At 40.6% G+C, this 72,089-nt stretch overlaps 1 protein-coding gene across 1 annotated transcript; it reads right to left on the minus strand.

Annotated features, from left to right (window-relative positions):
• Nucleotides 1-4,542: 4,542 nt before the first annotated feature.
• On the minus strand, nucleotides 4,543-47,678 carry GATB (glutamyl-tRNA amidotransferase subunit B). The gene is made up of 13 exons (XM_082051957.1): nucleotides 47,507-47,678; nucleotides 45,298-45,448; nucleotides 32,372-32,485; nucleotides 29,045-29,243; nucleotides 27,953-28,075; nucleotides 24,567-24,680; nucleotides 23,411-23,495; nucleotides 22,995-23,039; nucleotides 20,760-20,949; nucleotides 13,777-13,910; nucleotides 13,283-13,361; nucleotides 7,641-7,775; nucleotides 4,543-5,079 (listed from the first exon to the last, which is right to left on the minus strand). The coding sequence occupies exons 1-13, from the start codon at nucleotides 47,650-47,652 to the stop codon at nucleotides 4,951-4,953; spliced, it is 1,644 nt and encodes a 547-aa protein (XP_081908083.1). The 5' UTR covers nucleotides 47,653-47,678; the 3' UTR covers nucleotides 4,543-4,950.
• Nucleotides 47,679-72,089: the final 24,411 nt, after the last annotated feature.

Genomic DNA, 72,089 nt, shown 5'->3' on the forward strand with positions numbered 1-72,089 from the left:
TGCTTTAGATAATTAAAGCTGTGGCTGATGTGACCATGTGTCAGGAGAACTGTAGCTTTGTGCTTACACAAAATGCCTGTGTGTGGCAGGAGAATTCCCTACATTGAACTTGTTGGCCTTCAAGTGCTCTTGTTAGGATTAGCTCATGGTAGGTGGTGCAACTCATGCAGGTCTAAGTACTGAACCCAGCTCTAGGCCTGTCGCCAAAGGCTGCAATGACAAGGCAATGGATGTGGCATGAAATAATTGGCTGGCTGTGCGTGTGCTGGCGTAATGTGGGGTCTGGCACAGCCATCACCAGTCTCTTTTTGGGGAGAAAGCCAGTAGGTGAATGGGGTCATTTGCATGGTCATGCATGGGACTTCCCACACAGACGAAGAGAATAGCAAAGGTCAGAGTCCCTCTGCATCTGTGCGTACAACCGGCCAACAAATGCTGCAGACAATTGTGAAATGCCTGTATATCCTACAGGAGATCTGAAAGGTCTGGGACTAGGACAGTCCTGGGGGGAGGACTCACTCCGTGCTCATTGGGATCATGCACAACTGTGTTGCTTGCTCAACTCTGCCTTCTTTTGCATCTTTGCCTCCTGGCAGCACCTGAGCATTTGTCAAAATTGGGGCTGTGCAGCCTGACCGGCGTGTGGTGGAGCACTCAGGAGAGGAGTGTTCCTGGCGGTTTTGTGCTTCTGCTGCAGTCATCCCTAATTACTGACTGGGCTTGGCCCAGAGGCTTTTCTTGATGGAGTTCAAATTTGCCATCATAATGGACAGGAAAAGGTGTAGCAAATTAAAGATCTTCACAACTCAGGATTTCATGTTTGATTGCCTTCCTCACACTGTTTAGCAATAAAATTCTCTCTATATATTACCTGAAAGTTTGCCATTTCTGAGGCGACAGATGACTTGCACTCAACAGCCAACCCAGTGCAGGTAAGTTTCTAAGAATTTGGGTCAATAAAACTTGACCTCCTGTCTGCTATAACTTTGTTTTAATGGCCATTATGTGAAGCAGAATCCAATGAACTTCAGAGTATTTGTAAACAGCATTGCAAGGAAGATGCAGATAACAAGGCTGAAAAGACCAGCAGCAAGCTCTTCTGCCTTCTCCCTTGCACAGTTTCAGAGAGTTGAGTGGAAGCCCAATTTGTTTTTCTTCGTGTGAAAAAACCACACGCTCTACATGTTGAGCACACACACAAGGCCGTCAATCCCTGCGAAGGTGCGGCAGGGGTCAGTGGTTGTGGAAGCATGTAGGTAGAGGGGTGCTCGGAACAGGAATGAGAACATGACCACACACTGACACCAAGCTGCAAAATGGAGTGGAAAGGGGCGCCAGTGAAATCAGTGTGAATACTCTTGCTGTAAATTTTTTAGTTAAGGTTCCTATCGTATGCTTCTATTTTTAACAGAGTTAAAATTAAACTCTGCAGTCAAGGCTGAGCACTAGAAATTCTTTCTTCACTACTTCAGCATTGCCAGCATCTTTTTACACAACTTTCTTCTCCTCTTCTGCGACCTCGGTTATGGGATACTCCAGCTATACAGGACAGTCGGTATCATCTCTCCACCCTCAGGAGTGACCTCCTAAAGGACTTCCAGCAACGAGCAGATGAGATTGTCATGATATTGTCTGGTGTCAGGTTTTAATCTGTGAGCACTTTCCTTGGCCTTCTGTTTGCGGACAGTTACTGCTGAAAATCTGCACGAAACTGTCCTTAACTCACCCTGCCTAATGCTCCTGCACAGATGGCATCTGCCATCAGTAGATCAGGGAGCACTGCTGGAGCTAAATAAGACCTGCAAGCTGGGGTCAAAGCCTCAATCTTAATTCTGGAGATCCCAGCCTCGATACAACCACACTTAGAACAGTCTCCTTGTCTGAAAAATGTTCTGACATCCAACACTTCATAGTCAGGCTCTGCCTTTTATCTTGTGGACTCGCATGTTCTATGTGTTTTTAAAAATCTGTCTTTACAATAGCAGATATTAAATCCCTTGAGGCTGCTGCTTCTGTCTTGCAATGTGCTCTGTCGACTGCAGCAATGCAAATACAAACCAAAGCTGTTTTGCGCAGTACAGAGTTCACTTGTGTGGTATTTAGAATTTGACTTTAGCTCCACTAAAGCTTCCACCCAGAGGAAGGTGCTGGTTGAATTTAGGCTGCTGTATCAGGCCCTTGGCAGGCAAAAATCCAGCGTTTTGGTTGTATTGGTTCAATCAAAATGGAGGTCAGGCTGCCAGAGCAGGAACACGCTGCCTGGCCCTGCTGAGCCTGCTCACCATGAGTGCCCAGCACTGCCAGCTACCACAGCTTTGAAGCTGGTAGCCGCTATCTCCAGAAATGTTAAAAAGATTCATCATCTTGATCTCACTTGACTCAAGCCACTTTTTTCTGTCAGAAATAAATTTACATTTTGTGTGCATCTGCAAAAGATTTCTTTAAAAATTTCAGAAGTGACTGTTTCATAATATAGTGCAAGATTTATAGACTATAGCTGGTCTTTCCCTTCCCTGGAAGGGAAAGAATATTACAATTATCCCTTTTTAATCTTTCTTGTTATCCATTGTGTCTGGCAGGTGGAGGTGCAAATAGATTGAGATTTACAGTAAATCCATTTAAACAACTTCTAACACTGTGCTTGGCTCATGATTTTTAACAGATTTTTGTACCGTATTAGCAAAGTGTAATTACATAGGAAGAGAGTGGCTAAGAAGTAGCCATTAAAAAGACATGTACCAGCAACTGCCATGCTACAGTGGTAGAGATCCTTCCTTCTTTTAATACAGCTTAACTGTTACTCTTCCAAATACATCGGTGTTTTGCTTTCTCTTTTTGAAGAGGCACCCACTCCAGCAGAGGGGAAACGGCACAGCAGCATCAAGCTGTGCAACAAAAAGCACTGGCCTTGGAGGGCCAGCGTTGGAAAACAATTGAATTTTTCTGAACCGAGGGACTATTTTTAAATTAATATTCAAGATTTCATGCGGAAGCGCTTGTGCCTTTTTGATTCTTGCTGCCATAGCAAGAGTTGAACAGAATTTCAAAATGTAAAGTTTGCTGTATAATATAAACCTTTATTGACTGAACACACACCTGAAAGCTCACACCACTGTAATTAAAAATTGTACTTTTTGCTCATGATGTGAAAAGTCATAGCAAAAGCCTTTGTGTGGAGGTCAGGTCACATGAAAATCCTGCAGATTTTGTTTGGGGTTTTAGTTTTTTTTGGGGCAGGGTGTTGTGTCTTTTTTTTTTTTTTTGAAGAGTGACAGTTTATGATTGCAACCATGTTACTGCTTTTTGTCAGCTGTCTTTTGAATTGTAAAGTTATTTTAATGTAAATAATGGGTATACATTTTATTCATTAAATGTATTTAAAAACCACTGGGTTTTTTTCCTTGTAATTAAGAGTTCACGCTTGAACCATGAGCCGATTTGTACTGAAATGTCCTTCTCCAGACATACGCTGGTGCTACTACTCACGAGAATGAACGTCCAGCAACTGAGCTTGCACTAGTGCTGGAAGCACCACATTTGCAAAAGCTGACTAAGTGTCAGGGACACACCTGCTGCACTCCAGTGACAACACCTGCCCTGCAGGTGAGTCCTGAAGAACAGATCTGAAGAAATATCTCTGAGGTCTGAGATAAATGTAGTCTTCAAAATGTACAGCTTAGCAGCCTCCCTGAGGGATATAAGAGCTTCAAACCCCTGGTACTAAATGGGATTTCTTTCCCTAATAAGTGTAAATTCAATAGACTGCCTCTGTTTGCATTCCCTGTTAATGGTTTGATAGCTAAAGTTGGTTGGGACTGGGAAGTAACGCAAGGACCCTGGATTTCAGTGCGTACTTAAAGCTGGGAGCTGAAAAATGGAAGGTATAAAAACCACCTTAGGATTAAATGTTGGAGCAGACCCTAGAACACAGCTGAATCCTGCTCAGTTTTGGAACTTCCACAGTGGCGCGGCTCCAGGTGATGGCAGAGGGACACGTGCCAGAGCAGCGTGCAGCTCTGGCCTGGCAGCATTTCTTAACAATGGCTCAAGTGCTTGGTCGTGGAGGAGAAAGCCAAGCTGGAGCGAATGGTCCCTTTACTGAACTACTCAGAAGATAAAGGCACTGCTGTTTCCACTGTAGGTTGTGCAGGGCCAGCAGGAGCAGGTGTGCTCTGTGGAACCTCGGAGGCAAAAATGGTCAGTCACCCCTGGAAAGGCTCAGGTGTCCATCCGCTAGGCTCTCCTCTGAGCTGAAACTGCTGCGAGGAGGAAAAGCAGATGTTTGGGTACATGACAAGGAGAAGGTGAGCGAACACTTTGACACTAATTCTTAGACGCAGGCACTTACATCTGTTTGTGGCACTAGCCTCAGACGCTTATTTAAGCAGCTAGCACCTTCATCTTTTCCCCATCCCTCGGAAACCAGGAAGAGTGAGAGCAGTGGACATTTCCCTGTTGCCAGGCATGGAAGCACACATGGTCATCTTAATTACTGGGAGGCATTTTAATCATTACTAGTGTGCTCATACTAACAGTGAGTTATTAGTATGCACCACCAGATTTTGCATTCAACATCTGTGAATTTCCCTTCTTGCAAAAAGCCAAGTAGAAAAGTTGAGTTTCCTCTTTATTACAAAACTAACCAACACAGCTTCAGCTCTCTGCATACGCACTGGCACCTCTGGGAACTTGTTTCCCATGGCTGCATGGAAATCACGTTTCCAAATGCCACAGTGAAGTCAGGGAGATGCAAATGACTGTCCCAGCTCCTGCTTTGCCTTTGCTCCTCTGCCTTTGGCTGATGCGTCCGCGGAAAGCTGGGATGTGACACTGCTGGAAGGAGAACGAACAGTCCTGAGGATGCGCGAGGAACCACCAAAGTCCACTTGCAGTGAACGAGACAGAACGAAGCACGTTTTCTGTAGACACTTGAGCGGTTTTCTTTTGTGGCTACTCTGATAGCTTCTTTTCTAGTATTTGCCTCACCAGGACAGCATTGGATCGTCCTTGTGTTTCTCTTTGCACGAGGCCAATTAACTTATTTAAAACTTTTTGATTTCCTGATTTTATCGCCATAACCTTTAAGGAAAAGAAAAAAACAACAAAACAGACATCATTGTTACAGTAAATTTGGGACATTTTCACTCATTCACTGCTAAGTTATGAATATTTTTGTCCTTTGGATCCTTGTGGTAGAACAGTATATTTTGGGTAAGATGTTGTTATTTATAAAAACTGCCTTCAGCTTTCCAATAAGCTCCTGCTCTGCTCCTATGAGAACAGCAAGTCCCTACAGCAGCAGGGCCTTACAACTAATACAAAGATCTCTTATTGAAAAAGTCAGAAAACACTTTTGGATTGTAACAGTGACTTCCTTGAAAAGAGCCAGAAAAATGAGACTGGCTTCTTTTTGCTAGTAGGCTCTACCTTTTTACTCAATATACTGTTCAGCTGTAACAAAAAATTTGCACTGAATCACAATCTATTTGATAATATTTGTGAGGTCCTTCAACCACAGATGTAGGTGTTTCTGTAACAGCATATTATTTTCTTTAAAAAAGGAACCCTTGGCAACATAACAATTAACTAACTGATCAGAAATACAACCTCCTATCAGACAGCTAATGTTTGATGCACAGTCACCTGCAAAATAGCAAGGGCCATATTTAAAACTAAGTAAAGATACTGAAAAAAATGGGAAATTTCAGTTGCAGGCATTTCTAACAGGGATGCTCCTGCTGATAGACAAGCTTCTGGCCTCCATGTGGTGTGTGTGGCAGGGAAGACGTTCTCTACATTGTCAGAGTTCCTGGGCAAAACACGATAGCTTCAATTAAACAGGATGTCATATTTACAGATATTAAGGGGAGGATTGCGAACATATGAACCACCCACTGTGCCAGTACCGAGCACAAATGCAAATATTTCTACTCATTACAGTATCCAAATTATTGGCAGTCTAAAATCTTCTCTGTAATGTCACAATATGGAAAGGACTCATTACTCCTGGTCTGCTAGAAATTACCTATATGGAGCAGAACACAGTACAATCCAGATACTGCATTTTAATAAAGTGCTCGGTATTGGCTTGAGCAACTGTTTATAATTTAGTTCATTTTAAAGAAAGTTACTATCAAAAAACAAGGTGTACTTCTTTCCCTGTCAAGTACTCGGCTAACTATTTTGTAAGGTAAGCTCTCGCGCCAGTTTAAAGCAATGAATGACAGGCCATTGAGGCAGCTTTTGCTTTGGCAAAGGATCACCTGGAAAAAGTAGGGAAGTGAGACCATTCTACTGAATTTGGCTTGACTAAAACAGTGGAAACCAGAGAGGAATTACATTCTCAGAGAAAGCATTATTACTGAAATGGGAGTGTAGCTACGGACCTTTGGCTTCTGCACTTCCCAATCAGTTCTAATGTTCTTTCTATCCACACTTGTGCTTCCGTACCAGTCTGAAAATGCAGCCTCACTTTTATCAGGCTCTGCAAATGAGTCAGGCTGATGGAGGTCACGCCGACCTACTGCAAGCTCATTTTCTTTACCAAAAGCTCTTGCAGAGCTGTTAGCATCCCCCAATGAGATCAGGGGTGGGTGGTACTGTTCTCCACAGATGTTAATGTTTTTTCCAAATGGCAAATGTATCTAGACAATGTTTATATTAGAAGTAAGCTATTCACTTCTGCTTTTGCATTTTTGCTCCAGAGAACAGATAAGCACTGTTTTCATTTTGCTTTTTATAAAGAACATTTTAGACTCTGTCAAGCTCCCTTCCCACTTCTCCCCTTCATGATCAACAAAGTTTTTTTCCCCTTTTCCGAGCTCAGACCTTGTTAGAGTGACAAGCCACACGGGCTGCTGCGTGTCCTTCCAAGGAGATGGGGAAGAGCCAAACCCCGAGCTCTCCTCCTGCAGCATTTGTGCTGCTGCCACGGCCCAGCAGCAGAGCCACAGAGCAGACAGCAGCTTGGGAGCCACTGACGCCACTGCCACGGGGGTCCAGCTCCTCCCCACCCCACAGGCATCGCTGGGCAGGAGAGCCAGCCAGACTCCTCTCTTTGGCAGTGGAGGGAGACAAGGACAAAGAGACAGAGGCACGTACAATTTTTGCCTTGCCAGCCTCTGACAGTCTCTAATTCCCTAACTACTGTATGTCTCACTGGAGGTAGCTTCCATCTCCAGCTTCAGAATGGGTTAATGGTGTTGCCCTAATCTTACAGCAGATGACATAAAAATCAGAGTTATGTGGCCAGGTTGCCAGGTCAGGTTAATGGCAGTATAGCTGAGGAGAGAAAGAGCCCCAGAGTCTTGCTTTCCTGCATTTAATTTTTATGGTCTCTCAGAATGACTCAGGGCATTAGCCAGACTGGTAATTTCTTCTGCTGATTATTTTGCATATGCCCGAATTTCAAAAAAAACCAAAAAAACACAAAAACCAAAAACAACAACAACCACCACTTAGTAAAATAAGAAAGAAGAAGAAAAGCCTGATAATATCTGAGCAGCAGCTTTAATGCTCCTGTACTGGCTCTAGAGCTCAAATGCTAATCAAAAGGAGAAAAAAAAAGAGGCCAATTTAACCCCCTTTTTAGTGCCACTGACTGCCAGAGCGCACAAGTTTCCCAGCACCATCATAATCACCTCATTTTCTTGTCTATCAATCACCGCCTGGCAGATCTGTTCAAGCTCTTTTTGATCCTGTATCAGTCCAAGTTTCTTTTCTTTAACAATTTCAAGAGGAGTCTTCCCTTCTCCCTTCCACAATTCTGCAAGCACCTGAAAATCACAAGTAGCAAAAGTCAGTGTCTTGATGTATCAATAGTGTTTACATGCAGCACTTCAGTTTCTGATCCAGGAAACCGGATTCTAGTTAAAGCAAGAGCAGTTTGCCTAAATGTGAACAAACCCAAGATTTAATCTTGTGCCTCGCTGAAAGAACTATTGTACCCTCCCTCCCTTTCTGCATCCTGAAATAAGGCAAAGCATTTTCACTCAGTGCACAAGTGCAGGTGAATGGTTCACAAGCGGTGCTCTGCAGCCTGCCGCGGGACCAGGAGCTGCCGCTACCCCCAGCGAAGGTGCCTCTTCCAACAAGTTTGCTGAGCGCAGCCCCCAACTGCCTTGCTGCACTGAGCCGCTGCTCCCTCACGGCAGAGACTGCCACTGACCGCAAGGCTGTTCCTCAGGCAGCACTCACACTTGTGTGGCATTATTCACAAAACTGCCTGAGAGCAGCAAAGAAAATGCGTCTCCATGAGAAATGTCACTGCCCAGGAACTGACCATTAGCTGACTATTGTACCAAGTCCAATCCCAGGTAACTCGTCCCATTACCAGTCTGCACCAGCAAGCTGTAATGAGGATATGTATGACAAAGTAGAAGAAAAATAGTGCCAGGCAGAAAGAACAGAGCAGCTCCAGCCCAGCTATGCATCACCTCCCAGGACTGGAAGGCTGGGTGAACCCAGGGCTCCAGAATAATCACTTGTTAATGCCGGTGTGTTTTCCTATGCTGCAGCAGGGCTATCGCCCTGGAATAAACTTAAGGGGAGAGAACATTTATAAAAAACCAATTTCCTTGGGCAGTCATTTTCTGTATTCCCTTAGCTCTTATTTCTGAGCTGTGGGAGGAGAGAAAGGAATCCTTATTAAAACAGCTGCTTGTGTTCCATCCTGAGCCGAAGACGTAATTGTATATTTGGGCCATTGCTGTGTACCAATATGGAAATGGATGTCACATCAAAAGTTCAGCATTAAATACTCTCTGTAGGATTCAGAGGCTGGGATGGGGAGATGAGAAGGGGCATTCAAACTGCATGTTCAATAACAACAGGGCAGAAGACAAATTAGGAAAAATGAGGTATGTTGGATGGTATCTTAACTACCCCAGCAATTTTCTTCACCATGAAGAACATTCTGGTACCAAAGACCTTCAGCTAAACAATTTTGTAGCCGCAACAGGTATTTAAGAACCATGCATTGACACAATTCCTGCAAGAGGAGATCCATTTGCCAGTGGTATCCCAAAGCTTTTTATGGAATTTTATCACTCTGCTGCAGACCTTTGGAGAGGGTAATGACATGCAGCTGTATTGTGGCAGATATATCTTGGTTTTTCCCCCTAAGAGGGTTAAAGGCAGATTACAATATTAAAGGTACTGATAAGTAGCCTCAGCTACAACCGCTGTAAATGAGGCTTTCAGATGTTTATATCTAACTAAATCAGTACAGTATATGGTTGTCTTCTACATGATCTTCCTTCTAGCACAGTACTTAAAAATCATCATGCCAGTGCTACCTGGAACACCCCTAGGGAGAAATACATCCAACAGAGATTCAACCTGCCCACAGTCGCTTGCCTTTTATTTGTTGCACTCCATTGCTACTCCCAGGTAGCCAGCCCCCTCCTGCTCCTTCCCTGAGGGACCAGGCATGAACCTTTCTGTCCTCCAGGCCTCCCGAGGTACCAGGACCGTCCATCACCCCTCAGAAGGAGCTCTGTCCTCTTCACACAGCACAGCCCCCCAGCAAAACACCCCGGAGAGTCCAAAGTGCTGCACACATCAGGGGCTGGATTATGAATAACCAATATCGCTCTCCCGAAAAAAGGCAGATGTGATTTTTAGGACTGGTATGTATTCAAGCAGGATGCCAGAGGCTGCAGGAGGGGAAAATCTGCAACAAACAAAATCTACGCAGCCAAGCACGGCAGAGTTACCCAGGAGCGACCCATACATCAGGCTGACTTAGATCAGGGGCAGGACAGCTTGACAGTCAGGGATCCAGCTCCGATTCCCTGCTATTCCTGTGCCAAACATCTCCTGACACTGAGAAAAGCCTGCCCATTGGAAACCTTGAAGGCACCAGATTTTCTCTGTGACATCTGCACTGTGTGTACTTTTCAACTTGGTAACAAGCAGCTCCGCTGAGCTAGTAAAGTGACAATGTTATCAAGGCTCTTGCTTGTTTACAGGTACGTAGGAAAGCAGAAAGAGATGTGGCCAAGACCTGTCAAAGATGCACTTTTAAAGATGTGTTTCTCCACTTGGCAAGGAGTACAAATCTAAAGAAAGCAGTTTAAAAAATGATTTTGACTCATTTACACAAACTGCCTGCACCAGAACAGGAGGATCAAATGATGAAGTCTCCAGAGCCAAAAAGAGAATCTCAGGCCTCATTTCCATTACTGAAATCTCAGTAGTTTCTACTATTGATTCCTGCTTGAGCGTGATTAGATTTTAATGATGTTCTGCCGTCTCTACCTACACAGGCATAGCAGCAAACCATTGGTCAAGATGAATTAATCAGGACTTGCATGTCTGGCTGCTGCGGGCATCATATCAAACATTTTGCAACTGGTGAACGTGCCAGCTGACTGCTGTGCCTGAGAACGCTCCAACTGGAAACCCGATCTGCAGTGATTTGCTGCCAAGGGCGGGAGGGAAGCAGCAAGCAGTACCACCCCAGTCAGTCCTGTGGGCATCTCTCCTTTCCAGTGATGGAAGCCTTGATGTCTGGCAGTTGTCCCTCAGCCTCTGACAAAAGTGAGGGGCAGGCTGGGTCCAGCCCACCAGATGGTATAGCCATAATTGTCAAAGCAGATGGTTCTTTTTAGGTTTGTGTACCGGACTCATTTCCCCACTGTCTACTTGAAAATAGGGGTGCCACGTGGGTCTATTGGAAGTTATTCTGATGTGGGTGACCTATGCAACTGCAGAAGCAAACAAGACCTGGGGTCTGCTCTGTTCCAGATCCTCAATGAACACATGACAAGGGTGTCCGCACAAGGCTGCTCCAGCATGGCTCTCGGCAGCACGGGCAAGTTTCTGCTTCCCAGGCCCAGAAACTAGTCTCCCCCTACAATGCTGTAACTCAAGGGCAGGCCCCTTATCCCAGGGGTGTCCTGACTGCCAGCCCTGCAGGCCAGGCCCCAGGCCCCACCTCGGGCTCACTCCCCAGCAGAGCAGTGTCAGCCCTGGGTGAGCAGCACCCGCACCTCCCATCATGGGCTTCAAATTGGTGCCTCTGGGGTGGGTCGCAGCACGTGCCTGTGCAGGTCCCCGATCCAGGACATGCTCAGCCCACATCCCTGCACACTGGCTGCTCCCCTTTGCGCAGGCACACCAGCCTGAAACTGCGTTGGAGACTTCTGGAGTAGGATGCTGTATCTGATGGCAAGTTGGGCGTGAGCTCTGTAATTACCTAAGTGGTAATTATGTGAGCACACAGTGCCCTTTCTTTGGCATATGCATCCTACCATACAATGTTCTGTGTCTATAATCAGAGCTCACAGCTTTCGTCTGCCTGTGTTTTAGTCCCTTATACAGCAGAGACTGAACACAAAACCTCTTAAAAAATTTAAACTGCTAACAGCTTCCTGCAGCGAGCACGTATGTGTGTGCATGTCTGTGTGCTCACCCTGTCGAACCCTTCCATCTTTTCTCGTTGGATCTGTCTCTACCACTGCAGTTCACTCTCCCCCACCCCAAGCGCTGCAATTCATCTGCTGGTGTGTGTATATATAGCCCTTTCTGTCCTCGGGCCATCCAGTATCTCTGCCTACTGCTGAGAATTGTTATAAACATTTGTTATTCTTCTGACATCCAGGCAACGAAAATACTTTTCTAAATGTGGCAAGGTTTCTGCAGTTTGATAGCATCACTCAGTGATGGCAAACAGTACTGTTATTTCTCTGTGTCCAATTTCAGAACACTGGGGATAACGTGCACATTAAAAGGAGTTGGTAATTAAACAAGAAAAGCATCTCTGAAATGCTTGACATTTCATAACCTGTCAGAAGTGCTGGCGCACAAATACATCGCAAGGCAAGAAACTCCAGTAGAAGAGCATTAGTACCCTGTCTCCACCTTCACAAGGAAGCTCAGAGCTCAGACGGGAGATTTGAAGCTTCCCTTTCAAACACAGACACCAAACTGATGGGTGTGCCACAGCCCTGCAGGCACAGAACCGCTCTGCATTCCAATGCTTTTCCTATTAATACTTTATCTCCTTTTTGAAGCTTTTACTTTCCCAGTCCAAAATTTCCAAATGCACATGCCTGAAGTCAGGCACTTAAATCCTTATTTATGATGCCTGTCATACGCAGCTGGCTATTCATGGAAGCAAACCAACAAGACCAACTTAATTAAGAACCACAAGCATCTCCAAAAAAGAAAACAACAAACCAAGAAGCACAAGTGTCTCCAAGTAGGGTAAAGAGCCACATTTGCAACAGCTAATCTTGGTCTATAATCATGCAAAAAAGCCTCAACTGACTTCAATACTATTCCAAAGTCGTACTTGGTTTAAATCAATATGTGCTAGAAAGATGGAAACCCACCCTGTGTATTTCAGAGTGTTATATGCTTGAAAGCAGACAAGGCAAGTTAAATATCTTCAGTAAAAGTTAAATGTCTTCATTAACAGTTTCACTGATGAACACCTGAGAAGAAGCAGTCATCTAATGTACTTATCTAGAGGATAATAATTAATCTGAAAAGACAATGCATTCCACATAAAAGAGCCAGCAACAATTTAAGGTGAATGGCAGACTATTCTCTATCACAAAAACCTCAGAATTTTGTCTATAGACACAGGAGTCACTGTATTCACCATAAGCAGTTCACAGTTTTAGATACAAATCATCAAGAGCTGATTCTTCAGACTGTCCCAAACAAGATTATTTTTAAAAAGAGGGAGAAATTTGCCACCAGTACTTGAGAGGTTGCTCAAAGAAGCAAGGATGAAAGAAAGGCCAGACCTCTCCACTTTTGACTCAGGGGTACACCAAAGCAGAACTCTTTTTGTGGTTACACTCAGGTGAATTATATCCTTTTCCACGTGCTAATACTTGGGAATGGACACCTTACTGTCCCTTAGGACCTAGTAACTGATACTCTCAGCTCAACTGCAAGTCATGGATTAGCTCCCAATGACCTTTCACTCAGGTCTGACTCAAACTGTGAAACTGAGATCTAGTGACCAGTCTGTTCAGAAGCAGGATTTATTTAACTGACTTCAGTTCACACTGCTTAACTCTTACAATTTGGCTTGCGCCCCCTTCTAACACTGAACATGCAGATCTATTTGCAAGATTATATATACGCAAGGCATTTTCATCTGTTATATGTTTATAGTAGATACAAAATTTATCCTTCATTAACACTCTAAATAATTTCCTTTTAAAGCAACCAACATACGGGTACACACCAATTATAAAATTGCTACATAAATGGAGTAAGCAGCCACAGATCCAAAGCACAGTAAAAACAAAAAAGGACTTACCTGTTTTGCTGCTGTAGAAGAAATGTCTTTTTTTACTAGAAGGTTCAGAAGGTCAGCCAGGAGAAAAGAACTGACAGGGCTAGGGAAAAATGGGGCAGAAGTTACCTCAGAGGATAAGGTGCAGTAACATATCCAAGCTACTGTTGCTTGCCCAAAGATCACACAGTGTAGCATGACAAGCTAGTATTTATCCTCGTGATACACTATATTCAACTTTGGTCTTGATAGCCTGAGTATGGCTTACCATTGCCATATTCCAAAGAAGGAAGTCTCTGATTACTGCTCTTAACTATATGGTCCTCTTCTCTGCAAGGTGTTTGATTAACTTCATTCAGCATGACAGCATCAAGGCCTACGTGGTACTCCCTGACGTAACCAACTGCGCAGATAATAACTAAAGCAGAAGCGAGCAAGGGAGTGACACGATACTATTCATGGTATATGAGAAATAGATCACTTTTTGTTTCGCCACTGTAGTAATCAAGAAGCCTGACCTTTCCTTTACTGTAAGGGAATGTTGTTTCAAATGACTGAGCAGGTCATTTATAATCCAGCCGATCACCTTCTTTGGCTTCATTTGGGTCTGTTTTACGACATTTTCAAAGAATTCTGCCAATCCATCTTCATTCTGTTTAAGAAAAGTTAAATGCATCAAAAAGATACCAGAGTGCAAACTTGATTAATTATACAGTTACATTTGGAGTATAAATACTCTAAATCCTAAAGGAAACTTGGTTTTGTGAATTAATTGCAAAGTCACAAGACTTTGGAGTAATTTTATTAACATAACAGCAAACAAACTATTTTATGTCTAGAACAGGTACACACAACTTACCTGCCAGCCTGTCTGTTTCAACGCACCTTCCAGTAAAGGAGCTATCTTTTTTCTCTTAACTCCTCCCTAAAATTAGCATTTGGGGAGAAGCTTTCTCATCTTCTCATGGGTTTTAAGTCCATATAATGCTAGAAAACATAATGCTGCCATATAATAGGCTGCCACACTACCTTTTACCAAGGAGCGATTTTTCCTGAAACTGTCTACAGATGTTTCACTCTTGATCCTGCAATCACTTCTATTTATTTTGGATTGAAGGAATAAGTTTAGCTTGCATTTGCCCTTCAATGATATGGAAAGGTCATACTGCAAGAAGCAAGGTTTTATTTTTCTAGTTTTTCAGAGAAGCTATGTAAGCTTTGCCACAGCACCCTAAATGCTCAGAAGGTATGACAGTAAGGAATTCAATTTATAGCCTAAGTGAAATCCGAGATTGTTTTTAGAAGGACAGATACTGCACAGTCTGTTGAATGCTGTGCTGTTTGTCATCAAGGCATTGATGGATCTTTAACTGTAGTATGGAACTCATTAGGTCTACTGAAGGCTGAAGAGATATTAGGTGGCAGCTCCTACCTTTTCAAGGAGGAATCCAATTCCAGCGTGCACTGGACTTGTGCAGTGTGTGGCATAATCGCACAGGAAGACAAGCCAGCTCTCAGAAGTTGAGAGGTAACAGTTTAGAGACAGCCAAGGAGCTATTCTAAGTATGCTGTCATCACAGCAAAAACATTTCCCAAGCACATTCTGACTGCATCTGATCTCTGAACAGTTCTGAGCAAAAATAATGCAGGTACACACTAAACCAAAGCCTGACTTTTCCACTCAAACACATCCCATCCAAGCAGTCCCATTTGCCCTTTTTTTAAAGGCAATTTATTACCATAGCGATACAAAATTTTAGACTTTCCTCCTCAAAACTTTCACAACACGAACTTCTACCAGCTCTAGATACCACATTTTTCATTGGTAATGATGTATGGCTTTTGAGAAACTGCAGACTACTGCTCTCTGTTCTGTGAAACAGAACAAAATGTACTTAGATTAATGGCTGATGTGCTGTAAAACTGGTGTGAAAAAAATCAGACCCATCCCCTCTACCTCAAGACTGTGAGCAAAGAAACCAAGTTCTCAGCCTAGGAAAGCCACTGAGGTCTTTTGTTCACCAAGGCAAACCTTTCAACTCCTCCTAGTTATCTGTCTACACACAGACACCATTCCCTTCTTTCTCTGTGTTCTTACAAGCTTAACTAGCAGTTACTTTGTAATCAAATTGTGTAAAATCTAAGGCCAAAAAGACTAGAGGAACAAATTTAGCTTAAAGAAAAACCCAGTAAAGCAATGCGTGATTATCAAAGTACAATAAACTTGATTAGAAACTGTGTGTGTTAAGCGGAATTACTAAAATGCTGCATTACTAAATACTGTACTCTTCCTAATTCACCTCAGGATTCAATAGAACAAACAAACAGTAATTATTTAAACAGCGGGTTCTCTTCCACACAAACACCTGTTCAATTTAGGTAGGAAGAAGCGAGCATGTAAAAATGTTGGTTTCTTTGCACGTGCTGCAGAAGGTTTTACAAACACCAGAGGCAGAGCAGGTCTAGCTACGACATGACGCACAGGAAAACAATGTCTGTGGATGGCTGTCTTGGTTTTGTTAAAAACAAGTTTCTCTTCTAGTGAATTTGCCTGTCAGCTAAAGCCTTCATATTAGCTGCATTTTCCTGGAGAACCAGACACATGTTTTGGTAAACCTAGCAATGGAATGCAAACTTATTGATAAGCACAGATGGACATCTCGCCAGAGGGGCAACGAGAAACAAGTGACCAAGAAACTGACCAACTGTGTATAACATTCCATTCACGTGAATACTTCATATAAAAGTGGGAGATCACGAGGATCGCGTCCCTTTCCCTTTTCCCTTCTGCTTATGGCCGACCTAAGGAGAGGACCTTGCTAGTCGTCCCTGCGAACTGAGGCCTAGTGAGAGACTGAATCCAGCTTCGCTTGGCTGCAAAGTCTAATCCAGGACTTTGGTGGCCGGCTCTGCAGTTGCTGAGACTTTTCAAGATTGTTTTGTATATTTTGTATTATTTTTTCTATTCTTATTAGTAGCATTAGTAAAACATTGTTAATTTTTCCAACTCTCTTCTCTCTGTCCTTCTTTCCCTCCCGATCGCCTGTCCTTAGTAGGAAAAGGGGAGAGGAAGGGGAAAAAGGGGGAAGCGGGGGGGGAGAGGAGGTTAACAATACATCTGCCAGGGTTTTATTGTCACCCCGCAATCTAAACCCTCGACAACGGCACACGTCTGAACGCAGGCGACAAAGCTCAAAGGCAGCACGTCCAATGCCTTTGTCACGGGTAGGCTGGCGAGTGTGTCTCTGGCAGTGGGCACATTCACATTTCTGGATACCAACAGCCTGGCTGGAGCTACAGCTCTGACCCTCCTGCCAGCCCTTTGAAAAACCAAGGAAAAATGTGCCCGGCCTCCACATTTTAATCAGTTGATTTCCAGGCAGCAAGAGGAGAAAAGCCCAGGAGTACTCAAAGAGACAGACTTACACACATGCTACCATGCAGGTACCAAAGCCCATACTCACTACGTGTGCACGTAAAAATAGACATATTCCCCAAAATTCCTTTGCATTTAGTTTTAGGCTATTTAAAGTGACTGTCATTTTCTGTAGCCAAAGAGTAGGCAAACCTAGCAATGCTAGACTGAAATGAAAAAGGCAGAATGTCAAAACATCACAATGACTGACAGAAATGAAACATTTTCCTTATTTTCTTGCCATATTAGAAAAATGCAGGCATAACTTGACCGGTTTCAATGTCTAGATACTGTATTACTTGAACCTTAATTTGCTTTGCATTTTGGTCAACATTCTTTGTGCCAAATTCACTCCAGCTACCAACACACACACACACACACACACACCCCTCTCCCTTGCGATAGATCTGATCTGAAAACCACTGCACACTAACCTAAAACAATACATTATTTTACAAAATACCACGGGTACAATCTTTAGGGACATTGGGTCTGTAATGCAAGCTTACACTTTTAAAGACCAATAATGTTTCCCAAATAAATGAAGAAGAAAATGAAATCAATGTTAACAAATAAAAGTCATTTTCTGCTTTCTTATTCTCATTTTCACCATCACAGTTCCCACAATAACCAACTGTGAGGTAACAACTGCCGCAAAAATGTGCAAGATTGTCAGGCAAAAAACCAGAAAATCTAGCCCATTAAAGCAGACAACAGACCAGCCAGAAAAAGTTCAAACTTTTTCCTACAGTTTCTTATAAAATGATTTAAGTTCTAAAAATAAGCGTAAAGTCACCTGCACAACAACATGTGAGAGGATGGCATGTAATAAACAAAATGGTCAAAACCAACTTCTACAGCATCCCATCCAAGGATTCACCAATGTAGTTATTCCACCAAAGCAATAAGGCCAGGTCCAAGTGGAATTGCCACTTTTATCTGAGTAAAGAGAGGAACAGTAAATGTACAGGAAGACCTGGAATTCAGATGAGAAAGGAAGTGATCAGGCCACATTTTTCTAATGCTGTACTGTGACTACTGATCTATTTTTTTGGTTGGATCTTCCTGGACTTCAGCATGGTTTTTGAAAACAAAATGTCACATTCATGTCTATGCCAATACATCTTATATTTTTGATTCAAAGGAACTAAGATAAAAATATTATAATAGTGTAACTGGCAAAGTTGTCAGAGATCCTTCCTGACTGAAGTATTTGCCAGCCCACCAGTTTGCACAGCAAAGTAGAAATTGCATGCAGAAACTGAGTACACAAATACCATGGAGTCTACATGGTTCAAGAACTGTCTCTTTATAAATAAGAAGGGCTCTGCATGAAGAAAATCACAAACTTCATTTATTTTTGCAATTTATACAAAACTGTCAAAATTGTTGCAGTTTACACTTAAGAAATTTCAGATAAAGATATTAAGAAGTACTGCTCTGCTTTCATTCTGCACATGTTGTAATTAGGCAAAGCAGGACTTTCATATTCTCAACTCAAGGATGTACAGGTAGCTATTGCATATGAGAATAAAGCTCATGAAGTAAGCTCAGAAACTGACTTGCACACTGAAGTATGGGATTGTTTTATTATAACTTTGGCACATAATGTCCTCTCTAACAAGCTGGCGCAGAACAGAGATTTTGCATTTTAGAGTCATCCCTCTACCAATGCCATTTATTTAATGAGCACTCCTGGGCGCTCTAACCTGAAAGAATGCTCATTAGATTTGTGCATCTGGCCCTGTCAGCAATCTTCTGCACCTTCTGATGTAAGCTTAACACAGCAACGGACGTACTGTTTTCAGATGAATTAAGGTTAACTAGTCTCCCAGTGAACAAGCATGCAACTTTTACGGAGAGTATACATGCTGACATTCTAATGCACAATAAAAGAAGACCTGCCATGAAGAACACGTTCACTTCATGCATTCAAATGGATGCATTATCTTATTACAAGCTGAATCCCAAGTTTCAGCTTGGAGCTCATTAATTATCTTATACCTTGCAAAAAGAAAGAGAAGTTAAAAGGAAAAAAACAAAAGCAATAGTGGATTTCTGAGAACAGGTGGAATGAAAAGGCAGCTGACGAGGCAAAAATATAGGGCTAGCTGATAGAGACGACAGAAAGCACACAGCTGAAGCCACCAATACCAGCAAAATTGAAACACACAAGAAGTGGGCTGATGCCAAGTGAAAAGTGTGGGTGCACTGGGTCTGGCTGGGATGGAATCTATTTCCTTAAGAGCAGCCGCATGGTGCTGTGTTTTGGACATGTGACTAAAGCCACGCTGACAACAAGGCCAGTGTGTTGGCTGTTGCTGAGCAGTCCTTTCTCATTTTCCCACCCTGCCCCCCACCGTGAGTAGGCTGAGGATGGGCACGAAGCTGGGCAGGGACACAACCTGGACAGTCAACCCAGACTGACCAAGGGTATATCCCATGCCACGTAATGCCCTGGAAAACTGAAGGAAAGGGATGTGGGGAGAGGTAGTCATTGCCATTGGTCAGAGACTGGCTGTGCATCAGTCTACTTGTGGGAGGTGGTGAGTGATTGTATACACATCACCTTGGAGTTTTTTCCCTTTCTCTTTATGTTACTGATTTAAGTGTCTTTATCTCAAACCAGGAGTCTTCCTGTTTTTGCTTTTCCTGTTCTCTTCCCTGTGCCACTGGCAGGGGAAATGAGCAAGAAGCTGTGGTGCCTAGCAGCTGGCTGGGGTCAATCCACCACAGAGGGGAAGAAGAAGAAAACAGAAGTCAGAAAAAAGGGTTTGGGACCTATCTACCCATCTGAGGTCTGTTTATTTTAACATATGAGAAATATGTTGATGTGCAGAAAGCCAGGCACGGACAGGAATACTAGCTGCAAAATCACATTTTGCAGCTTATACAATAAAATAGAAAGGTAACAACTACTGACACCTCTCGATGCTATCACTGCAGCCTCATGACTTTGATGACACTTATGACTCACCTGCTCACCAAACAGTAACTGCAACTCACTAAAATGGCACACCACCACAAAAGCAGTTTTCCTAACAGCTTTCTTCAGAAGGAAGAACCATTATTTTCCTGTAGAATCAGCTTCTGTACAAGTGTAATAAATCACAGGCACACAAAGGAGGGATATTAGGTAGTCAAGTTATGTGCACTGCTCTCCCTCCATTTATACTCAAAGGAAAGGAACTCTTCCAGAGGACAATTCAAAGTACTTACAGTTCTGCTCTAAATCTTACTCTAAAGAAGTCCTTTTCCTTCTCTCTCCACTAATCACAGAGGGAACCAAAGCAAAACACTGTCCTAGCTTAGCTGGCTATGGGAAATGTCTCATCTTGGGTGGGTATGCTAACCCCCACACAGAGTTACCATTAGCAAACAGAGATGACTGGTTGTATTTAAGAAGCTCAAAGTCCTTTAGAATAAATTTGGAAGTTATGAGATTTTGCTGTCACTTCCTTATTTATATCCATATTTACCACATCTTTTTCTTTCTCATCTCACCTTCTGAACCTATCCCTGGTAAACTGCATTGTGAGGTCAAAGTTGATGTTGTACAGCCATTTGGTGTATTTACCTAAGAATGTCTGGATTTTTTTAAAGTAACATGGAAGTTAGGTCAATGAGCACATGAAGCTGAAAGATTTAAACTTTGGGTTTTGCTTCTGTAGTCAGGAAAACGCATCTATTAATTTGTTAATACTGACAATGTGCCCAGCCTTGCACCAGACCCAAAAACAAGACAAGCAGGCACTTACAGGCAAGGGCTTGTCAGCAAGAAGTGGTATATTTGTTGCAGTCAGTCACGGGTGCATCCATGTGTAGACAGACAAGATCAATATTAAATAATAGTTATTTGACTGCACCTTGCATGAGAAACACTTCTAGGCTCACTATGTGTGGTTTCTTTTCCCCACCATTCTATGTATATGGTTCCAAAGTACAAAGTATGCATTGGAAATATTTCCAAATAGAAACCATCTATGGGAGCTGACAGCTGGTTAATACGACATTTGTAAATCTCTTCAAAAACCATGCAACTTTGAAGTTTCTACGCTTATTTTAGCGCTTGATCAATAGACCTACCAATAAGGTGAAGCTGTGTTCAGGAAGAATCCCATACTGTTCAACAAGCTTTGCTCTCTTCACACTGGGGAGGTCAGGAAGTCTCTCATGAATCCAATCAATATTTACCACTTGCTGATGGTTCATATTAGCTGGCAACGATTTCGCATCGTACAGAATCAATGGAGGAAGGTTTGGCTCTGGCATGAATCTAGTAAAGATGAAGAAAAACTCTTATATTCAGTCAGAAGCTAAATGACAAGGAATAAAAATCAAGTTTATACTTACGTGAAAGTCGTGTTACTATTTCAACTAAACAAAATACTAAAAATTTATGACCTGGTATATCACTGCTAAGTAGTAAGAGAGCAGCCCCCGAACTGCTGCAAAGCCTCGATTTTCTTCCTTTGAGTATTTGCCACTGATTGTCAAAGAGTTGATGACAGAAAAGGTGCAACTAAAACATGTCTGCACCCAAAATAATAAAAATAATAATCACAACAGCAACAATAAACACAATACGAATGGATATGGAAACAACCCACTCCTTTTGGCATCAAGCATGAATCGTGGATCTGGACGAAAATGGGAGTGGACTGGCAGGGGAAAAAACCCAGATTGACAGCCAACTGCCAGGAGTGATCTGGGCAGGCTGTAACCTTTTCCAGACTGACTTTGAAAATCTTGATGAAATATCATGCTGTGCTAAAAGCAAAGTTACTGTGTTCAGCAGGGTGCCATCACAGAACAAAAGGCTCCCTTAAAGAGAAGTCCAATTCAAACCACTCAAACAACTACGATTGAAGCAGAAACCTCACTCTTACATGATCAAATGAGGGGTTCAAAAATATCAGAATAAAGGACATTGGGCACCCTCTACATTAACTATAATAAGTTCTATTTCAAATCTGCCTAAACATAGATGCACAGCTGTAAGTTACAAAAAAATTTGAAAAACAATTTAATACTGACAGTAATTTTAGTAGTAATAATCTTTCTGGTCTTTATTTGAAATATCTTAGACTCACCAGGTTTGCCTAGGTTTAAATGAATTTTCTTTTGCACTTGTTTCAATTAGTCTTGTAAAAGAAGCCCCATGCCAGCCCTTACCATAATAATTCATAAAATCATCATTCATAAAATGATCACTGCCTTTTCTCCTGCATTTCTACAAACAATAATTTAAAACACAGATTTAAAGTTTGTGGGTTGTTTTCAAAATCCTTTCGCTGCTCTAGTAAGTTCAGTAGTAGAATATACGTAGATTTAACAGGAACACAGATATGGCCCTGAAAGTTCTCCTGCAGAACTATAATTCTGCAGCTGGGAAGTGAACTCTGGCAATAACAGGAGGACTGTCTGTGGGATGCAAAGCTGGGGAGGATCAGTGCCAAGATGGCCCTAAGCAGGGGAGGAGGCAGGCATGCACATAACAGGAGGAAGGGCGCCCAGAGCAATCAGCAGTCACTGAGCTGCATCACTCTTCTCCATCCCATCTAGATACGGCTGTGACTGTCCCCTGTGCTGCGGCACTAAGCAGCAGTACTGCTGCTTTGCAGCGCTGCCCCAGCACTTGTTCCCAGCAGCATTGCTTCCCAATGGGGCTCATGCCTTGTCTCCTCATCCTCTGGCTAAATCCTTCTTGGATGGTTGTTTATGGTTTGATGGCTGTCATCTTACATGGGTGGAAGGCAAGAAGTACTTGGCAAGGTAACATCTTCATTGGGTCTACAAAGGGCAAGGTAACATATTCATTGGGTCTACAAAGACCTTAGGGTAAAAGCCTGCCTACAAATGCTGACACCTTTCAACAGTAGTTAGGATTCTCAAAGAGTGGTTGTGATCTATGATCACAGAATTTAAGCACGGAGAGGTAGGGCCTGCTATCTGAAAACCATTTCCCTCAGTATTTACTTAAAGCAGGAGCAATGCTTAATTCAGAATATTTTTACGTTTTATATCAGGCATTCTTAAGGATACACTTGTACTGGCCACAAAGTAAACCTTCAGCTCACCCACTTTGAGCTAAGGTACTCGCACTTAGTTTTTGGGAAAGGTCTGTGGGTTTTAGCAGAGATCTGAACTGCTCAAACTAGCACTGATTTCAATAGGCCTCTTCCCCTTCCAGTGGAAGGTAAACATCTAATGCATACTCACTACACTGACTAACTTTACAAGATCATTATACTGACTACGCTGAAATGAAATAAAATACCAGTTCTTGAAATGTTAACTTTATTCAAAAAAAAAAAATACCGATAATCCTGTTTTCCTTCTTTGTCTCTCATTGGTACAGTGCACCTAAAATAAAAACAAAACAAGTAAGATGTGGTAAGAGATACACCACAGAATTAAGTTTTATGGCAAAAACACAAAACAAAACTTTGCGACATGAAGATCAGGAGAGCTTCTTAAAGCCACTACAATGCATGTGTGTATGTAAGAGGGCAGTCATTTTCACACAGACACTGTTTGATGTAGCACACAATCTGTTGTGAAAAAGCCTCAAATTTAAGAATAAATTACTACCTGTGAGGAGACTATGCTTGTGAACATCAGCTTTAGAAGACAGAAGTTAAGCAATACTATGTTACTTCTCCTGATCACGTTATTAGGTGTCCACGGCACTCTAAAGCTGCTATTCCAGACGTTCCTTCTAAGTCAAAACTCACCCAAGTTTGGAATCAAATGCTCTTGTTTCATTCAGAATTGTTCCTCCATTTTCAAGTTCTTCAATTTGCCTCCGTATTTCATAGTCTGACAGAAGCAAAAGAAAGAAGAATAAGCTTGTTAAACTGTACTATTAGCTTTTGTAGACTCCACTATTTCATTTTTCACTGCTATGCAATAATGGAATACTGTGTTGTTTTAACCTTAATAAAATCAACAGCAGTAGTTACAGGCAGAATTATCAGTCACTGTCTCACTCTCCAGCATTGTTTCTTTCTTTGCATGTTTTCCTCTCCTTCTTTCATTCCCTTTAAATAGAAAACATTTTCTCCCAGGCACTGCAGCCCAGCCATACATTCCTAGTGACCTTCCAATCACCCAGTTGAGTTTTCTTTTGGAGACGTAATCATCATCCTTTCTTGCTCATACCCAAGCTGCATCTGAACTTCACACACACTACTTACCGTACTCAGTGGAAAACAGTCATTTACATTGGAGGACACAAAGCCACTGCTGACATATTTCAGTACTAAACATGCTAGGCATTTAATCATCTGCTTTATTCTTCTTGCAGGCAGAGGGTTACCTCTGCAAGAAAACCACAGACTAACGTGGCTGCTAACCCCAGAGTACCCCATACTAAGATTTATTCTGTCAGGGAGTAGGAGGAGTGGGGCTGTTCCACAAGGAGGGATAAGCCAGGAACCAAGGGTGACCAGAGTACAGGCAGTGCCCTCACTGGTGCATTCCCACTAGTCTGAGCAGCATGGGCAGAGCCACGTGCGACTAACAGGGTGCACTGACAGTCTCAGTCAATTGAGCTGGGTCCAGGGTCCATCCAGGGAGTTCAATAAGAAGCAACGGGACGTAAGTCCAGAGACAGGACTGGGAACAAGACTACAGAACAGGTCCAAGGTCCATAAGGAGACAGGACTGAAAATTGGGAGACCTGTGATGTAGCTCAGGCAAAGTCCAAAGGCCCCAGACTGAACTTAATGTGACTCCGGGAACCCACAGGCAAGGTGCATGGAAGGGACACCCAGGTGAAGCTAGTCAGGGCATTTAAGGCCAATTACTGCACTAGGTAACCTGGTATATTTCATGTCAGACCACATAAAATATCTACAATGCTCTTATAATGAAGCAACCACCATTTACCTACTGCTTTTGCCAGGAATCGTATGCTGTTGATATTCTTCACTTCAGTCCTCACTCCATATGGCTCTCCAGGGTGATGCACAGAAACATTGGCATCCACTCTCAGCTGACCCTCTGTAAAAAGAAATTTTATTATGAGAGTAGTCTGCCCTGTAAACTACAGTAAAAAGCTTGGCATGCATTAATAAACTGCACGTTATGTGCAGAGCATTAATAGCAGACTTCCGTATGTCCAGAAAGGAGTAAAAAAACACCTCATTGTAGCATTCTGTTTGTGATTCTACCTCAAGCCACTGCCTTGAATCATTCAAAATTTTCTGAGAACAGTACTCTTTTTTAAAAAATTATTGCTCATAACTCCTCTCAGAGAAAGCCGCATGGTGCAGTGCAGGACAGATCCTCTAAGCCATGTAGTGAAAAAAGCTTCTGATTCACAGCTCTTAAATAAAGGGCAGAATTAGACAAGCAAAGTGGTGGATTGTGAGCTTTCATTCCTCTAGAAAGAGCATAAAAATACCTTTTTGAATTACAATTTGATGGATATATACTACCCTAGCATAGAACACAAGAACTTATAGTTATGTTGAACAGATTTACTAAGGTGTTCCTGGAAATTTACAGCTCAAGGACAAAATGTGAGTGGTAGTCAATTTTTTTTGTAATTTTCTTCCTCTCCTCCAGGAAACTGCCATCTTCGCCCCCACACCCAGACCATACCAATTTCCCTGTCTGCTAAAAAATGAAACAGAATATAAAGTTATATATAAAAACATCCTGCACTTTTAGTTCAAAATGAACTAATGTCCTTGGAGAACTTTAATGACTCAACTACAAGTAACTCACAACTGTATTTTCTAAGTTTTGCCCCTCTAAAGACATCCTTTCTGAGAAGAAAAACCTTGCCACAGTTGATCAACTGGCAAAAATAAACAAACAGGAGAGGCCGTATTAAAAAGAAACATAATTTTTCCCATATTGCACAGAGAACATCTGCAGCCTTCCTGTTAGTGGCTTTGTTGTTTTCCTTTTTTTTTTTTTTTTTAAATTTCAAATGCATATAAAAAGAAACAAACACTCATTAAATACAGTCGCACTATTAAAGAGAGCAAAAGATAGCTCAGATGTAAACTGTGACGATGGCTGCAGCTTCAGAATCCATTCCCGTCAATAGATGTAAATTGCCTAGAGAGGCCTTGGTACACTTTGTAAAAGCAGGCTGGATGAGAGCACACTCATTTCCTGTCTTCGGTGAGTCTTGCCAGACATGCAAATGAAGGACAAAGGTGCTGGAATGGCCCAACATCACTTTCAAGAGAAGTGTTTTGCATGTGCTCCCTCTAGGGTGAAATGAGTACTTGTTCCAAAAGAGGAATAGTCTTGTCCTGCCCTTGCTTCATTTTGAGACATGACCTGCTTCTACTTGGATGTAGGTGTCAATGTGACAAGACAATGAAGTTAATCAGGCATAAGTGAAAGCAGAGCCAGGCCCCAAATGTTCTTAAAAAAAACCTTCAAGCCCACTTTAAGCCCAGCTTCTTTTCCTTTCAATTTGCAAAGAAATGATCTCTTCATCTGTTTTTTGTTAATGAAATAACACCTGATAAAAACTAGGCACTTGCCTTCACTGCACACACAAGTAGAATGAAGATAAAATATGAGATGTAAAGCCCTGATTTGAAAGACAGTAATTATGAGGAGCAAAAACCACAACTGAAAGCCTCCAAAACTATCACCTTGAAAAAAAATCCAAATACTTTTAAAGTCAACTACACTGGAGGAAAAGCATTCCCAATACTGGAATTCTCTAAGGTCAGAAATCTCACTGAGATAAAAGAGATCATAGTGCAATTCCAGTGGCAATCTTAGTGCCAAATTCAATAGTGATAAACGATGGCATATATGTATGTCCATGAAGGCCTTTGAAGCAGCATGCAAACTGGCTGCTTAATAGTAAGAACTGTGCCCCATTTGACATGTAACACTAATGTGAGAAAAGATTCAAAGATATACTTAATGTCTAGCAATTATTATTTCCCCCTGCATTAAATTAGATTTGCATCACTAGCCAGCATTCATTGGATCCCGTATACTGGGTGATACATGGACCACTCTAACTCAGTTCTCTAGGAGATGCATCCACTCGGTATACACTATGGACTGAATTTCTTGCCAGAACAGTGAGGTCAACCGTAACGGGGAAAAATATAGCTTACATTGTGAACACTAATAGGCAGCTGATAATTGGGTGGATGTGTGGAGGGGATGAATGCCTGAAACTATACTTTTAAACTCCCAAGCAGAAGCCTGCTATTTGATAGCTGTAACCATGGGCTGGTTGTAAATTTTGATAACATTAGGAGTGAGCAAAAACAGCATGACCTGAATCCTCCAATTAACAGAGAGACACGAGACAGCATCACCAGTTAGGAGGCTGATCACATGCTGTGCTTCGGCACATCACCTATTGAGAAAATTGGGGCCTTAGAGTTCCAGAAAGAAGCGCTGGTGCCAAAAGCAGGGGTTTCCAAAAGAAGAAGTGGTCTCAGAAAGATAGTAGTGATCTTGGCTAGAGAGATCCTGGAGGTGGGAAAGTATCCTGAAGATCAGAGAGATGCATGCAGACAAATGCCAGGGGATGCCTAGGGACCTTGGCCTCTAGCACCTGAGACTAGTATTTGCAAGGCTGGTGCACAGCACGAATCAACAGAATTTTCTGGCCCGCCTCGCCAGACCAGCAGTGATCTCCCTAGTGGGAAGAGAAGCTGAGATGTAGTGAACATAATGCTGGAGGAGAGGGAGAGACAGAGTGAGCATGTGAAATGATCAAGTAGGATAAAAGCTGCAGTCTCGTTGTCAAATTAGCCCAGTACCCACGTCTGCTATGTGTTGTCATTTACCACAACTCACCTATGACATCAGCACAAGTTTACTGCCTACACCCATTTTATGACTAGCTGAGACCTTACACACAACATACAAGATGATTCATGCTCCCATTACTTTGTCTCATAACTTCATATTCTAAAATTAATCCTTACTACAGATCTTCTGTGCTGCACTGTTGTGGCAGGCAAGATGAGGACAGACAGGGAGAAACACCACAAGAACCCTGGGGACACTCCTTCCTGCTTAGGTTCATCCTGCAAAATTATTGCGTGAGGCAACATAAAATCTAGCACTGCAAAGCTCTGCAGATGAAGACAGGTCCACAAGGACACCTGAAGCATGGCAGACGTTAGCACAGACTCTGAAGATTGCAAAAACAACAGCTAGAAAAGGCTATGCATTACAAGCAACCACAGAGCAAAATAACCAGAAGCTGCAAAACTCCTGCAAATGCAGAGAATTACTGGTGACAAGGGAAAGCGCCCTTCCCCCTTCTGTACCTGCCATGACTGCCTGGCTGCTCCCAAGTGTTTGAAGAATGAGCTGAAGCTCTCTCACTGCTGCAGCTGCTTCTTCCCCACAGCACATATCAGGCTCCATGACAACCTCCATGAGGCCAACTCCTATCAGGGAAAGAGACAGGAGACTTTCAACAATAGCTTTTGATCTTGGCATATTAGAGTGCAACTGGCTAAACACATGAAAGCACTTGGGCTTTTTTTGAAATAAATAAACCTCCATGTATTATTTAGTAACTGTCACTATGGGCCTAGCTGCAGATTGCTATAAAAACTTTTCCTCCTATTTTTTTAAAGGAACAGACAAACCACAGGCAATCCTACACCCTCTGAGAACACGCAGATCAGGACACATCCCTCTTCAGCCTTTCTCTAGAATTCCCATTTAAAGCCAATCTGATTCCAGATTCAAGTTTGCTAATCTTATATTCATTTGGAAAAGACAGAACTGTAAACAGATGTAGCCTAGTTTTTAGCTTCGGGATCCAGTTTTCAATGAATATGAGCAGCCACAGCCCTTAACTTCAGTGGACACAGGAGCACTGTGTCCCAGTTAGGCTGGGCCATCTGGGTTGCTGCCCATGTTATGTGCTGTTTTAGTTCACTCCATTTACAATTTCAAAGTTTAAAGAGAAAATCTACATGTTTTCAAAGTTAATAATTATAACAGATGTCTGACTCACACTGACAAATTCCAACAGCTGCTCCTTCTATACGCAAACTTGAATCACTAGGTCTATGATACTTTAACACCACAGACAGTGGCAAAAGCATAAATAGCAGAGTGGCTGTATGTGGCTGATACACACAGTTTTGAGCAAACTGGAGTAAACAGATTTTTTACTTGTTACTGCCAACTGCCATCAATCAACGGCAATGGGAAAGGTCCACTGGCCATTAAAAAACTCAAGTATTCCCCTGCTTCAACTGTAATGGCCATTTTTATGTATTTTTATTTTCAAGGAGAGAGACATCAGGCTGGTTTTGTTTTTTGCCTGTTCCCTGTCATCCATGTACCTTTAAAGACTCATCTTACACAGAAAGGAGAAAACCAGGAAAACAATCCAAGCCTACCAGCCCTGTTCAAGTCAATGAGAGTCTGGCTCCTTGTGTCATCATGGAGACTCTTTCCACTGTCTTGCTCCAACTGAATTTGTTTAATCCTCACAGTTTTGGTCACCATCTGGCTCATTTTGTTGTCTATGCAGAGACTGTATGACAGACTTCCATTCACCGCAATAGGAACTCTTTGCTGAGTGATTTGATAGCCAGCCTGTCAACAAAATCAGCTTTATACTCAAATAAAACATTCACTTTTCAGAAAGCAGCAGCATGGACAAGTACAAATATTACAGACTAAGAACAAAATTGAAAATGCAACATCTTCCATAGTGACCTATATAAGAGGACAGAACACATGCACATGTAAATTCAGAAGTTATTTTGCTTAGTTGGAAAGAAAGCAAGCTAGAAAATGGGCCTAGAATTCAACATCACTGTGAAAAGCTGGAGGTCTGGAAAAAATAAGAGCATTCCTCAACACAGGCAAGTATAAGACTCTAGAGTAATGCAGAAATAATCAATAATCAACTGCACAACCACTTGCCAAGGATGACATAAATTTCACTGATACTGCCTTGGGGCAGGAAATGGACCAGAAGAGGTTCTTCCACTCCTGTGGTTTCATGATCATGTTAAATCTTGTCTGAAGTTAGTTACTGTACCTCCATCCCAAAGCTGGGACTATCACTAATCCTCCCATCAGGCTGAATATCCCTCTCTGCCTGTGCAGAACTTTACTCATTAGAGGGGAAGAGACAGAGAGGGAAGTGGGGGGAAATCAAGAAAATGAGAAAGCTCAATTTCATTAATGTAGCAGTTTCAAAGATAAACACAGCAATCCCATGGAAGGCACACAGCTGATAAATGCCACCTCATGCCTGGGACTCCATTCAAAGGGGAAACACCTAGCCAGAAAAAGGGCTGCCAGTGACAAGGTACTGGAATAACTGCAATGATGTAGAAATACAAAAGTGAATCAATTACTCCGTTGATGTAAGGTGCCCATCTCTTCCTCCTTCATAGCCTGCTCATGCCCTCAGTGGTGAGAACTGCAAAAAAAAAAGAGCCTACCAGATTTTAATGAATTGGGAGCACATTTGTGTATTTTGCAGGAAGGACGAGTTTACTCTAAAATGTAGAGATGGTGACAGTACACTAGAATGGAGAACAATGGTCTGGCCCTGATAACAGCTCAATTTATAGATGCAACGAAGTGCATGACCTTCTAGCCATGATCACTATCAGAAAAATAAAATAGGTGACTCTATGCAGCCTAAGCTAATCACACAGCTCTTCCCATCTCCTAAAACTTCTCTTTAAAATGATTTTTTAAAAGCCTGAAATAGTGAGTGACAATAAATAACAGGAATCCCATTTCCCATTCAAAGCCCCATTTTCAAGAGTAACAATAATCCCTTTGACAAACAACCCTAAGAGCTGGATTTATCTGTTCTATAGAGTTCATTAGCCTAAAATCTGCATCCTATTACAGGGTTCCTGACTAGACTGTTTCACTATGAAATGCAGGTCAAGCAGTTTACTGTCAGTGCTTTAACTGTAGAAGTCAGCCAGTAGAAAGCCAGAATTACATGTTTCAAGCTAATAAAATGTGTCAGCATCTCCTTGACCAAATTTCCATGCTTATCTGACCAGAGGATCCTCTAACTCATGTCTGCAGACAACAGCAGCCCACTTGGTGCTGCAGACACCTTCTTCCACCTCATTCTTCTCCTCTAAACACATGGATGCAGTTTCTTCCCTATAACTACATTCTTCCATATAGCTTCTATGCAGCAGACTGATAGCAGCAGACATCACAAGAACATGAGAGAATGTTTTCAGTTTAACAGCAGAAGCACCAAAGGCGGCTTGCAAACATATCTGTGATGGTTTTGGTCTTTCTTTATGATACACAAAGGAATTTTGGAAGTCATGTTTATTTCCTGCTATTTCACTTTTTTTTCCTCCTTCAGGTCTGGAAATGGGCTTTAAGATGGTTTTGCATGTAAAAGAGTTATTGGCAAATCAAACGGGTAAGTTTGTGTCTCCCATTCCCAGTAGCTTGCTACAGAGCCCTCAACAAAAGGGCCTCTTAATGGCTTACAAACATTAGCAAAGTTATCCCCAGAAACCATATCAGTAATTACACCAACTACACAGAAGAGCCACAAGTTGCCAAACTAGATGAAAACAGAACAGAAATCTCTTCTGAGACCCAGGACTCCAGTGGACAACTATAGCGTAATTCTCTTTCTAAGATGGTAAGCAATTGTATTTGAATATGCTTTGTGTAACTTCAAAATATTTCCAATGTCTGAACAAAAGAGTGGCAGAGAAAATAGTTTGGTTAATAACACAGCCCCTCTACACATTAATTTGGGAACTGAGAAATCTCCTATTCTGCTCCTCTGGATGACCAAGACACCTCACCTAAAGGGAGGATAAACTAAAATGCCTGATCTTTCTCAGATAAATTAGAAGCAGACATTTTAATGCAGTCATCAGATCTTCACCCTGAAATCACTAGAAGTAAAACTAATGTCCTCGCTTTGGCAGGTTAGTATCAAACTGAACGTTCAGTACAAATAAACTGACAGAAAAAAAATTAGAAAGGTTTAATTTCATTAAAACAGAAATAAGGCTCAAACACTGCTGCATCCTGTTGTAATGACAGAAGTCAGGTTCTTAAATTATTTCAATATTTCTACACTCATATAAAGTATGGCAAAATGCATTTGACTTCCAGTGACACCTTCTACCAAAGACGAAAGCCACCAACAAACCATACTGCAAATAATCAGTTTCTTGGTTGGATTTTGTGGTTGGTGTTTTTGTTTGTTTGTTTTGGGTTTTGTTTTGTTTTTTACTGGAACTACTGACTGACAAAGCTTAAAAGGGAAATTAAATATTTTTAGTTCCCTAAAGCACATACACAAAAGACACTATTGTGTTTATACCACTGGAACCTGTGTATGTTATACATTCACTTTAAATGAAGGACTATTATCAGATTGCTTTTACCCTAACACACGATTAGTACTAAACACCAGGAATGGAGAACTTAAGGGGCAAAGCAGCTCCAGCTCCCAATTCAATTACATTAAGCTATTGGAATCGTGCAGTTAAGAAAGCAGTCAGCAATCAGAGCAATCATACTCAATCAGTGAGCACCAGGGTACAGCTGTCTATTCATCAGGGATCCTCAGCATCCTGTTGGGGTGAGCAGAGCACTGACTGAAAACAGAAAAAGCATCTCTTCACTCATGTCCTGTTACCATCCATACTCCAGATTTGTCCTTTCCTACAGCCATAAAGGGACCAGCTATACTGCATACTTACAGGTAGATCTGCATAGAAATAGTGTTTTCTGTCAAACGACGACTTCTTGTTTATGCTGCAGTTGAGTGCTAGGCCCGTCATCACTGCTGCTTCTACGCATCGCCTGTTGAGAACCTAAGGAAACACGACACATGGTTTTGCTCGGATACTCAGTATGTAACAAATGTGTCTCCCACACATTGCCTTATATGGAGCATATATTCAGTTTTGCTTGCCTTCAGCCACCATCAGATCTCTTTCCTTATGTGGGTAGTTCTTATTCATCCTCAAAGTCATGGTAGCTACAAATCTGCAAAGCTTTAAGATGAAAAAACAAGCCATTCAGTAATTTTGTGTTGCCACATAAGGTGGTGTGCACTGTCCGGCTTGCAGCTTTTGCAAGCATTCCAGTACTTTTGAATCTTCAAGGGTGAAAGAAACAAATTATAGCAAATGATAATTCATTCGTAACCAGCCGTCAACTCATACTGGGAAGTGTAACCACAGGACTTGGATTAGGGACTGCAGTGCCATTTCAGTAAAACACTTCAGAACACCTGTAACAACAGATCCACAGTGAATTCATTAGTATCTGCATCTAGATTTCAATCCTCTGCTTAACCAGGACATAATAAAGCACACTTACCCGCTTTGCTAGAACACAACTAAAGAGACATCAATTTATCCCATGGCTACAAGTACCCATGCATTTCCAGTACCCAGGTAACCTCAGGGATGAAGGTTCTCTTAGAACACATGATCTGAAGACCCAGTAAGGCCTTCATGAAGAAATAAAGGAGTTAAGTGCGGTTTCTCACCACCAACCCATCACTCTCAGAGCTACACCCTTCTATCTCCTCAGCAGGGTCAGGATCCAGAGAAGAAAGAAAACTCAACTCCAAAAAGTACTAACTGGCAATGTTTAGTGGTTTTTTTTCAGGTGTGCTCTCACTAATTTAACAGTTGGTTTAACTACTATCAAATAGATAAAACGGAAAAGAAAAAAAGGCTGAATTTGTCTTAGTACAACTCTGACATGCTCACACTTACAGTATTTTGAAACAGGAACAGAATTTATCAATCTTATTTTGCACTGTACAGCTGCCAGGAAGTCAATTTACAGCAGAAGCATTAAAGGGGCACATTATGTAAAAGAATCTACATGACTTCAGCTGCATTGACCAGAACATAAAAGGCTTAAATAGTGTTTTCTTCAGTTTTTCTGGCAGTATTTACTTTTTACATTCTCCATCCTGATTTCTGAAAACAGATTAAGCAGCTGTACATTCCTCATCATCCCATGTCTTCAGCTGGAAAAGGAATCTTTGCTTTACTCGTCTAATATTTAAAAAATCAAAATAATAAGAGAAAATACATTATACTCTTCATGTAACTTTAAAATTGCTTATACAGACAAGAAATTAAATATTTAAGACATTTAATGAGGGAACGTTCAGATCTTTAGTGTAGTTATATATGGCTAACTAGAACACATCATCTGTTTGGGCATATTTTATTTATTAAAAAATGTTAAAGATCCATAAAGCAAATTTGAAATGAGAAAAAAGGAAGAACAGTTTCCCTTTGAAATACTGATCCCCAGCAAAATGAACACAAGTAGTCCAGACTATAACCTAAGTAAAATTGGTAACTACGAAATATTATTTTAGTATCATAGCTGCCGTTCATTATATAGTAGATGGTCCTGTTTTCAACAATTAAATGCTTCCAGACAGTACAAATACTTTTTTTACTGTTTAAGGAAGCTTGTAACAGTGCTAGTCAAATTGTTCAATGTTTAAAATAATGTATTTTTAAATACACAGGCAAAATTTCCTTCTATTAAAGCATTATGGCATGATCCTGTTCAGCTTTATAAATTAGGGAGGACCATGCCAGTCAGCCCTTTAACAACTGGTCATCAGAAACCAATAAGGCTCTATAAGGACTGCGTAAATTCTAAACACCACTGCGTCGAAGTAGTGAACTGGTGTCTTGCTACATTTCCAGATGGTGCAGGGGTTGTGACTGGTAGTCACAACTGGAGAATAAGACAAAACCCAGCTCCCGAGTTGCAGTCAGAGCCCCATGGCACATCCTTCAAATACAGGTGGAGTTTAGCTAATGATTACACTACAACTACTGCCTTTGACAACTTGCTCTTCCATTTTTTGTTCAAACAAGATAGAGTGTATCTTACTCTCTGCCCTAAGGGATAACACTGTTTAGAGGTGAAAGAAATAAATCCCACATAGGTACTTACACCAGTGACAAGCTTTTGCACTACTGATGATGAAACATTTTGGTGGCTCAGGGGAAGAACTGACACAAAAATGTGAAATATTGATTATTTTCTACATATTATTACTAAGCATTTACATGAACGTAATGTGTATGTGTTCCCAGTGTACTGGGTCATGCTAGATAAATCACTGTATTACAAACCATTACTCACTCACTAGTACAACCTCCTGTGCTACTTTATCGACCTCGGTGGGGGCAGAAGGCATTGCAAAGCACATCTTTCCCACTATGGCATACTGAGATGTCTACCATGCCAATCTGATTCCTCTGCTCTGTTTGGCTCAAATAAATAAATAAATAAATGACCCTCTACTTCCTCAAAAATCAAAACTTAACTGCTCCATTTCTGAAGTGACTACCACTACCCATTCCGGTGATCAAGACTGTGCACATAAAGCAGAGTTGTTTAAGCAAACTACTACTTTTCCTTCAACCAAGCCTAGCTTTTCAAATAATCTGCACTGATAAACATCAATTCAGTATGTGAAACTTCCCATATTAATGACCTAGAGTAAGTCCCCCAAGCTTGTTTATGCAGTAAGCTGTTATTAAGTAGACAGCTTTGACTAGCACCAAAGATTTAAATTACTGGCTTGAACTGACAAACTGCCAGTCTGGTATGTTAGTAAAGTGCTGACATTGAAAGAAAGATACGTAGCTTCTGCAATAGCTATGGACAAAAGACAAGAGCCCATAAAGCTTTTTTAAATATTTCTCGTCTTCTAAAATTGAAGCATCTCTCCTAGGTAGTTAAAGAAAATCCTAGAGAGCTATCACAAAAGGAAATGAAATTGTTTGTATTGGAAACTCATGAAAAACCTTAACAATGGCATCACAACATTAGCACCATTTCCCTGTAGCTACACTATCCTGCTAGAGCACCATGGTAACTGAGCGCTAAAGGAATGAAAGAACAATTCAGCCAAGATCTCTCTTTTTCTGATATTCACCTATTCTTTACATCTAGTTCACAAGTGGAGAGACTCCTTTTAAAAATGTATCATCTTTATTTGCAAGGTCAGTTTAGTCCATACCTTGGTTTTAAATACAAGGCTATTCAATAGCTACACAAAACTATACACAATACCTTCAATGGCATAAATTCCCACCAAAAGCAACTTTTTAACAGCTTTTTCTTTAACAGCAGGTTTACTCCTTATATTAACATGACAGAAAGCTGGCTCCCTTTTAGGTGAAGATGTATGGTTCTATATTTAGTAAATGAGAATTTTAAAATTTTAAAGACAGTAGGTATGCAGCTTCTTCTTTTGCTAATGAGTACCATATAGGATAATTGAGGGAAAAAAGAGAAGAAACATCTAGATCTCTCTCCTGCAAAAAAGTTTATTTGTGCTACGTTTAAAAAAAAAAAAAAAAGTAATCTTTGGCATAACAGTGACACCCAGGAAACCTAAACTATGGAACAAAGTATTCCTTGTACTAAAAACAGTAAAATGAAAATAAGTCCTTGGAAACTTTAAAAGTTTTTTATTCCAGGTCACACATTTTAATAAAGCAGATTTCATATTAATTAGCTATGTTAAGACCTTCATTCCTTGTTACAATCATGAAGAAATCAGCATTAATCAGATTAACTACAGGACTGTTTATCTAAGAAACATTTAATTTTAGCTCCTTTTTATTCAAAATAACAGCTAGAAGAAGGAAGCAATGCAATGTACTTAGCCAGCTCTCTGTAGACCCAGCAGTAATCTTTAGAAACCTCAACAGATACATCTAATCATATTTCCCAGCACTCCCATTTCATATCACTCTGATTTTTATTTGCTTCCACTAATGGATATATTCAGTCTTGCTATTCCTCCTGTGTTAAAAGTACTAACTTGCTTCCATATATATGGTTCTTTGAAGTGCAATCTCAAGTTAAACTTCAAAATAAACTACTCATATCTACTTAGTCCAAATGTAATTGTGACTGTTCAGTCTGACACTGCAGATGAATACTTCAGTGCAGTTTTCTTTCTTGGCATCCTCCCACACACACAGAAGGGCGTAACTGCCTTGTAGCTATGCATGTACAGAATGTACATTACAATAAATGAAGAGCTAACCATTTCCCAAATGATCTATTTATGTCAATAGGTATACAATCAGACCCCGTCCCTCTAAGCATACAGTAAAAATGTAAAAAACAAGCCAAACTAAGCCTTGTCATTTGTTTGGTCTGCAAAGAGTGCACGTGTTCCAAAAACTGAGATCTCTAACTGCAGGGGAAATCTAATAAGTAGTTTCATTTAGGGCATTCTGATTTTCAGTCCAGTGTCGACTTCACAGCATATTTCCTCCCCTAATATGAGCGTTATGTTCTTATCCATAAGGAAAGGGGCAAAAGAGTAGGTGAGGAAGCACTAGACATTTTAAATTAAGATCTTCAATTAATAGAAAGAGTTTCCAGCTTAAGAAAAGAGAACCAAATGGCAACTGAGAAGCTGAAGAAGCAAAGGAAGATGGAGGCGGGGGAGGGGGAGAGGTGGGGGTGTAGACAGGCATTAAATATACCTTAATATATTTTGTAACTTATCTTTCTGCAGTCTGGTACCAAAAACATATGCTCCTACATAAAACATATCACAAGGATTAGAATTGGAGGAAGCATCTTCCAGGGGCAGCGATGACCAGCAAAATTCAGCAGCAGTAGGGAAAGATGCTGACCCCTGGGAGTAAGAAAACTGGGAAGGTGTGAGCAGATACAAAGCTATTCAAATACAGATTGACTTCTGGGTTTCTCAGCCCTTTGAGACAGGGGTTGCTCAAAAAAAAAAAAAACGGAAAAATCCATTCAGACCACTGTGCGGGCAAAGCGCTCAGATCTCAATGAAAAAAATCCATTTTCTGGGGTGGTAGGAAAGCAGCCAATCCAGTGGCATTGCCCCAAACCAGTGATCTTCATGCCTCAGATCCCATCAGCACTGCTAAAATCAAATAAACTTCTACCATGCAGAACCAGTCCCAAGCAGAAGAACCCACAGGGGGAGACAGAACAACACAATGGCAATATAATGGTTCATGATATCCACAATCAAACACTGTGTTTCTATGGTCTTTCTATCAAGAAGATCAAGTGAAAACACTTCAATGCTTCTAGAGGCAGGGGACTGAGCAATGGCTAAAATCTAAGTTACAGAATGTGATCAAATCCAAAGTCAACCAGAGCTTTGAGGTGGACCTTCTCAGGCCTGTTTTCCTACACTGAGCTCCACAAAACAAAGGTTTTAAACATGAATAACATCTGCCTTCTTCAATATAACCTAGATTGTTTAACTTGTTAAACAGAAAATTCTGAGCACTTAGCACTGAGAACAGAATTTATAAACCAGCCCCTGCTCTCTTTATCCTTATAAGATGGTCCTTTGCTTGTAGGCTTGGTGAGGGCCAGCCCTGTGGTTTTCTGAGTTGTAATGAATTCTGGCCTTTGATACACATTGACTGTCATTTTCCATAATTCCTAAGCCTTGGCTATTTGCTCTCTGCTCCTTCTTGCAATCTTTGGGTGTCTGAGAGCCCATACTAAAAACACACTAAAAACTCCCAGCCCTTTGATCTGACTCTCTCATTCTTTTTTTCCTCTATTTGCCCTCTCCTGAAACATGCTTATTTGCTCCTCAGAGAGGCAGCCATCTTTCCCTCCAGGCTGACCCAGATGTCTCTTAAGAGAGCACAACATACAAATTGAGAGTAAATCAGAGGCTGTTCATCACACATAGAGACAGGACTTCAGGAAAACAGTAGGTGACATAATGCAACAAGTCTTGCAGAAAGCTATTAAGAAAGCAGGCTAAAATTCTTTAATAAACTGGTATAGCAGAACCGACGAAGACTAAAACCTTGTTGGTTTTACCTGAGCAGTGACCTCAACACTCTCTCCTCCATGATACCCCTATCTTCTCCACATTTCATCAAATATCCCAAATTGAGTACAACGTGTCACAAACACCAGAATAGCAGCAGCCCAAATAAAGCTGAGATCATTGGGGAGAAGAGACTTAACTGCTCATTTCCTCTTCATGAGGCAATTTTGTCTGAACTTGGCAGTGAAACTGCAAAACTAACGTTTCTGTACAAAAAAACAATCATAGAATCATAGCATCATAGAATAGCTTGGGTTGGAAGGGGCCTTCAAAGGTCACCTAGTCCAAGCACCCTGCAATGAGCAGGGACATCTTCAACCAGATCAGGTTGCTCAGAGCCCCATCCAGCCTGAATGTTACCAAGAATGGGGCATCTACCACCTCACTGGACAAAAACAATGGTTACGATGGTAAAATTACGGTGGTAAATAATAAAAATTAGTTGCAGAACCTTACGTAATCCTCTCAAAATCAAATACATAGTAATAATATATTTAATGTAGCGAGGTGACTGATAATCAGAGGGAACACAAAGAAATTATTTTTACCCCAGGAACCTATTACAGCCTAACTGCACCAAGGTAAGTTTGAAAAAAAATACATAAACCTGACAGTTACGCAACATTACACAGCAGACAGCTAACCATGAAGCAAAGACCCAGTCTACAATTATCTGTCATTACTGTTGGACAATGTTTCCTACATACCTTTCAATGAAAAAACTCTTCAGAGAAAAAAGATATTAAGAAGAACAAAGAAGCAATATGTCAGTTTGCAAAGTTAAAATTCTAAGAAATTGGTAGAACCACGATTGTGACAGAAACTTTTGCTTAACAAAGCACTGCTTTTGTATACATATATACAATACACTACCTTGGATTTCCACAAAGGGAGTTAGTTATATGGAACCAGACTGTTTGTCTACATACTGAGAGAAAATTACACCAAACACTTAAGGATGCCAGAGCATATATAGTGACTGATAACAGAAGTAATAGAAATCCCAAAAACTCCACTCATGGTTTCAACTTAAAGAAATTCCAAGTCCACTAACAAAAACTACTGCAAAAGCCAATGTGCAATTCAGCACCAAGTTCAGACTGAATGCGGAAGGAGGGCACTCCGATCTGTCTGGTTGTCATGTAACAGTTGTGCTGTCCAAACGTATCAAAGATGGTACAATAACTGCAGTAACAGAACTGTGTGAAAGAAAGGAAACAAGATACTGCAAACTCCTGCTCTCCACTAAGAAGCAGAAAAATATCTGTGTAAAGCAATAAAAAAAAATACCACACAAAAAGAGATAAAATACATAGATAACATCACTGATGCATTGAAGGATCTGCTGAAATAGGTGATAGCAAGATGTTTTATCAACTCAATGATGTTCTAACTGGCAAGTTTACATCAGCCAGAGGGACCTGTTAAGGATGAACAGGAAAGCCAACAAGAACAACAAACAGAAAGAGCTCAATAGTTACTGAGGTGCTAAGGAGACAAAGCTCTACAGGAATTGTTAGCCTTGACAAAAAGATTAAACACCCAGAATGAGTGTCAGAACTTCTCACAAATAAACAAGAAATAGCAAAAAGCAAGAGAAGACCTTACAGGGGACTCTTTCAAATCTTGAGAGAAGAGCAACAAATGTCACCAGATACTTCAAAGCACAAAAGCCGAGGTGTCTCCAGAAAAATGGCATTTAAAATTAAGTATGAAATAAAGTTGAGCTAAGCAACTGCAGTAACCGAGGAAGTATTACACTTCTCAGACCCCAGTGAAGGAGGCTAGCTCTACAGGCAATCCCAGGGCTGTGAATGATCCTACAAAAGAGAATGAGGAACAACCTGCACCATAACCCAGCCCTGAAAGTCACCTGAAGCAGGCCTCCCTCATCATTCAAAGACATCACTGACCAGTAAAATGGAACTGAACTGACTAATAGCTTGAAATTTTGTAGGCAGGATTTAATCCATCATGCACTCAGAAATTTAAGGGTCTATGAACTGCAAAGGCATTCTCAGAGAGATTTTTTCTAAATAAAGCAGGATTTTCTTTTTAGAGGCTTACTGGGACTGCCAGTCCAGCAAGCTGGGACTGTGTGAGCAACTAAAGACTGTTAACCACTGATGATATAATGCATGTCATAAACCCAAATGTTATCAGGAATGGACTACAACACAAAGGTACCATCAGCTTATAAGAAAATATCTCATTTTTCCCCTAAGTACAATTATTACAGTTTTGCTGAAAGAAGTAACAAGCAGTTGAAGTGTTTATGCAGTGGAAGTTAAACCCACATACATGCAAAGATCAGAATATTGTCCAGTTCCCCATGAAAGGTGTATGCAATTTAAAATGTAGTTATCAAAAGTCACGCTAAGAAGCAGGGTTTTTTTTTGAAAGCAAAGTAGTATAAGAAAGGAGTAAATTCATATTCATGCTAGCAGGAATGTCAAAACAAAAAAGAAATCACAAGTTGGTAAAGCAGCTGTTGCAATCACCACATTTAACAGGCACAAGATATCAAAAAATCTAGTTTCAAGCTGTAAAGTATCAATTCTGGTTTCAAATGCTGTTTCTGTTCCAATATGTACAGCTGACAGACAGATCCACCAAAATCTCACACAAACCTCTGAGTGCCTTTGAAAGCAAATGCACCAGGTAAATTCTGTAGATTAATAGCATCTGAAATCCATCATTGAGTCTGACGATTTATCACCCAAGATATCTGGAAAAATACTAGGTATCTGCCACTGCCAAGCATGAATGCCCTGTCAATAAAGGAAGAGGAACTAAAGCACCCTCTACATCCCCAAACTGGGCATTACCCCTATCACATCCCTGGGAGGCCATCTCAACAGCAGAGCCCTGCAAGGTGGGGAAGATAACAGCACAAACCAGGTGCTCTCTGCTACTGCGTGCTGTTGCAGTGACATTCCTCAGCTTTGGAGAAGCCAAAGTTTGGAGTTTAAGTTGCAAGCAGTGCAATACCAGAAGGAACAAGGGCTAATACCTGTTCTAGCCCTGCTTCCTTCCATGAAAAGGTGTATCTGGTTGCCCGACTGTCATTATACAGGTGAGAGAAGATACAGTAGGACCAAAATCCTTCCTTCTACACTATTTACAGAGGGAAAACTAAAGGAGTTTAAAACAACAGGATATTAAAATCTCAGTACAGGACAGCAGCAATGAGTGAGCTGTCAAGGCCTCAAGGATGTCCAGTGAAACGGGAAAAAAATATTCAGATAGAATCATGCATCTCATATGCTATTCTACAGCAGTGTTCAACACCTATTTTACTCTGTTTCTTCTGAGGTCAGAAGGTATTTACCTCTTCTTCTTTAGAAAAAGAGCTTGATCATTTCCAAAAACCCTATCTTAAAAAAAAAGATGCTGTTCACACTGTGAAAAGAATGAAATTCAAATGCATAAGAAGGTGTCAAAAATATCAAAATACTTAAGGCTGTAGGGCTAATATTCATTCAAATCTTATTAATTTAAACCTTGGCTATGTAAATCCTAGATTATTTCTTCATACACTTGCCTACAAAGAAATAGGATCAGGCTTTCACTTCAGTCATACGGGAGACAAATATAAAATGTGCATCTTTTGGTGTGATTGGCGACAAAGACTAAGCACAGACAAAAAGGTTTCAGCCCTTAGCTACTAGATCTACCATCTTATTTCTGTGGCTGAGCTATAATTAACCTTTAGTCAGTCACCTCAATAATCAGAATAGAGAATTATGGATTCTCTTTTTGTGAGCCCAGTCTTATCTTCATAAACCTTTATAAAAATTCTCAGAATTTTCAAAGGGGATAAATCAGACCACCAGTGCAACCACCTCCATGGATCCTCAGAAGAATTTTAGATCAATCTGTAGGTATGATACACTGTATGCCACCACGTGTAGCGCAATACTTCCTTTATAACCCGTCCTCTGAAGGCACCAAGCTAAGATCATTGCCAAGTCCATTCAGCAGGTAAAAGAATCAGGCATTTGCATATTTCATTACATGAAACGTAATGTAGTCATATGCAGTCCCAAAGAAAGGAGAGCATTAGTTATTTGAGATGCTATCTGATCTAGTGGCGAGGGGCTCCATCACGACAGAGCACAAAAAGGTACGGAGTAGCATGGAACATGCTGTCCAGTCTCGTTACTTCTAAATTTACTTTTTCAACCAGAGTTTTGGCACATCTTTTTTGCTGTCTCATGCCAAAGAGGAGTGTATCTGCATAGCTGGTCTTGCCTGTAGTCGGCTCTCACAGGTACATTATGAGAGCAGCACAGTGAAATAGACATGACACTAACTCTGTGATGGTCCTCCTAAGGCCTACTTGCAGCAGAAGCATAAAATAAGCTGTATTGCATTACAGGAAAAAAATATGAAGAGGAAAGATGCAGCAGGGCTAAATATATTATTCTAGTTTCCCCTCTCCTGTGGAGAGTGCAGCAAAGGCTCACACCCACACTCAAAAGTGACCCAGAAATATATAGCAATCAGAAAAGTTCCCTTTAGCACTATTCTTTCTGGTCCCAATGTGAAGCAGCAAATACTAGCATGGTTGTCTGTCACAACCACTTCATGGTCCCACAGTAAATTTAAATCCCTGTGACACTGAAAAGTGTCTCCATAGTTCTCAGTTTATAACAGCTGTTATTCTCTGCTATGGACAGCACAACTAATGTATTAAACTTTGCTCCTATTTTTTCGTTTCTCAACAAAACAGAATCCAAAGGAAAGGCCAAATATTTACCTTCTAAAGAGACTTATTCAGCAATAATATAAACATTTGTGGTTTTTTGTTTTTTTTTTTTTACAAATACTGGGACATTTTCAAAAACTACATTCCATCTTTCAAAATCCAGCAAAACCCAATTCTACTTCAGATACTATTACCATGTACAAATATATATAGTTATTTCAAGAAAACAAGGCCAACTGTTTGATTCCAGAACAAGCATCCGTCTCTAACATTAATTCCTGTGCAGCAAGTACAAAGGGAAAATAAAGCTATGATTACTGACTGGATTTTGTGTCAAATTCTAACATGCAAGAACATGTTATTTTCTAACATTCACTTGCAACTCTATTTTCGCCAGTACTACAGTGAGAAAAATCCTCCTTCTCTTCCTACAGCTAAAAGCAGCTGGTAGAAGCTAACATAGCATCACTACTTTTAAATTAAGCTAACCATCCTGCTGTTGCTTGTCAGGTGCAGCTGTATTCTCTGTCAAAGCCCACATGTACTGGGGTTTTCTCACAAAGGTCAGACCTTTGTGAGACCTCATCTGTAAAGCACTTCAACAGACCAAAAAGCAAAAAAAAACCCACCCCAAAACAGTAACATATATAAAAATGAAACTCTTCATAAATACTCATTTTTGTTCATTCAGTAACAGTTTTTCTACTTGGCTGAAGATAAGCCTTAGACCATTTAAGAGGATTTCTGCTCATTAATAGAATGTACAGTAGAAGGGCTGAAGCCAAAATCCTGAACCCTTTTAAATTTTCTAAATATTAATTCTCTAACCTAGTCTTGCCTCCAAATGAAAGGAACTAATTTTCGATGTTTAAGTCTAACTAGATTCTTCTAAAACCAAATGACTGCATAAGATTCTCATTCTCTCTGGAAAGTTTTCAAAATTTCAATATAGCTAGATCTGAAACTCAGCTCTGAATTGCCACTGACACCAGAGTGAAGTCCAAATTATATTAGCACCTAAAATTCACTTCCTTAGATTTCAAGACTTTTGCAAATACAGAATGAATACACCAACTCATTTCTCATTTAAGGATCACACAGATATATCGAGACCCTAGAAATCCAGCCATAAGTTAATTCTCAATTTCAGAATATTATTTAAGGCTGTATTATGGTGATGAAAAGCTTCCAATAGATTAAAAATAAAATACATCTGCAACTGGAATTCAAACTTCCACTCTCATACTCTCTGAAACACTTCTGCATTAAATAATTTCACTCTATTACAGTCCCTGCATGCTTGTTGCATGAGGCAATGCTAAGTCTATTCAACATTTATTTTCGCTGTATAGTAAGAACTTATATTATACTTTTTAAGGATTATTTTTATATTAAACTTGTTAGATTTCCAGAGAATTCTACAGCAGTACTGTCACAGCCATCACAAAGTTATACTTAGCTGTGACTTCAAAAATTTATGATGATGTCACTAATAAATCACATTGTTATATGCTAGCTGGCTATTCAGACTTATTAGGTAATTGTTTTGCTCTGGAAATAGGAATGGTTGACACTTTCCTAAATCAGAGACTTTCTGCTTAGGAAGAGAAGTACCTCCATAGTGAGACATTCCAAATGGCAAATGACAGCTACATAAACAAACATATGGCAAAGTAACATCAAGTGGCCACTCGGAAGTCTAAGATGTTCTCCTCTCATAGGATTTTAAGTATCTCCCATATCTAAGGAATTTCCTGTGTGGCATACTAACCAAATACACCCACTCTGGTCTCAGAGAAATGCTGTGATTCATTCAACATGTTGAAGAGATACTCCTCATTTTTTTCCTTTGCAGAGGATATCAAGTTTCTGTAGTGATAACTAGGGAGTGAGAGAACTGAAAAGAAACAGCACTTGGCATTTCATGTTATCAACCAACCAGAAAATAGAAAAATATGTAAGAGCAGTTCTATAGTCAAATCTTGGGAACCACAAAATACTAGACACATACTCAAAGTTGTCTGATGTAAATACTGATATAATTAAGTTGAAGCATAACTTACTGGTAAAGTTCCAGGTAAAGATGCATCAAAGAAAGATACCAAAGAGTTAGGAGGTGCTGCAAACTGGACTTGGGAACCAGAGAAAAGTTTTGAGTTGGAACTGATCTGTGCATGAATTTCCAGACCCACAACTGGCACCCATGGAGCAAGACTGAAAAGCAAAGAGGAGAACGGAAATAAAATTAAATTATAATTGTAAAAAAATGTAAATTATGTTGTAAATTCATCTACAGTGTAATGGCAAAAGTTGTGCTGCAATACTGGAGAACTAACTGACAGCATATACAGAGGGGATTGTATAGCAAAGTGTCTTCATTATATACAGAAAATAATGCAATTAAAAAAAGAAACATAATGGTCTGAAACTTTAAACTTTTCCTTACATGAGAAACCTTAGAGAAATTAATGAGGCAAATTTGCATGCTGGATGAACCCTAATTTGGTACTTTGTGAAAATCACAAAATCATCATAAATATCAATTACTTCTCAGGTAGCTTTATAAATCTCCAACAGACAGGTGGCATAATAAATTATGTATTGTTAGCTAGTCACTTGCATGCTGGGAAAGGTGGCTCTCTAGAGCAGTGTTAGTAGCATATTTGCATAAACATTAGTAATCTGGTAATAGAGAAATCATCACTTGAACATGAGAGCTACTGTCCTCTGAATATATTCCACAGAATAAAGCTTCTCTGTATCATCTAAAAAATAACTGCAATTCTCACATCCATAACCTTTATATGGACAAGAGAAAAAGGTCACCTTTACAGTATGAATTGCTTGACAGTTTCTGTAAGTAATTATCTGGCCTTGTACAAATGAAGTGGCACAAATAATATTCAGTGACAAAATCACATTTCTATGGCAGAATATTTCAGCAGTATAAGTACCAGATAGCTATAGGAGATAAGTGAGCTATGGAAAAACTTCAAACAAATATATCAAGTACAATGTTCCTTCCAAAGGTTAACGTAATATATTGTCAAGATTTTAGTTCTCTCTCTGCCCTGCAACAGCTGAGGACATTCCTACAAACGCCAAACTAGTGATGCAGATACCACCTTAATAACTGCTTTAGGATGAAGATGATTATCATAAAGGAATAAGGTTCAGATGTCAAAGAATCTAATACACTTTCTTTCACTGACACATTTTCTTTGGTATTTTCAACTATGCATAACAATGCCTCAAGGTTTAGGAAAAACATTGGGTTGGTTTAGGTTTGTTTTTAATTTTGGAGGCAAATTTAAGTAATTGTTTCTTGCATTCTTTAGAAGTGCATCCCCAACACATCATGACATTAAAAACTACATTAGGCTCCACTTAATCGGTGTGTTGGCATACACTTGCATAAAAAAATATGTGCATCAGTCAGTCCTCAAGTCCTACTAACAACACTGATGAGAAACCTGGAGTTTCTTGCCATGTTTGTTCAAGGTTTATGTTTATTTGTGTCTCTAAAGAATCAGCAGCATACTTGTGCCAGTGTCTGCACAACTTCTTAGGTGATGAGCTGTGCAGAAAGAAACCTCCATTTCACCAGAGAACACATTAGCTTGTGCAGGCTCCAACTTAGAGCAAAAGGAGGAATAAAATGCTCAATTCCATGCACACTGTCGAAGTTTCACAATCCTCCACTGGAAGAGCAAGCTTCCTTTGGACCAGAATAACCCTTTGAAAACACTCACGAAGAACTGGTGCGGCCCTTGTTGTTTATACTCCGAACACGCGAGGCCTAACGCTTTCCAATTTGCTTGCACTGCGCCTGCCCTTTGTCACAGCCCAGCGTGCCAGAGGGACGCGGCCCCACTGCAAAGATAAATACTGTTTAAGCCAGGAGTGTCAAACTCGTTTTTCACCGGGGGCCACATCAGCCTTCAAAGGCAACGGCGAGGCTAATGTGGCCCCCAGTGAAAACGAGTTTGACACTCCTAGTTTAGGCGGTTTGGGAAGGGGTGTGAGGTAAACGGCTGCTGAGGACCTGCTGTCCCACCAGCAAGGTGTTGCTGCCTCACACTGCTCAGCTGATGGCACTTAAAGGGGCCCTGCCGCTCCCACCCCGCCGCACAGCTCCCGCAGACGTTGCTCTCGGGCCCAAGAGCGGCCCCGGGCCCGGCCCCCACCCTGCGGCTACGCCCTGAGGGCGGGAAGCCTCAGCGGAGAACCACCTCCACCGGCACCTCTCCCCGCGCCGCACCAGCACCGTACCCGCTCTTCCCCGCCGGCACTGCCCCGCCTCTCGCGTTACAGGCGACAGCGTGCTGCCCGCGGGGGGCGGGACCGGGACCCCTAGCGCCGCGCTGCCACGTCCGGCGCCAGACCCCGCCGCACCCCCGCACCGCCACCGCCGCCATTTTGCCTTGCTCCTCGCTGAGAGGCTCCCGCGGCGCTCCCTGGGAAATGTAGTCCGGCGAGCGGGACGGCTGCGCCGAGCGGCGGGTCGGGGACACGGACTACAGCTCCCGGCAGGCCCCTCTTCGTGCCCGCTCCTTCCCCGCTCGAGGGCGGGCGGGGCAGCGGCTGTGAGTGGCGTTCTGCTGCTCCTCAGGGTTGAGGGAGTCAGGTGAAGGCACACACTTCCACGTCTTTACCAGGGTCTGGGTGATGACTGGCTCTGCTCAGCTTGGGGTGAACGTGGGGCTTCTGTTCCTCACCTTTGCTCTGGAAAGGCCTCCTCTGCCTTCGTGTCTCATTGTAATGGCGCCTGTTAGCAGGCGGTGCGAGTCTTCCTCACACACAGCTCTCCTGCTTACCTCCTCCCTGAGAGGTATTTCCCTGGCACTCAAAAGTGTAGTAGCGTTAGTGCGGGAAGCAGCTGTACTGCAATCAGAGGGGGTGTTGAGAGGCCTTGAGACTTGGGCCTGCACCTGTTCTGAGAAAACTAATGTCAGTCCTAGAAATGCTGAAGCAAAAGACAGTGATTGTGTCTTTCTTTTAGCTGTTGTTTAGATTGTCTTATGCTCAGGTCCCTGAGTGTGTGGTTTTCCTTTGGTGACACTAGCTGCTGTTTTACAGATGGCATTTTGTAAATCTTGGGCATCAAATTATATGGTACCGTGCAGTTGCAATCTTAGATTTTAACTCTGTGTATGGAGAGCAGCAAGGTCCAGTTTCTGTGAGGCCTGGGGGTGTTATTGCTCTACAAATACGCCGTAATGAAGAAAACTGTTTGGGGCATATGCAAACATCTTAAATGCTGTTTACTCAGCCACATTGTACAGACAATAGAATTAACAACCTTCTGTCCTAAGCCACAGGCCTGTGGAGCTTAAATGGGAATCTACATTAGCTGTTGCTTATGTCATCTTTGCTATATGTCAGCAACTGCTAATAGAAGCTAATCAGTCACAAACATATGAGTTAGACTGATTTCTTCCAGCAGAGGACAGTGGTGTACATAAGCACTTGACACTATCATGCAACTTTTTTACCTTCTTGTCTTCCCAAGGTCAAATATGAGATGCTGAGTGGTTCAGAATCATGTAGAAGAAAATTTATCTAACTAAGAAAATGTTTCATAATGGTTGTTCCATAGCACTATTTTTCTAATATATTTATATTTTAAATTAGTTAAATTAACAGGATGTTCTTCGTAAGAACAACCAGGTGAGCGATACTTTCAACAGACACTGATCTACAGTTACTTGTACAATATAGCTTAGTTTAACGAGTTTGTGGCATTCTTTTTCTTGGGGAATATCCCTCCCTTGTATATGAAAGTGTGACCAAGACAAAATTCCTTTCCAGTAAAGAAGAACTGGCCACAGGCGATCTCGGACATGTCGTGGAGAATGAAAGAACATCGGAGTGACCCTTTGCCTTCTCTCCTGCTGCAAACCTCTTCTCATATGAGATAACCTAATGTAGAGCCTGTATAGCATTATTTAAGTCAATGGAACAGGTAAGAGTTTTTGGTAACTTTGATAGGAGGAAAACCCCATTGTCTTTTGGACTTTGTGGGGGGCTTATGCAATGTATTGTGATGAAGAATGCCATTCAAGCTGAAATATATGATTGTTATTTCTGCAACAAATGTATTCCTTTAACAATTGTCCTCCTTGAACTCTGGATTTAATTATTACTTGATACTTTGTAGGGATTGACAGGTTATTTCAACTCAGCTATGAGGATAGGTTCTGAATGTAGCTCTAAAATGCTTCACTAGTATAAAAATGCTTTCAGATTATTTGACTTTCTTTTAAGCTTGTTATCCTGATATAATAAGGACTACCTGGAAAGGGAGTAGACAGCACAGAGGGGTTGAAATCCACCTTCCGCATCCCAAACAATTCCCCTGGTACTTTTAGCTGTATGGGTATTATCTTACATACAAAGGAGGATTGGAAAGTGCCGTTGTTCGTGATTAAAATTGTCTTGATGCTACTTTAATTTCTTTCCCGGAAAAAAATCCTATTAGAAAGACATTTTTCTCTGCAGACCTGTGCCAGTGACCAAGTAGGTAATAGATGAAAGCTCACACATCCATATACAGGAAGCTGATCAATCACAGAGAAGCAGGGAATAATTGCCTTTCCCAGCAGCTTACTTTGAGGTAGGAAAGGCTACATATTTGTTCCTTATATACCCTAGGCTGCAGCCTCTACTTTGTGCTGTGTTTATAGATCATGCTGTGGCTTGGAATAGGAAAATATCTCCAGCACTGCATAAAGATTTGTACAATGATAGTTCAGCACTAGCTATGTAGACTTCTGTCTTAGAGAGGGTAGATCCAGGGGATAGTTTGCTCTGAGTTTCTTATTACTGCAGGAATTTAACCAATGTCTGAGAGGATACTGGAATTTTGTAGAAGACGAAAGCCCAACAGCATATGATTTAAGCCATAAACATGCAGTCTGTCCCATTTATTTGAAAGAAGATCAGTTTTTAGGGTCTGAGCTCTAAATCTGCTTTCTTGCAAGCCATGTTTAGCACACATGCTTAGGTCTTTTGTGGACCGTGAGATCTCCTTTTGGTATAGTAGGGAATGGGGTATTCAGACTGGGGTGTTTGTTAGATACCTCACAGGCTGCCTGCAGTGTCTTATTTCAGTGAGTGAAATAAGGAACAGGCAGGAGCCTCTGTTAGATTTTGAAGCAGAGAATGTGACTTTTGGAAGTGTACATCCATAGTCTATCAAATAATCAGACATTGCCCTACAGGGAAGAGTAATTAAGAGGATTGTTAAGTTTGGAAGTAAACTATGGTAAGGGAAGTTTTCAAACTTTTAGGCCCCTAAAATCACCTTGTACCTTGAAAGCCTTTTTTTCCTCCACAGGTATAAAGATAAATTTTCTTATTTTTCTGAAACTTTCAACTAATAAGCACAATGATTTTCAGCCTCGATTATTGATTCAATTCATCTACCTACCAATAATGGGAGATGGCAAATACAAAACAATATATCTGATCTTGCAGATTGGAAAATAGTGTTTCTCTTGATGACTAGATACAGTACTTAGGGAGCTGCCTTGTATGATCTGCTGACCACGTGTGGGTGTGTGCAGCAATAGAATGGGTAATGTGAATGGCCTCATGATTTGAGGGGTCTTTTAGCAAAGTGTATTAATATACAAAGTGGCATCAATTTCTATGGACAGACAGGTAGTGCCATTTTATTTCATAAAAGTGTTATGACAAGTTGAAAATAAGGGCAAGACTCAGCTAGAAAAAACTAACATAGTAAATATGTATGCACAAGCCATTCCTATAAACAGTAATAGAAATATAAAAGTATCATGCAGATAGTGATATTACTGTGAAAGGTTAATTCACTGTTCCTCAGAGGCTGTGTTGTAGGAGAAAACCTTTATCTTTAGTTCAGCCACGAGAAAACCTCTTCTGTTCTGGTTTTCACATGACGTGTCTTACCCAGGAGTGCTACAATGAGCAAGTGACCACACCTGTGATGTGAATCAGGTGTTGGTGATCTTGAAAACTAGCACTTTGGTACATAGTGTGTTCTTTTTGTCTCAGTCTACTGAGGTAGTTGAAAGCAAAGTAGTTATTTGGCTTACTCTAGTCGGGGACCCTTACAGCCCATTCCACTAAAGTAGTGTTTGAGGGAGTTCAGCACTGCTAATTGTGTCTTATGGTGAGTATTACTGCTAATCCTATTGTTTAATACATTAAACTCTTTATTTTTGTAGTGTAAAGTTCAGCTATTATAAGCGTAAGAGGTTTTCCTAGTATATCATTGCTGCATTGGTGTTGTGTCTTGACTATGTTATTAGAAAATTCGCATTATGAGCCTATGCTACTTTTGGTATGATTTCCAGCTGCCTAGGGATTAACTTTTTTTTAGTTGGAAATCGGTATGATTTGTTTCTAGGGTGATCACTCCTTCTGTAACTCCTTCTGGTTTGGACTTATTATAATATACAATGTTTTCTAAATGTTTGAGTTCTAATTCAGGAATCATATTGGGTTTATGTTTAGATACAGTTCAGTCTACAAGGAATGTGTTGTGGTGGTTTTCTTTTATAGTATGTTTTTCAGGCAATGGGAACTACATTTGGAAATAGCAGAGGCTAGGCCAAAGTGCCTAGATTAGAGTCTATAAACTTACTGTGTGAACCTCATGTGTGTAGTGTCTAATGGAGCATGCAGAAGAAAGTGATTAATAATATTTTGGCTGATCTAAAATATACTAGTATATTCTCCCTAGTATATGTGTGTTAGCATCTGTAAGAAAGCCTTTAAAATGTTTTTTTGTAGCCTTTGGTTTTCCATTCATCCTTTTTTGTTCTTTACAATATGGAGCAGAGAAAAACATGTAGAAGTGAGACTGAATTGTTCCTGTGTTTTATTACTTTTTGCATTGCATTTTTGTGTATTCTATTTCTTCTGTTTACAATTTTCAACTGCAATTTCCAAGAGCTGTGTTATGTCTGAAGCCTGTTACTTCCTAAATTAAGAGCCACAACTCTTGTTTCAGGCTATCTATGACTTGTATAGAAGGTCAGGGATATAAGATTTCAGCAGCATGTGGTTTCACGTAACCAGTACTTGAACAAGAACTTTCTCACTTGACCCCAGGATAAGGGAAGGGACTAAATGCTATTGTACAAAGTACAAGACTAACTCCTAATCTCTTGTTTCTGAAGGTAGCCTGACATAGTCTTGATGCTTGTCAAAGTATTTAATTTTAGACAAACTATACCTTTCAAACTGCGCTTGAGATATAGATTGTCCATTCTGGTATCCTTTTAAATTGTTTATAGCTTCAGTTTCATATACTCAATTACAAGATTCCAGCTGACAGCCCCACCCCAGGAAAAAATAGACACAAAGATCTACACTAAATTTGTTAAAGAAGAAAAATTTTAGTTGAACAGTCAAATGAAGAATACACATCAAAGTGTTTTCCCTGTCTGAGAGATGGCATTAATAATCAACAATACCTTCAATTATTATTGACTTCTCTGTCATGAATAAAGTGAAGGAATTATTTGAAAGAGTTGTCAAGCAACATAATGCTTGGAGTAAGCCAGTTATAATAATGACATTATTTTAGTCTGAAATTAGTTTTTTAATCAAAACCAATCTAAAGATACTCTGAAGTTTAAATCCTGTCAAGTTACCCCTTTTCAGAGAGGGATTTCTTTAAAATATGGGATTACTTGTAATTTGAAGCTAACTTGAAGAGGTTATATTTTAAGAGAAAATTATGTTCCAGAGCCTTAGTGCAGTGCTTCTAGTGCATGCCTTTATTATCCTTAACACTAAGGATTGTTTTTAATTGTCTGAAGCAATAAGGATGTGAACTAAAACTGTTGACCAGATGAAATTTTGTGATTAATTACTGCACTGAAAACAGAGAAGAAATGTAAATGAAGAAAAAGAGGGAAAATACTGCAGATAAACACTCAAAAGCTTTGAATAAGGTTCCAGATCTTGAAGTGAGACAGCCCTGTCTCACCTCTTTTCTATGCAACAACATAGACTTTTGTTTTGCTTGTTTAGGATTGATTTATAAGAGGTTATTTTTTTTCAAGACTGTATATTCCTTGCCTTCAAATGTATGCAGCTATGCATTGTGTTATGCATCACCTGAGTGGGCTTGAAGAACACAGGTCAAAACCCTTATCCTGCTGGATATAATGTCTTTACTCTGAGACATAATATTTTTTTAAACTTTTATTACTTATATAGTTGCACTGCTGTCCTCATCTTCCCACAGTGCCTGTGGCATTAGAAGCAAAATCTGATTTATGTTCTGCTTCTTTTAATAAGTGACAAGAATGTTTGTGGTGTTTGTTGGGTCTTTTTCCTCTCTATATTGTATATACGATATACCTGTGTGTTTGGTAACTTTTCTTGTAGCAAAATAAAAAAAGTAAGCATTGCTTCCTTCTGAGAATGAGGAGAGAATGGCAGTGCCCTTGAAATTATTCATCCATCTCACAATTTAGATAATACTTATTCCTACATAAGTGCCAAATACTCAAATAGCAGAGTGCTTAATGAAATACAGAAGAAAGTACCACTATTTAGTAGACTGCATAGAGGGATGCTGTTTGTTGCTTGCTTCCTCCCCTGTCCCCTCAGACTCTGAAAGACTCATTGCTTTTGAATCCTGGTTTTGATTGGTTGTGATTTCTCCATGGACCTGGTAAAGATGGTTAGTGTGTTATTCATAGGTGTTGAGAGCTTGTAAACAGTCATATTGTGACAACCTGCCTTCGGGTACAAAACAGGACAGAACACACAGAAGCAGCACAAACATATTACCTGTTCTGTTACTTGTGTATCTAGTGCCCTAATGGAAAGGGCTGCTAACAAAGCAGAATCAAGTATTTAATCTTTTGTAGTTTCTTCTGTTCTTGGGCTTTCTGTGGCACCATCAGTTCATGGTGAGTGGTGTAAACTGCTACCCAGCAGTAACAGCAGCCTATTTCAGAGAGGCTGCTGACTAACCAGAATCTATTTTGTTTTGAACTTGTGATCTGCTTGCTTGTGTGATAATGTGGCCCCGTTGAAGACTCTTGGGGTAGTGTTTTGTGTGAATTTTATAAGAGCGCATTTGTTTTCCAGTTTATTCCTTAGAAAAAATACGAATAATTGTGCAGTCTTTTGGATAACAGTTGTATTTAAGCTGTATGCCAGTGTATAAAGGACACTAATAGTAGAATAGCTTTTTTACTATCATTTTAAAGGTAAGGAAAAGAATTATGTGCTGGCTTTGGTTTTGTGTTGTTTTTTAGTTGTGTGGGGCTTTGTTTTGTTGTGGGTTTTTTGTTTGTTTGGGGGGGGGGGTGTTTGTTTTTTGTTTTTTTACATTGTCTTAGATTTGCCCCTTGTACTTCCAATTATGGAAGTGGAATTCTCTCTGTAGAAACTTTTATTAACTAATCAATAAGTAACTGCTTTGGTACTGAGGTGCTTCAGTAACGGGTAAGTAAATTGCAGTCTGAAGCCAGAATGGAGGAGGTGGTATGTGATTTGCACATATTGGGTTAATGGCTCATTATGTTTTAATAAATTGGATAATCTTTGAAGTTTCTGTTTCCTACTTGCTTTGTCTGATACAGCACCCTGTGTAAGGAATTCAGTACAAGCTAACAGCAGCACAGCACATTTCAGCTGTGTCAGAAGGCTGTTTCTACAGGCCGTATTAAAAAAAAACTCTCAGGGATTTCAGTCAGAGTTTCAGATTGATCCCAAAACTGCTACTAAACCAAAAAGAGTTAGAATGAGTTAGATAATTGCAGTAATGCTTTTGACTCATGGACTTTAGAGACTGACCTTTCTAGTTTTGCTGTACACAGAATCACAAAGAATCCCAGAATGTTAGGGATTGGAAGGGACCTCAAAAGATTGTCTAGTCCAATCCCCCTGCCAGAGCAGGAACACCTAGATGAGGCTACACAGGAAGGTGTCCAGGTGGGTTTTGAATGTCTCCAGAGTAGGAGACTCCACAACTCCCCTGGGCAGCCTGTTCCAGTGTCCTGTCACCCTCACTGAGAAGTTTCTTCTCAAATTTAAGTGGAACCTCTTGTGTTCCAGTTTGAACCCATTACCCCTTGTCCTATCATTGTTTGCCACCGAGAAGAGCCTGGCTCCATCCTTGTGACACTCACCCTTTATACATCTGTAAACATTAATGAGGTCACCCCTCAGCCTCCTCTTCTCCAAGCTAAAGAGACCCAGCTCCCTCAGCCTTTTCTTGTAAGGGAAATGCTCCACTCCCTTAATCATCTTCGTTGCCCTGTGCTGGACTCTCTCCAGCAGTTCCCTGTCCTTCTTGAACTGAAGGGCCCAGAACTGGACACAATATTCCAGATGTGGTCTCACTGGGGCAGAGTAGAGGGGAAGGAGAACCTCTCTGGACCTACTAACCACCCCCCTTCTAATACACCGCAGGATGCCATTGGCCTTCCTGGCTACAAGAGCACAGTGCTGGCTCATGGTCATCCTGCTGTCCACCAGGACCCCCAGGTCCCTTTCCCCTACACTGCTCTCTAATAGGTCATTCCCCAACTTATACTGGAACCTGGAGTTGTTCCAACCCAGTTGCCGTTGTTATATTTCATTAAATTTTTCCCTGCCCAACTTGCCACCCTGTCCAGGTCTCGCTGGATGGCAGCACAGCCTTCTGGCGTGTCAGCCACTCCTCCCAGCTTGGTGTCATCAGCAAACTTGCTGACAGTGTACTCTATTCTCTCATCCAAATAATTGATGAATATATTGAATAGTACTGGTCCCAGTACTGACCCTTGAGGCACTCCACTAGATACAGGCCTCCAACTAGACTCTGCCCCATTGACCATGACTGGCTTCTTTCCTTCAGCCAGTTCACAGTCTACCTCACTACCCGATTGTCCAGACCACACTTCCTCAGTTCAGCAGTGAGGATGCTGTGGGAGACTCTGTCAAATGCTTTAGTGAAGTCAAGGTAGACCACATCCGCTGCCCTGCCATCATCTATTCACCTCGTTATGCCTTCATAAAAGGCTATGAGGTTGGTCAAGCATGACTTCCCTTTGGTGAAGCCATGTTGACTGCCCCTAATGAACCTCTTATCTGTGATATGTCTTGAGATGGCACCAAGAATAAGTCATTCCATCAGTTTCCCAGGAATGGAGGTGAGGCTGACTGGTCTATAGTCACGCGGGTCCTTCTTCTTGCCCTTTTTGAAGACTGGAGTAACATTTGCTTTCCTCCAGTCCTCAGGCACCTCTCCTGTTTCTCAAGACTTGGCAAAGATGATGGAGAGTGGCCTAGCAATGACTTCAGCCAGCTGCCTCAGCATCTGCGGGTGCATCCCATCCAGACCCATGGATTTATGGATGTCCAGATTGCATAATTGCTCCCTAACCCAGTCCTCATCAACTAAGGCAAACTCCTCCATTGTCCTGACTTCCTCTGGGGCCTCAAGGGTACAGGGCTCCTCAGGACAGCTTCCAGCAGAGTAGACAGAGACAAAGAAGGCATTCAGTAACTTTGCCTTCTCTGTATTTTCCATCACCAGGGCATCCACCCCATACATCAGTGGGCCTACATTGCCTCTGGTGTTAAGTTTTATCTGTCATGTATTTGAAGAAGCTCTTTCTGTTATCCTGACTCCTCTTGCCAGGTTTAATTCTAAGGAAGCCTTAGCTTTCCTAGTTGCCTCCCTATATCCTCTGACAACGGACTTATATTCTTCCCAAGTGGGCAGCCTCACCTTCCATGATCTGTAAACTCTCCTCTTCCACTTGAGCTTACCCAGCAGTTCCATGTTTAACCACGCAGGTCTCCTGCTCTCAGCTGCCTGTAGAAGGCCTCATCAACTTCCTCACCCTGATCTGGTGGCCTGTAATAGACATCCACAACAGTATCATCCCTGCCAGCCTGCCCCTTAATTCTCACCCATAGACTCTCAACTCTCTCCTCATCCGCCCCTGGACAGTACTCAATACATTGTAGTTCCTCTGTCACGTAAAGAGCAACTCCACCACATCGCCTGGCTGGCCTGTCTTTCCTGAAAAGGACATAGCCATCCATGACTACATTCCAGTCATGTGAGCTGTCCCACCATGTCTCTGTAATTGCCACCAGATCACAATCTCCTGCCTGAACACAGGTTTCTAACTCCTCTTGCTTATTTCCCATGCTGCGTGCACTGGTGTACAGGCATTTCAGGGAGTGAGCTGAGCACACCAATTTCACCCTAGGGGTATGGGAGGCCTCCTAGTCTTCATCAATTCTAGCGTGCTGCCCCACTGATGCAAGCCCAGCTACAACCCCATCCCCCTTCAAGTCTAGTTTAAAGCTCTCCAAATGAGCCCTGCTAATGCCTGTCCCAACATCCTTTTGCCCCCGTGAGATAAACCTTTCCCATGTATCACTGTCCAGACTGGTGTCTTATAAAACCAGCCGTTATCAAAGAACCCAAAGCCCTGCCTGTAGCACCAGTCTTGTAGCCAATCATTTATGGACTGAATTTTTCTATTCCATCCCATGTCGTCACCCAAAAATGGAAGGAGGGAAGAGAAAATCTCTTGAGACCCAGACTCTTTCACCATGCATTACAAGGCCTTGAAATCTTTCTTCATTCCCCTCAGAATGTGGGATGCAGTTTCCTCCCCACCTGTCCGGAAGATCAGCAGTGGGTAGTAGTCCGTTGGGTGCACCAGGCTTGTCATCATTTTGGTCCCCTACCTATGCCCGACAGTGACAGGGCAGGGGCTGTCTCAGGTCTTCCCTCTCTGCCTGACAGGGCAGGGGGTCCATCACCTTTTGGGGGCTATCTCCCTGGGATCTTTCTGACTGGCACGTCAAGGAGTTACTCCACCAGTCGATCTCCTTTTCACACTCCCTGATGGACCTCAGTGCCGACCTCCTTCACCTTTCTCTTTCCAAGTATTAGCATTTATAGTATGGTAGCACAGCTTTCTATCTAGCAGTATTTTTCTCTCTCCTGGTGCTCACTGTAGGGCCTTAAGTAGTGGTAACAGCATATGAATGCATTGCTGGCTTTTGTTCTAACAATACTTTTGGTCTTTTTTCTCTGCTACTACATAGATTAAGGCAAATATGTGATTGCATAGGAAGTATGTACCAGGCACTAGACAACCGATATGTTTTTAATGAACGTACAGAAGGACCTTTCTGCTAGGCCAGGCATGCAGTAGTGACTGTGTATTGGAAGGCTCCGTGATGTATCTGGCCTCATCAGCACACTTTGGATTACTGCTTCCTGTGTTACTGAGATGGAAATTCAGGGAGATGCTATTTTGAATAGATATGCAGCTGCCTTGTGCATGGATGAAATAATTACATCTGTATACCAGGAGGTTTTCTTTTTCCAGTTATGATCTGCTGTCTCATGGTACTAGATAGAAACTATCTAGTTCAGGGAGCATTTTATTGCTGCTACGTGAGTCATGGAAAACTTACTATTTCTTTTAGGTCCTGAGAGGGAGACTTAACTTCCTCTTGGAGTCCTCTTCCCCAAAGTATGTTTGTTGTTTTCTTACAATGTTCTGAGATGTGGAATTAAGTGTTAATTGGAAAGAAAACACACAAAATAAATGGACAGACATAAAAACAAATATTACTTCTGGCAGTCAGTGACTGGAAAACACAAAGGACAAGAGCAGTATGATATGCTGTGCTATGAAACATGCAGGTCTGGACATACTGTATTGTATATAGTGTTTGGTAATGCAAAGTAGCTTATACCCTCAATGAAAATGGGTAAACTACCTTCCACAATAGTTTCCGTGTGAATTGTGATGTCCTGTAATTACAGAGTCTTGTTTGTGGTCATGTTTACTTGGTCTTTCCCAGTCACTAAGGGTCTCACAGTCTCTAGCTATTCCATTTTAAAATCTATTTTTAATGTTATACACAGAAAGCAAAGACATACATTTAGTCAGGATTATTTTATTTGAACTTAATAAAGAATGAGAAAATTTCCATGAAAACTATAGTCAGTGTATCTGCTAACTTTTTCAGAACTGAACACAAAATGAATTTGTTGTCTCTTTATACCAAAGAATACTTGAAATATTTGCAGATGCATGGTAGTAGCATAGTAAATAACCAGCACATTGTAAATATATCTTTCAGAGGCCAAGGAATAGCTTAAATACTGTTTTAAATGTGGTTGATATCAAACATTTCCAGTTGGATCATGTATAGAGTAATTACTTTTGACAAGTTAATTTTGCAAGTGTCCAATTAAGCTGTTCATTCATAGCTTCTCTCTTCACAGTGTGGCTGTATTCACTTAGATGTTCAGGCTTGAATTTCTGTTATACATTTAAATATGGATCCAAATCCATGTGATGTGAATTTATTGAAAGAGCAGTTCTTAGTGTTGAGAGTTTGAACCCCCCCAAATCCAGATCATAAGACTGGCTTAAATCAAGAATGGTGTGAGGTTGTTTTCTTAAGTAGTATTTTTAAGCTGTTAAGATTCATATTCTCATGTTTTATTTAAACTCTCTTTAATAATATAAAATCAAATTTCAGGATGTGGCTTCTAAAGATGCCACCACACTCTCAAAGCTGGGACTATAAATTGAATACCAAATATCAAAATGTACCGTACAGTGGGAAGATACAGAACTACTAACTCTGTAGAAATGTTATAAAGTAAATGTGAAGAGAGTATGGAGTATCCAGTCTTTGAGATCCCCAGATGGCACTAGGTATTTTCAGTTAATAATGGAAGCTGTTGATTCACTGCTGTTGATAGAAGTGGAAATAAACCAAGTCAGGTGCATACTATGATTGTTCAAGGGCATCTGTAATCTACTTCAATCAGGCAGGTGTTTGCTTTTTAGGAATGAACTAATAATATGCATTAAAGATGGACTTTGCCCTCTAGAAGCTTTTTAAAAAAGGAACTTTAAAAATATTAGTACACAGTGCTTATCCTCTGAGTGAGCAGAGCAGGATTAGTGAACTGTCACATGATTAATCAAACTAGTGATTATACCAAACTGAAAACTCAAGGGACCCAACTTACTAGGCAGGTAATTTACATTATCTGCTCTGGTATTAGTGAGGTGAATTCAACAAAATGTGTGATGGTAGCTAGTGTTTCCTCTCTGTCGTCTATCCTGTGATTCATTTGCACAGAAGTGTGTTTAGTTGTAATGGGTCAGAGCATAGCTGAACCTTTGGTTTTTTTTGCTGCTGACAAAATGTTTGTAGGTTGCTGTTCTAAATCCTTCTGAGGAGAGAGAGAGAAGCATATCCATGACAGAAAACCTGAACTAATGCTTTTGTACTTTATTTTTCTTGCAAGCCTACTGCCCCACCTTGAGAGAGACGTTGATTTAGCTGCCTCTCTGCCCACCTCCTTCTGCTTAAATTCACATGAGCACTCACAGACAGATACTTATGTGGCTCTTTCCAGTCAAGACTTAAGTACTTATGAGTTCTTTCAATTCCTTTGTCTGTTTTGAAACTTAAGCTATAAATGAATCTTGACAGCAGGTTGCACACGGGGTTCTAGATACCACTCTGTGTCATCCCCACCCCCCCCCAATTTGGATTAATCTCATATCTATTCCACAATTCTCCCATTGACACCTGTTTGAATGCAGCAAAATCCTAGCTTTTCTGAGAATGCTGGAAGTCACTAACATGAGAAGAGGGACAGTCCAGGTGAGCACATGTTGGGAAAGATAATTGAAAGGTTTGAATGTGACTTGGATTTCTAGGATTGTCAGGTGAGCCCAGCAGATTTATCACCAAGTTTAATTATTACCACCAGCAATGCAGTCTGTAAGCAGCAGTGATTCTTTTTCCCATAGTCTGTGTAGTTTTTCTCAGAAGCTCTGCAGTCTGGAGATCTTCCACTATAACTTACCAAGTGGCTCAGGATGCCAAGAAACCCTGTTTCCCCTCAGGCTTCTGAGTTAATGTCCATCCCACACAGTGCTATTTAAGTACTGTTGACTTAGGCTTCCTAAATATGGCTTGTCTAATGCTATTTATTTACCTGCTTATTAAACAAACAAACAAAAAATCCGACCTTCAGTATTTGTCTGCTGGGTTAGTTCTCAGAGATAGATAGCTGAAAATCACTTTATATATTGGCTTTCATATGCAACTGTGGAATTATCTAGAGGATAATAGTAATATAAATCTTCCACCCAGATTTTACAGCAATGTTTCTACTTTTTTTCAGCACAGTTACAGTAGGTCTGAGTTTGGGTTCACATTGTTCCCTCTTGCATTGTTGGTTGTATGTGAGAAATAACTGCAAAAAGAACAGTGTTCCAGGGTACAGTGCTGTTTTGGTGCAGATGATGTGATAACAGCTGACCAATAATACAAACACATACCAGTTTTAGTATAATTACCGTTAGTTGAGGCAAGAAAGCTTCCCTAAGTTCCATTCCAATGACAGCAAAGCAGCAAACAAACAGAACTCCTGTGGCCTGAATTGCAGTGACAACAGCATTAGCAATACGAAAGAAATATATTTGAGGGGGCCTTTGAAAGAACATGAAACCTCTGAGGATTTTCCAAGTAGAGAAGCATTTTCAGATAGTGCAATCCTAAGCATGTTGTCCCAAAAATGGTGTGAGAAAGCTGAAGAGGTAGTAAGGTTTTGGCTGAAGAAATAAAGCATTATTAGTGTTCCTCTGAGTGCTGGCAATGCAGAACTTCAGAAGAAATGGTTAAGTACTATTGTATTAAAATGTAGTTTAAAACCAACCTGATGCTCTTCTAAGTTATAATGGAACTCAAATTGCTTCTCAGCAGTTTTGTGTGTTGGCAAAGTGCAGATGCTGCTGGATGTTTTCTTCTTGTAATCAGTGGCAGCAAACAGAATTGTGGTGTGGTTGAAGCTTGGTTTTCATCAATGCTCGTTAAATCAAACCTCAGTGTAATGAGGACAGTGTCATGACAGCCATATAAAATGAATGTAATCTAGGATGGTATCCAGTCCAGAAAGTCTGTTCATTGGGCAGTGCTGCTGCCTAGTAGTAAACTGTAAGTGCAGTGCCTCATGTCTTACAGCGTGGGCTGCATCCTGCTTGGGCTACTGACTTGCCACGGCAATTACTACAGATGTCATACAGTAATTGTGTATTGCATGCTGGCAATGAGTGTATTGCATATTTGGTTTTGATGTCTAGATTCAAAGATGTTTTAACCTTGCATTTCAGAGTTTGTTCACACATTTCACAAATACATCATTAGTAAAATTTTGTATCCTGTATTTCCTGTCTTATGTCACTGCACTGGTATTTAATTAATCTTCATTTCATTAGTTACATATTCATTAGCATAGGCAACCACTTGGGGCTGGATTCATTGTTCATGTAATGGGTGGTACAATGATTTAAATGCAAGAAAATTTCTCTCCAGGGTATTTAAGTGAGACAGGAATCTAATTTACATATTAGGACAATTCAGATCTAGCCAAACAGTGGCTTACTACCCTTTCAACTGGGTTGGAGTGGAAATGGAGGAAAAATGCAGTCAGAAGGGGAAATGTATTATAGTTTATTGAAATGTGTATATATATGGGCCTTTAGGGATGTTCCCTAGGAAAGGAGGAGTGCTCTACTTGTTCTTCCTTTCATACGCAAGAAGGGAAGTAAATATCATCTTCCAGTCTGACCCAATCTGAATATAGTCACCAAGTGAGACCCTACTAGGGTGAGAGAGGCATCATTGCCTCTGCTACCAGGTCTTGGTGGCAGACAAATTTCACTGTATTTGCTGTTTTCTCCACCTCTATGCCAGGCATAAACACCATCTCTCCTGTGGCGGAGAATGAGGCATGTGTCCATGCTCTGGTGTGTTGGCACAAGCCATGACAGAGTGTAGATTTGTGCTAATGTGCTGGACTGTCAGGAGGGCTGGCTGAGATACAGTCATGGTTTTGCCATCCTGTCTAGGATTCCACTTGTTCTGCTGCTGCATTTGTTCCAGCTGTAGAACAAGCTATTCACTTATTCTATGCCTTGGCATGGCCATGTTAAACTAGTGGCACTCTCATCCTTTCAATTCAGTGAGACCAAGTTGTAAATTACTTCTCCTTATTAATGTATTGTTTGACTCTGTTCTTCAGAAAAGTAGATGAAATTACAGATGCTGATAGTAGTGTTGGTATTGAATTGTTGCCTCATTCCACAGTTAATCTGAAAGATGGAGGGAATAACCCTTCATTCTTTTCTAGCCTGTGTAATTCCTTGATTGCAAAAATAGTCCCATAAGATTTCATACTGATAGGGACTACTACTCAGCTGGACACATCTTAAAATATTTTTTAAAAATAAGCTTATAATGTAGCAAGATTTTAAGATAAAATAAGCATAAGTATCAATCTAACTACAATATTGAGTAACTTGCCATGTTTGTCTTGTATAGTTCCATGAAATTTTGTATTGTTCATCCTGTAGGCATCCCGTTGGTTGTCAGTTCTTACTGGAAGATCAATAACATAACAAGGCTGGGAGGTTAATCAGCACGATGGTGCAACAGCTATTTTTATAAGGAGAAAGGCCCTCAGAGACTTCTTGCCAGTGTGCCACACTTCAAATAATTCTATTATTTATTACTAAAGTATTTGCCTCACCTGCCCCCATGCTTATTAATGCTACTGTGCTACTCATTAATAACCCTTTTCATTAACTCCCTCTTATCTACTACCTCCTCCTTCCATAAATAAATGCTAGAGTTGTTAAATCATGTGTAAGGGATGAAAAAATTCTTCAACACTTTGAGAAGTCAGGTTATCTGTTTGTGCTGTGATTTATTTGACAAATGAACACAGAGATGGATAGGGCATGCAAATATTACAGTGTTTTTGCTTTGTCACTTTTGAAACTTTTCTTTCTTAATTTTCTTTATTTCAGTTCCTAAACATAATTAGTATGTGCATGTATGTGTCAGGTGCAAGATGATGTGTATGTCTTCCTAGAATTTATATAGCTTTTCAAAATTTTTGAAAGAGAAATGAAGCACAGCACACTGGATAATTTGACAACTTTGATGTATTGCTTCTCAGCCACAGTAATGCGTAGCTTTGGTTTAGCAAGAGTATTCTTGGACCTTCACCTGCACTCAAGAAGTCTTACAGTAGATTGTACTTCCAAAGCTTATTTGTTTGTTCTTTATTGTGTAGACTACTTTTTTTTCCTCACAAATTCAGGCATTTTCCATAGGATTTTTATCCAATAGCCTTTTTTTTTTTTTTTTTTTTTTTTTTTTTTTTTTTTCAGCTAATACCAGGCATTGTTTTTGAGTCCTCAGACCTGACAGTTCTGCTGGCAACTTTTGGTGAGTGAATGAATGCTTGCACTGTCCTAGGTTAGAAAGTGGAGATGGGCTAAAATGGGTAACAGTAACATGCTACAAAATGCTTTGAAAAGGAAGAGAGTACGCAAAGAATTGGGAAATACTCTTGGATCATAAGAAGTCATCTGTGTCTGAGCCTGTACTCTGGTGGTGTTCCTGACAGGTGTTTGTCTAACCTGTTCTCAAGGACTACAGGCAGTAGGTATTTCCTACCTCACAGGCAACTTATTTAAGTTCTCCACAATCTTTACTAATGCAAAACGTTTACTAATATTTACCACAAATCTCTTTTTTTGCTATCATTAAGGCTACTGCTTTGCGTACTATCCACAGTGAAAGGCCAGAACAAATGAATCCTTTATTTGCAGCACTCCTTTATAAGCCAGTAAGACTCTTACTAGTACTAGTTTCCATTTAATCTCTTAAAGCTAAATAGTCCTGTGTCTATCTTTCCTCATATCTGATATTTTTCAGATCCCTGATCTCTCCTCTTCTCTGGACTCTTGTCATGTGTCTGTTTTTCCTGAAATGTCGTGCCCAGATGTGAATCCATAGCTTAGCCGATGCATTACTTGCGTTGAACAGAGCTACTTCACTTATCTTTCAGCTTAAGTTTATGTCCACAAATGGCACACCTGCTTTTCTTATTGTATGGCACTAAAAAAAATATATGAACACTTTCCAATTACTATTAGAAGTTATGTAGTTTGTCGTAACAGACTAATTGTTCTGCTTGAGAGAAGGCAGGTTCTACCTCTTTCCTGTAAGAGAAATGATTGTAATACAGAAATAATTTTTATGATGGGTAATTGAAAAACTTAGATGGTGAGTCAGTCTTCTCTAGGGGATTTTTCTAGGATTTAATGCTGTTGTAGTCCATTTGACTTCTTAGTAGCACATTAAGATTTCTTTTTTGAGTAGTGTGGGGTTTTTTTCTTTTTTTCCCTACTCTGAAATAGTTGGAAGACGAGACTTGTTTTGAAAATCTGTCTTTGCAAACTTATGGTCATCTTACAGTCAGAGGTAATGATCATAAAATTTCCACTATATGGAGCAACCACAATATGGTTTGCCCTGTGTGTGAGCCAATGCAGGCAGGATGCAGAACAACCAGAGGCCACAGTTGCAATGCACAGAGCGAATTTATTTTTCTTACTTTGCTACTGGGGGATCTGCGAAACAGCACTTAAACTCCCGGGCAGAGGTCACATGAGCAGAGACGCAGGCACTGCAGAGTTCAGCCCTTGGCAATGACCAACTGAGCCTGGTTCTTTCAGCTTGTATATAGGGATTCACGCAGGTGCAGTTTACCACAGTGCTTTGATCTTCGCCTGTAGGAATCTCAAGGATGTATGATAAGGTGCCTTTACGACTTTTTCACAGGCCTGTTATCTAAACGCAGAGGTTCTACTTGTGATTTCTATGTTTTTGTACACTCTGGCTGCAGTTGCTTCAGTGTATTTACAATTCTCCTCCTTGCTGAATCTTCTGTTGTTCCTACACATCCTGTCAGATCCAAAATTGTCTGTTATAATTTCAGAAGCCTATAGACTTTTAGGGATGTGTCTTTTTAGCTAATTTTTCTGCCATTTTGTTTTCATAATGTTCTCTTATAGGATTGAAATAAGAATGTTAGAATATGCATGTGCTTAAATAGTTGTTTTTATAGAGAATCAGTTATTTGTATGGAAAACAACAAAAAAAGATGGAAATTATTAGCAAAGATGACTCTTAATGGACAGAAGTTTATGCAGGAAAGCAAGCTCTGTCCATCTGGCTGGGGAGCTTGAAGTGCATATGATTAATAGATTGTAAGACCTCCTCTGCCCAAAGTTCTTGAGAAATCATCACAGTGCAATCTATTAAGTATTGGTTGACTAGATGGGAAGAATATGACCTCCTCCCATGTCGTAGCATACGCAGAATTTGTTCAGAGAATTGACTCTAGAAAGAGAAAGAAGAGCAGAAAATCTTGAATCCCCTAAGCAGGGAATTATTAAAAAAAAAAAAAAATCCTAACAACAGCAAATTAAAGAGGAAAGGCTAATGTGGTGCCAGTTGTCATGGGAGTCTGGGAACTGCTCACAACTTTAAATGCTTTCTCCTTTCTCAGTAACTTGGATATTTCCATCAGCACCCTTGTCACTAAAAAGCTGTTATTATCAGGCCTCTGTAGGGACCAAGATGTGTGACATCTTGACTTTGACTGTCCAGCTGATCCCCAGATCAGGGGTGGTGATGAAGGATCGTGAGACGATGATGTGGATTATAAGTATTTACTTTTATTATTGTGATGCCATGGATTTTGTGAAAAAGAACTACAGCTGTTGTGAAATTTAGTGACTGATTTGCATGTATTGTTGCATAATTGCAACAATAAAGATTGAGGTGAGAGGCAATAAATTGCCCTGGTGATAATTTTTAAAGCACCATCTGTGGCCTGATACTTCTGGGTCTTTAAAAGTGGTATTGTTCAGAAATCTGTTGTGTGCCATACAGGTGGCTCATTCTGTATTTGCCTGCTAATCAGCAGTAGCCTGTGTTGGTGGGGGATACCTCCACAATGAAAGACAAGGGTACTTGTTGGTTTTGGAACAGAAGCACTCCCTGCAGGCTATAACATAGTAGTTTATTTTGATTGTCAATTTCCCACAAGACCGAGTTTCCTGAAAAGGGTGAACAATAAACCAAATGCTCATTATTTGGCTTCATGTATTTGAACACAACACAGCAATCTGATATAATTGATTCAATTCCACTAAGTAGCATATGATGATGTTATTATCTTAGGTGCACTGTACAGGGAGAACAGTAGGAAGAATAACACTCTAGTGTCATGTCCTTAATCTGGTGACCTTCACAGCTGACTGATCTGTGTTACTGAATCTTAAGCCCCTTTCCTCCCCAAAAAACCCCAACAGTGGAATAAAAAGAACACTCCACGAACACCCCGAAACAAACAAACCAACCAACCCTCAATCCCTTAAGAGTAAATCCTGAATCCCCTGAAGACATTGGTCAAAGGTGATGTCAGGAATCCATAACTAATTTATATACCTTTCACCCCTTAGTTCCTTCTATTATAATAGCTTTTATTCCTTTATTGGGCCAAAATCAGCATAAATCATATTGCCTATTTATTCTGTGCCAGTTTTACAAGCAGAACCTTATAGGGTGGTAGCAGTGTAGAGGGAGAAATAAGTTCCTATTCTAGGGAATTTGAAAGTGATGTTAGCATTTTACCAGTTATCCTTAAAGGGGACAGTTTAGAATGAGTTTTGCAGTTGGTAGTTGTCCTTGCTATGGTAGTGAGAAATATCACCAAGAAGCATACTTTATGCCATCAGCTAAACTTCCAGCAACTTAAATTAGCAGGTGGCCCAGCAGGAAGCGTGCCACTAGGAGGGCAGAGAATACCTCACAGGGAAAGCAAACTTAAAATGTTAATGTTACTGTATTGTTGCACAGTGGCATTGCTTGCTAGTCAAGCTGGCATCCCATTGTATGTAAGTCCACGTGAAATAATGCGCTGAAGTGCCAGGCTTCAGTGCCACTTAAAAGGCGGGGAACAGTCTATCCAGAGCAGAACTGCAAGCAGTGTGTGTTACAGTGTGGCACATGACTCTATTATCCATGGTAATCCCAGAGCTCAATATTGTGGCATTAGCTGTGGCTTTTGTTTAGAAGAGCAATACTTTCTTCTGTTGCTATCTCTCCCATCACTGCTGGGCACTTACCAGTCTGTAGTATCAGTGACATAAATGTATTTCTATCATATGTTAATGAGATGGAATTTTATAACATTAACAAAAGATGAGTATTGATATGAGGTTTGAAAAGGTTTCTTCCAGTTTGACTAGGTTTTCTTATTTGCAAGGCAAATTTTGTTTTTTACTTTTTTAGAAAAAGCTCATATAGTATTTGATCAGAGCCTATAACTGACCTATTGAAAACTGTATTTTTAAGATACTTCATATACACTAGTTAGAATTCATGTTGTATAGTTCTGATCAGTTAGAACTTGGTTACTGAATGAAGCAGGGTTTTCTCTTTGCCTGCTCTACATATGCCTCAAGATAGTGAGTGAGATAAACATATGATAGGTCAAGAGAAAGCAGTAAATTATGAAACTGATAAAAGGAAGGATTTTAGTAGAAGGTATTTGTTCACATATATAATTTGAACCCCATTGTACTACTTGGAGTGGCTTTCCTTCAGCCATAAATGCTAACTCTGTATTGCTCTTATTTGGAAAATATTTCAGATTCTGCTGCTTTCTGCCCTCAAGTTAGATTTTTCACTTATTTATGTTAAGGCTTGATTCAGTTGTTTCTGAAATTAGTATGCTTTTAAAAAGGATTGATGAGATGTAAGTCTATAACAAAAACTGGTGGAAAAGATTAAGGATTTTCAAAAGCAGGGTAAAATGTCTTACAGAAATCTCTATTGCAGATAGCCTTAGTTCATTGCAGAATAGAAACTATGGAAAATAGCATTAAATCCTACAATGATAAGCAGTAAGTGCTGAAGATTCTGTATTGTATAATAATTTGTCTTTAATCTTAAGAAGTGGTTTAGCTTATTCCAAGTGTTTTTCCAATGCTTCATTTCATGTCTTTTGCTATCGGCTTGAGCCAAAACCCTTTAAACTCAAGAAGAAGATAATATTTTGCCTTTACATCAATCAGCTTTGGATTCAATACTATGACTCATGAAGCTCTGTGGAGTTCTTATTATTGCATGTGACTGATAACACAATGGCCATTCAAGTAGCCAGGAATTTAAACACATCTTGGAAAATTAAACTCCTCTCAGCTTGCACACAATAGAAAACAAATTTGGATTATTTTTTTTTTCCTAAGGTTTTGCTTTTCCTTATGAAGATGTTCTTTGGGTATGATTTATACCATTGCTGATAATGCAAATGTAATATCAGGCAACACTGAAACTTCAGTACCTGTCTGCATTATTTTATGTGAAGATTATGTCTTTAGCTCACTTGCCCAAGCTTGTTTTTAATTGTAGCCTTTTTAAGCAGTCGATAACTCATGTAAAATAAAATAAGTGGTGGAAGGAGAAGCAGAAGACTTGCAAAATACTCAAATGTAAAAGGCCCCTTTTCAGACTGATAATGCCACTTTTGGGAAAGGCTGAATTTTGTGAGTAGGCTCTTTCTTGGACACCTTCATAGTGCTTGGTTCCTGTACCTCAGCATTCTGACATCTCACAGGTTCATGAGGAAGAAAGGAATTATTTTACTGAAGGAATGTCACTCACCAAGGACACTCACAACCTATTTTTATATGAAAAAGGCATATTAATGAAATCCAGGCTGTGGTAACATTCCTACTACATTCAGCAAAAACTTTCTGGTTTTGTTTTCAGCAGCAGGATGTGTTACTTTCCTGGATTACTCTTCTTTTTCTTCACATTTTCTCTTGTACTATCAGTGGTGATGAATGCTGGTGAGATAATATGTGCAACCAGTCCGCTGTCTGGGGTTTTTGTTTGGTTTCATCTTTTTTGCCACTTATTAAATTTTAGTGTTTCGTAGACAGTCTAGCAGATGGGATCTCAGACTTATATTCTTCAGTCAATCCTTTTACTTCTAGGTGAGTGTTTCAAGCTCACATCAGCTGTGATAAAGCACTAGTGTCATCTCTTTCTTCAGTAGCCAACGTGAAATATGTTACTGATCAGAGTATTGTTTTTAATGGATACATAGGGTCATTGACCATCACTGCAGCTGGCACATGGAGCCGGCCTGAAGAGAATGGAATGTGGAGGCTCCTCTGTTTTCTTTCTTTTATTGGAGAACTGATGTCAACTGCCTTCATGCAGTCTTTTGCCTACACTCTAACTATGCATAAATTCAGCTTCCACAGTTCTTAATCTGTCCCCCTCAAGTTCAGTACAAATTACCCTGGAGCCACTGTTTTTGGAACGTGAAAGATTTATGCTCTGTAAGGTTTGGTGTTTGTTTCTTTGTTTGTTTTTAATGCTGGGATTTTCTGTGTACTTCTGTCTACTTTAGTAGAAAAGCACAAAGCTTGAGGAAAACAGAAATTCCCCACATATTACACAATCCAACAACTGCGGTGTGATTATATCTGTTGCATGTAATGTATGCCTGCTCATACGCACTGCACATCCTCTATGTATTTACAGTCCTGGCTGTTCCCCTTCTAAGTCACTATATAATGCTTGCACAAAGCTATTCCGTGGTGCTTTGAAGAATAACGTAAATGCAGCTTGCTTGCTTGAATGAGAAAATGGTATTTCAACCTTACTTAAGACTTTTTGCCATGTAGTGTAATGGTTTGATTTGACCAGATCCTCAGAAATAAGTAGAGGAGGTGTTTCGGAGAGGTAGATACTAAGATGAGTTTACAGTAGTGATCACAAAACCATTTCTAAACTGCAGCACACCAGCTGCCTAGAAGAACAATGATTCTTGTTCTGAATGCTGTGTTAATTTGAAGGAAATAATTGAACTTTTGTTTCTTTGCTTCTTTGATGTGGAAAAGGAACCTGTTGTTCCAAAAGTTGCTTTGCTTTACTAGGAAGAGAGTTGGGAAAGAGAGATGCTGAAGTTTCTGCCTGTGTTAGAATTTCATGACAGTATGTAAGTAGTTACCTCTCTCCTGAGCTGTCAGTAGCTCAGCCTTCTACTTTGATTAGACCCGTGACTAAAAAAATTACCATAATCCACTGACAGGCATGAAGAAAGCCATAATAAGACTGATAACAATGTGTCAGTTAAGAGGCTATTATATTTTATTGCCTTACTAGAGCAGACTAAAAATCCATTCAAATTTACCATTGATACAACTAAAGCCTTTTAAAAATTTGCCACCTGCCGTAGTCTTAATAATACTTATTATGCTGATGGGAGAAAGAACTAAAATATGCACCTGTTTACATGAGCATTTAGATGTTGACAGCTTTACTGCAGGCATACAGAGTAGCTACAAGTAGAGGGCCTTGGGTTTTTTTCGGTCTGTAAGTGGGGAAACTTACAGATCTGGGCTGGAAGGGAAGCACAGAAGGAAGAGTATGGCTTTGAAACATTATGCAATGTCAGCTCAGGCCTGGAAAGCCCTTTTTTGTGGCAACTTCACAGGATACTATGTAAGTAGAAAGGGAGACAGTCTCTACTCCTGTTTCCTGTCATCCCCTTAACAAAAAAGTATTCATGGTAAGTCAGTACAAGGGTTTTGGAGGCCTTATGCTGCAGGTGGAGATTGTACTGGGTTTTGATGTTGTGTGGTGTGGGGTTTTTTTTTGTTGTTGTTAATTTCTTCGTATTTCAGTTGGAGATATTTTACCTGGCTGTTATATTCAACAGGTTCAGCTGTCTGTACTTTGGATGCAAGTCGTGTTGAGCAGGGAATACGTTGATCCTCTAGCACAAATTAAGGAGTCCTAGGATGCTACTTGGCAGTGTGTTTTTCCTGATGTCCAGTTAGAACCTCTGAAGCTGCAGATTGTGGTCAAGAAAGCTTGTTATATCGTCTACTGTCAAGAAGATTGT

The sequence above is a fragment of the Streptopelia decaocto genome (assembly GCF_964273445.1).
Source record: "Streptopelia decaocto genome assembly, chromosome: 4".
Taxonomy (NCBI): Eukaryota; Metazoa; Chordata; class Aves; order Columbiformes; family Columbidae; genus Streptopelia; species Streptopelia decaocto.

Bases quoted from the DNA above. Each gene is read 5' to 3' on its own strand.
- GATB (XM_082051957.1), bottom strand. From the start codon at position 47,652: ATGGCGGCGGTGGCGGTGCGGGGGTGCGGCGGGGTCTGGCGCCGGACG. The intron at 45,449-47,506 runs GTACGGTGCTGG...TTTGCTTTTCAG, and splicing joins GTGCCGGCGGGGAAGAGCGG to TCTTGCTCCATGGGTGCCAG. The intron at 7,776-13,282 runs GTAAGTCCTTTT...TGTGATTTTCAG, and splicing joins CTTCTACAGCAGCAAAACAG to GTGCTTGCAGAATTGTGGAA.